We start from the raw sequence: 72,089 nt of genomic DNA on the forward strand, positions 1-72,089 counted from the left end.
GCAAACAACTACTAAACCACTGACAAAACTAAAAAAATATTACCGAAAAAGACTCTGCAAGCTTTCCTTCTTTCTCTTGACAATAACTTCGTTGGTCAGTATCTCACCTAACAAACAATTTTGTTTTTTTGTTTTTTTGATAAACCAGTCTGTGCTTGACCTACGTGTCGGACTCGTCCGAACTCGACTCCTCTCTGGATTGCTCGGACTTCCAGCGCTTGTATCTGTCGATGAGCTCCGTCAGGTACGACGTCTTCTTGGCGTGACGCACAATGAGTTTGTGCTTTAGCAGCTCTTTGGCAGTTGGTCTCTGAAACCAGGGACAAAGGAAAGAAAAGAAAAAAAAAAAGAGGGAGAGGGAGAGGGAGAGAAAGCGAGAGAACACTCAGTTCCCTGACGCAGCGAATTTTTAAAAGCGCCTTTCTGATTAATGAGTCCTTCCATCTTGGCTGCACGTTGGTACGTCTGAATCATTATAATAACTGACACTTTAAAAAAAAAAGAAAAGAAAAAAAAGAAAAGAAAAAAAAAAAAGAAAAGGAATCAAGACACTCACAAAGCTGGGCTCTTTGTTGAGACAAGCCTCTACGAACTCCTTGAGAGGTTTGCTATAGTTGCCCTCCAGCGTGGGGGGGTTGTTCTTTGGGATGAGGAAAAGCACCTTCATTGGGTGCAGGTCCGAGTGGGGCGGTTCTCCTTTGGCCAGCTCGATGGCCGTAATCCCCAGTGACCAGATGTCAGCCTGCAAAGAAAAAAAAAAAAAAACCAAAAAGAGATGGGCCAATTGGCCAACTTCACGGTGGGTCTGACAGCTGAGTCTCTAGTCAGCACGATTTATGAATGTAAGAGCAGTCAGTTTAAGGAATAGTTCTAGAATCTGAGTAGGTCTCGAAAAGTTCTAGACTTGGAATGTGGACCTTCTGAGGACAAGCAGCAGTAACTGTAGTAGACTGAAATGGGACTAGACTGAAATGGGACTAGACTAAAACAGGACCAGACTGAAATGGGACCGGACTAAAATGGGACTAGACTAAAATGGGACTAGACTAAAACGGGACTAGACTGAAATGGGACTAGACTGAAATGGGACTAGAGTAAAACAGGACCAGACTGAAATGGGACTAGACTAAAATGGGACCAGACTGATATTGGACTAGACTAAAATGGGACCAGACTGAAATGGGACTAGACTAAAACAGGACAAGACTGAAATGGGACTAGACTGAAATGGGACTAGACTAAAACAGGACCAGACTAAAACGGGACCAGACCGAAACGGGACCAGACTAAAACAGGACCAGACCGAAACGGGACTAGACTAAAACGGGACCAGACTGAAACGGGACTAGACTAAAACGGGACCAGACTGAAACGGGACTAGACTAAAACGGGACCAGACTGAAACGGGACTAGACTAAAACAGGACCAGACTGAAACGGGACCAGACTGAAACGGGACTAGACTAAAACAGGACCAGACCGAAACGGGACCAGACTAAAACAGGACCAGACTGAAACGGGACTAGACTAAAACGGGACCAGACTGAAACGGGACTAGACTAAAACGGGACCTGACTGAAACGGGACTAGACTAAAACGGGACCAGACTGAAACGGGACTAGACTAAAACGGGACCAGACTGAAACGGGACTAGACTAAAACGGGACCAGACTGAAACGGGACTAGACTAAAACGGGACCAGACTGGACGTACCTTTGAGTCGTAGGCTGACTGTTTGATGACCTCAGGAGCCATCCAGAAGGGCGTGCCCACGAACGTATTTCTCTTGATCTGCGTGTCCGTCAGCTGGCCAGCCACGCCAAAGTCCGCCAGCTTCACCTCGCCCTGCTCTGACAGCAACACGTTGGCCGCTGGACGGAGAGGGGGGGTGGTGGGGACATGACAAGATCAGACAGCGCTCTAGTGGAAACTGAAGCCTGTAATATCTACATAAGTCCTTTACAAGTGATCAATAATACTGCTAGAAGCATGCCCATCATGTTTCATACAATTATTAATGCCCTTGACATCCAAAGTGTTAGAATTAAATGGCACAGCACTACCAGACGTATGTAAACAAATGATAGCTGTTGTTTAGAGTTCATGCAGTGCAGTGTTAAAGAGGCTTTGTCGTTATCGCTGGAGGTGCAACAGCAAAAAAAACCCGCGGCTCTGTACACGTCGTGGGTTTGGGGCGACGTTTTGGCACATTTTTTGGGGGGTACAGGGGGCGAAAAACAAAAGAAATGCCAAACGCGGATTTGCTGGCTGACAGCTTCAGCCAATGAGAGAAAATATATATCTGATGTGATATGAATTTTGAAATCTCATTGGGCAGTCATGTCGCCTTGATGAACAAACAAGAACACGGACCTCTTTTTTAATGGACTACGATGATTCAAATAATAACCTAACTCATATTTCATCACACATACATGTCTGTGTGTAATAACTTTACATCAACCAGTGGGTAGTTTGATGCCCTACTTCAACCATGGCCAAAAGGAAAATTGTTTGGTTTCCACTATGTACCAAATCATAAATCTCACTAAGAATATATACATACATACATACACACATACGTCTATAAATATATATATACACACACACACACACACACACACACACATATATATATATATACATATATTTTTTTTTTTTCCAGCTGTTGTTAGATATAGAGATGGTAATAACGAAAGGTGACGAATGTCCAGCATTAGTACCTTTGATGTCTCTGTGGATTTTCTTCTCTGAGTGGAGGTACTCCAGGCCTTTGAGGATCTCTCTGAGGATGGTCGCGATTTGCGTCTCCTCCAAAGCGCCAGGCTCCATCTGAAAAAAAAAAATCAATCAATCAATCGATAAATAAATCCTCGTGAACCAGGGCTTCGCCAAACCACGCCCGGTCTCCAGCTGGTCACTGTCAAGGCTCATTCTGCCTGGAGAACTTCACTGTTTGTTCTGCAGGGTCAAACCAGTCTGAAAAAAAAAAAAGTCTGCTGTTCGTTGTTCCAGTAGAGGTCACTAAGGTCTCCCAAAACCAACAGTCCTGCAATGTGAAAAGCCTTCTTGGGACACACCAAAACAGGGCAGTGACTCGCAAAACCCTAATGGGCTCACTCACTAACTTACTTACTTACTTACTTAAAGACAGCACTGGCCATAAAAAACTTTTAAAATCCGAGTAAAAATTGGTCATTCAGATGCGCACCACCCTGAACAGCTCCTAATGTCTGTAAACGGACACAATCAGGGTATCATTTCAACTTTGCTGTATGTTTCTTTATCTACTAATATAGTTTATGTGCTAATATGGTCCTTCCTTGAGCACTTTACCTAACACACTCAAGAGTGTACACGCACACGCAACACGTGGATACATAATTTGATATTTTTACTACTTACCAAATCGAGTGCAGATCCCCCGCCTAAATACTCCATAATAATCCATAGCTTTGTGTCCTAAAACATGAGGACATAGGAGGACGAGAGAAGGAATGTGATTAGATCTATACATCAACCCACAAACAACCAAAAACAGCAACAAAATGTTTACTGGAGGGTTCAGAGCTGCCGAGTGCGAGGGTGTCTGACTAATCCTAATCCAGGTTTAATTTGGGATTAACTGCAGTTGAGAGGGTGGGAAAAGACTTGTTGAGCTGCATACCTCCATCAACTCACATGATGAGCTTAAAAAGAGAACGTCTGTGAGTGCGTGTTTGAGAGACTGACAGACAGAGTGTTTGTGTGTGTGTGTGTGGGAGAGAGAGAGAGAGAGAGGGAAAGAGAGAGGGAGAGAGAGAGAGAGAGAGAGAGAGAGAGAAAGTGTGTGTGACACACAGTGAGAGAAAGAGAGTGAGAAATGACAGTGTTTTTGTGTGTGTGTGTGTGTGTGTGTGTGTGTGTGTGTGTGTGTGTGTGTGTAGAGAACTGAAAAAGTATTCTGCTAAAGTAAATGTAACATGATGTCCCGTCCCTCTAGACTGCCGTGTGTTTGAGTCTTTCTCTATGAACTTCTCTCTCTCTCTCTCTCTCTCTCTCTCTCTCTCTCTCCAGTTTTTCACTGAGGAGATGGATGAATCATTTCCTGACTTACACATGGTGCTTTGATGATTCATCTGACAAAATAATAACAGAGAAATTACAACAATGTTTGCAGCAACATCCTTAAAAGAGCAACACCCCCCCCTCCATCACACACACACACACACACACACACACAAATACAGACCGGCAACAGAGTTCAACACCCATTCAACCGTTAATAATGTGAGGCAAGTTTAAATACTACTGAAAAACCCATCAAAGCTCAGGAAGTCAAACTAACATTTTCACTCCCTGTAGCACTCAAAGGTTACAGGAATGTTCTAAGAAAAACAAACTAACAACAACAAACAAAAAAAAACACTTTCGCTTTAATCAACCTCCTTTTCTATAATTGCGCTTCTTTCTAAATTTAAACTTGGATGAATTTTTTTATAAGACTTCTTCTGTAGAAATGTAGCCCATTTTTGCTCTGACTGCAGATCCGGACTCATGAACTTACAGCTTTAGACTAGTAAAGCTGACCTCAAAAGTCCCTGAGCGAACTTTTAAAACACATACTTCTATGACTCCACTACGTCTTAGCTCACAACGACCAAGAAACGTACGCAGCAAATTCTACAGTGTTAAATGTACTCTTGAGAGAGTTCATTTTAACACTATGCTGGTGTTTATTTTGTCCCAGCGGTGTTGATTTAAAACTTCCTAAAGTGTTGATAATACAACTCAGATGCAGTGTTAAAATAACTGCATGCATAGTTAAAAATTCACTCTGCTTAACACCAGGAAGTGTTATCTACTTGCTACACTGGTTTCATAACTCCGTAGTACGAGTTGAATCTCCAACACTTCTTAATGACACCAACTCCCTTTAGCAGTTGATTCCTTTAGTGTTAAATCGTGTTTTTACAGTGTCAATTCAACTCTATATTTGACACTTTTGCTTAACACCGTAAAATCAACTCTGAGTATTTTGCCATGTACCGGTCTCCAGTTAAGTTTCATATATTTAAAAGTGAAAAATAAATAAATAAATAAAAATCAAGTCTGAACATCAAAGGGTTTCATTCACTCAAATTCGAAGAAAAACCCCAAAATGCACTTTTACAACCCTTATTAAGAGGAAGGAAACTCTGACCTCTATATCTAAAAAAAACACCTTCCTGTATATAGAGGAAGGAAACTTTTTAGATATACAAGCAGAAAACACAAGTGAACCTCATAAAATGAAAACAGACACAGTGGCAGCTGTGTCCCCATAATGCACCCTGTCCCTCCAATGACAGAAATGCTTAATGTGGTGAAACAGTGAATTGGCTGCAAACAACAAACATGTTTTTTCACTTTACATTCTTTCTCAAGATTTTTCACCATCGCGATTCATCTGAACCCCCGACCGAAGTTCCTTGACTCGATAAGACTCAATAAGTTTCAAAGATTCGAAAATAAATACGATAGACATACAAAAGTAATCCACCTGAAACGGGTCACCGGAACCGGACTCGAAACCCCCACCAGCTCGACCCCCCCCCAAAAAAAAGCAACAAACAAGTGTCTGTCTGCTGGTCTTCAGTTAAGACTGTATCTGAGGTTTATCAGTCTACGTGAATCGAGGTGCCGTCATCTAAGACCTACACATACCAGATCATTCCAGCTGACTAGACCAAGCGCAGCACAACCATTACTGTAGGAAAAAAAAAACCCCAAAGCAAACAAAAACACAACGAAAAAGAACCAAGCGTGACAGAGACACCCACTTTCAGGTAAGAGCCGTAGTACTTGGTGACGAAAGGGCTGTCGCACTGGCTTAAGACCGTGATCTCCTGCTGAATATCTTCGATCTCGTCCTCCGCCTCCTCCAGGTCGATGATTTTGATGGCTACCACTTTCTGCGTACGGTTGTCGATGCCTTTGAACACCTCCCCGAAAGAGCCCTTTCCGATCCTCTCCAACTTGGTGAACAGCTCTTCAGGGTTGGCTTTGAAATTCTGTGGAAGATGTCACAAGGATACAAGATGTGAGGAAAATTATTTTACGATAATATTGAGATCCATCAAGGGTATTTTATTTGTGTGGACAGTAACAATCAAGCTTGTCCGAAAAGCTCCGAGTTTATCTGTTTAGTGCTTTTTGTAATTAAAAAACGGTCTCAAAGCAGCTTTACAGAGATCAGTGCCTGAACCCTCAGTAAGCATGCCCAAGACAACACTGGCAAGGAAAAGCTCCCTAAGAAAATTAAATGAATAGGAGGAAGAAACCTTGGGAGGAACCAAGACTCAGCAGGGGGAGCCCATACTCCTCTGGCTGAAAACAACTTCTATTTGCTCTTTCTTTTTTTTTTGTGTTTTGTTTTGTTTTTTTCTGAATCAAGTTTCAGTTTGGTGGTTTATGAAATTGTACTTCGAACTCACTCACTGCAAACATCGAAAATGCTGTAACATTGCTATGTGATAGAAATGATAATTTAGCAACTTTTGTTCTGAAGCAACGATTGCTACAAGGGTGTCATTTTTCTCTCGGAGGGTCTGAAGCCAATTCTGCATGTTTAGGAATGGAGGCACATCTGGAGAAAGCTAAAAGTCGCAAATACCACCGCGGACAGTCGCTGAGCTGGTGGGGGGGGCGGGCGTTATTACCCCCAGGGCTATTCTAATAAGTTGCAACTGCGTTTTTATGACTATCCGCCCCCCCCCCCGAGAGGACATCCGTATTTCTAGCTGACGGAACTGAGCTCAAGCACATGCAGATAACGGGAATGATCTTCCCGGAATTTCTTTTTCCTCCTGAACCAAGGCAAAAACACAAAGGCTGTTCTTCATCTTAAAACACACTCTTTTCCTCCAAAGATTTGACCTAAATACAACAGAGAACATCACTGTTCCAGTGAATCAACCCATCCCCTCCACCCACCCCACATACATACATACATACACACACACACACACACACACACACACATCCCTCCCTCCAAATGCTAGTCCTTACATATACCATGGGAACTTAAAATTTTCCCAAAATAAATGAACTCTTAAGCATGCTGTCTAAATTGGACTAAAGCCAGTTATAAATGGTTCCATGAAATCCCACGAGATACGCTCGGAGAAAATTAGCTCTTTTTTTGGGGGTGGGGTTGCAACGACTCTGGGACGTGAGATGAAGTGATTGCTGGGTTGCCTGGGGTCCTCGTGACGCCTCAGTGCGACGCGAAGGGTAGCGTCAAACGCACGAAAACCGTGACGTGGAATTAAAAATGGAAAAGAACAGCTGTGAAAGGAAAGATGGAAGATACAGGAACACACGCAGCCTCCGGCCTTGAACATCTCACCGCAAACACATGCATATCTCTCTGCTCCTCACAGTTCTGGACGACCACGAAAACATCTCATTTTAGGCAGTTCCCATAACACAGTCAATGAGGTCAATGACATTCTTAATGGGACAATGAAGATGGGTTCTTCGTCCCAATCTAAACTGGGGTTAGATTAAAGTAAAGACCATTTATTTTTTCCAGTATGATGCAGAGCACGAGATTAGAGAATAGTGAGAGCCATAACACAGAATAAAGGAAAAATGATAATAGAAGACATTTAAAAAAAAAAAGGGCTCAGATTGGTAGAGAGAAGCTTATGTGATTAATGACTATGGGTGAAAGAGGCTATGAGAGTCTGATTGCCAATCTCTGGACTGTCAACAAGTGATATACCACCAGCCCATCAAATAAACACACAATCTCTTCCCCTCTCTCACTCACACGCACACACAAACAGACACAATCTCTCTCTCTCTTACACACACACAATCTGTCTCTCTCCCTCACACACACACACAACACAATCTCTCTCTCTCTCTCTTCCCTACACACACACACAAACACACACAATCTCTGTCTCTCTCCCTCACACACACACGACACACACACACACGACACAATCTCTTTCACACACACAGGCAAACACAAACAGAAACAATTTCTCACACATACAATCTCTCTCACAAACACAAACACACACACACACACACACACACAATCTCTCTCTCACAAACACATGCACACACTCTCTCTCAACTAAAATCACACGCATGCTCATAACCCCCAAGGCACACACACACACACACACACACACATTGCAGGCAGAGCAGACCTTGGATATTCCACTCTGAGAGATTTATTAGCTTCTGTCATCTCCTCCCACCCATCAAATAAACAGTGAAGTCTGGGCCCTCTGATTTACCCCTAACAAACGCCGCTTTCCTACAGGCACCCCTGACCTCACTAATCCTGATCTCTATGGGCACTGACAGGTGGAACAACCAACAAATTCTTTTACACTTTTCTCTCTCTCTCTCTCTCTCTCTCTCTCTCTCTCATGTGTGTGGTTTGGACACTGAGCAGTTAGACACCAGGTCATGTGACCCAGTCAGGTGAAGGCTAGCAGCGGTCTTCATCTTCTCCAGTCTGGAGGGAAAAAAAAAACAAAAAAAAAAAAAACCCTTCTCATCCATGACAAAAAGAATGGATCTTTGAACGACCCCTAAGGGAGTAATATGTATCATTTATGAGGAGAGAGCTTCCTCGGTAATGCACCGGGAAACACTGTGAGGCTTTTAGCGTCGGGGACGCAACCGTGGCCGCCATCATCTCGCTCAGCTGCAAAAGCTATACAGTAAAACCGCAGGGCTGGAAACAGCCGCACGGAGCGCCTCATATCACATGTCTGTGTCGTTTGTGACAGGCTAGATAGGCAAAACTGAACCTGAACCAGTTCAAACTGGGACACCAAATTAATCACAAAAGCCATATCAGTGGAATACCTAAGATAAGAGTGCAGGTTGACTTAAACGTTAATTCTCAACTTACTTTGGATTCTCAACAGGCAGCAAATTTTAGATTCAGTAGGCCATTCTATTTAAGGATATTCATACAGGATACATTCTAACAAACTCTAACTCTAACATGTTCATAATTTCTAACTCTAACGTGTTCATAATTTGCATATTTGACATCATGATTTACGTGCTTCTTTTATTAAAAAAAAAAGAAAACTCTGCTATGCGTCGAATGCTTTGATCAATGCCAGGATCAAGTTGATCAGACTAAGCATTGTTCCTATGACAACGTTCACCAGTCATTCAATAACAGCAGGTTTTAGTGACCCATAGGTAAATAAAAACGAATCTGGAATGCAAAGACAACGCATCCCTGTGTAAACTGGAGTTTCTGTCATGGAAATCCCAAAGCTTGGAACAACCTAAGCCACACTGTTTACCACCACTCAAACACTTTGAGTCTTTTTTTTTTCTTGACAATTTACGCTCAATAATACTATGATCAGGACTGACAAAAAAAAAAAATCTTTTCCCAAAAGTGAAGGGATTAAAAAAAAAAAAAATCTGTCATTCTATACTCAGTGATAAACTGTGCCATCCATATACACCATGTATTTTCTAGGTAAAACATGTCAGTCCCTTTCCTACATATGACAGGCTGTTTGACTAGCCTGAGGAAACACCAGTCATATGGTTATAGCATGAATAGGAGACGTGACCAAGTGACCCAGTTCTCTTGACATCTCGATGGAGAACTCTGTGCCCCTCCACCCCTCTCCTCCCCCTCCATTTTCTTCTCTTCCCCCTCTCATCTTCACTCTCTTTGACAGATGAAGCAGAAGAAGGCCATATTCTTTTGAGATGAACATGAAGATCTAACCAAGCCTTTCTAATGGACAAATGCATTTCATGAAAACCCCCATCCACGAGATTAATGCGGAAAATGTCCGCAACTGCTAATTCACAAATGTTTCGTGTTGATACGCCCTCCAAACAAAAACAAAAAAAAAAAATAAATAAAAAACATAACATCAACCATCAGACTACAGTGCCTATTAATGCATCTCAGCTGAAAAGCTAGGACAAGCTGGTGATGATACTACTGGACTCTCCGAGTGCCTCCCTCCAAAACTCGCAGCCATTAGACATATGAAGCCCCCCCCCCCCCCCCCGTGTAGCCGCCTGGGAACACCATACAGCCTCGTTAACGGAGTTTTACGGGAAGTGTTAGAGAACCGAACAAAACCATATGCTCCAGAAATAAAACATGCGGTAATTAATTTGGAGCCAAAGCAATGAAACCTTTTTTATTATTATTATTATCATTACCACTGCACCAACTGATTCCCCTAAGAGGCAGTAATATTTAAAACGCGTATTAAAACATGTAGCCTATTTTTTTTTCTCAGAAAACGCTCGCTAGAGCCCCCCAGCTTCATATGGTAGCCAGTCGGTGTTAGTCACAGTGGGTAGTGAACATTTGGTCGCTGACAGAGCGGATCCGTTAAACGGTTTTGATGAATAGAGAACCAACATTTGCTTGTCGCTCTCTTCCAAACTGTCATTTATCAAACATGATAAGTTTCCAAACACTTGCTTGCGGGAACAGATCCCTTCCTTGTGTGTTTAGCTTCGTTTGTTTTTTTGGCTGACGTTTCCCATGATTTATCACAGGTTTTCAAGGTTTTTTTCCCAATATTTCAAGATTTGTTGAATTCTTGTTGGAATGTATGTCATCCCTTCTAACTCATCATTCATTTTGTCTTACAAATAACACTGAACGACCTGCACGCGGACCAGGGCGAATCAAACGCTTCTATCATGGCTTGCATGTTGAGAGAAACTGATTAATTGTTTGATCAATTATCTGATCAATAATTCCTTCTTTGCAATTTATCTGGTAAATGCTGACCGCTTGCAGGAGAACAGCCACAAGAGGACGCAAAGATACACAACCTGCATGTGATAGGCAAAGTGTTACTCAATCCATTTGTGCAGGCTCATAAAAAAGTAGACTACAACAGCCAACCGTTATATTACTAAATCATGACGTCTACTTCGTTTGTGCTAACGAACAGCCCAATTGTTGCTTTCAGCACTTTAATGAGGCTTTCAGCTGCCTGTATTTTTCTAGCCGCAGGAATTTTCTATTTGCCTTACGTACTAAGCGCACAGTTATCTTGATACCAATCATGACAGCTGTGCAGCCTAACAGATGCGTGAACTACAACATACAACAGCTGATTAACTTCTTATATTATCAATAAATCTCTGTTTCCTGTTTTACCCTTTCTGGTAGCTTCTCTTATGCAGTTTAGGAAATCTATTTATGATGCACAAGAGTCGCATTTCGTGACTATGTGACCACACGTTCTACCACACACAAACTACCACACGTTCAAAACTCACAAGCAAAAGTCTAATTCTGTTTGTTGGTGGTGAGTGATGAGTTACCTGCATCCCCGGTAGACTACCCTGAACCGGAGAATGAGCCATAGCGTCTGGCTATAATCCTCAGCAGAAAAAAAAAATCGAAACAGTGATGAGTGTGACCACAGAAGTACACCTCGTTCCGTGAGTCTTCTTGGGTTTGGGAGGAAACTGTTAAGTCCGTTCTTGATAGTCAGTGAATAACGGTCGTCTAGCGTTAAACTTCAGGAGCGCTACAAGAAACAGAGGCTCATCCGTGCGAAGTAATTCACTGTAACGTCACTTTGACTGAGGTTCTAGTCCGAAGTGAGCCTTAGCTATACCGTTGATGGGACAAACGTTAGTTGTTTACCAACTACGACATACAGAGGGAGAGGCGGCACAAATCAGAGATGTAGATACCTTCGCTGGTTTCCAATCAAATCCCCCGTACAGATATGGTTTTGTGAGCTCTAGCGAAATGCATGAAGCCTGATTATATCAAGCGACTTAGCTGTTTGGCTATACGTGGATAGCTAACTAGTCAAGAGTTAATGGTCCTTGCGAAAACAGATCTCCCAAGCAGAACATGGATGGAAGCTCATACGCAACGCGATTACGGGCTGTTCATTTGACCGAAAGACGCAGGACCATTGAACGATGAGTTCTGATCGAAGAAGCAGCTTCAGAATTTTGTTATTTGCTAAAATAGCAATTTTGTGTTGACATCCTCACTTCACTTTCCTGTTCGCCGCCATCTTGTCAGTGCTGTCACTCGGGCATCAGGGCGGTTCCGGACGCAACATGACACGCCTCTGCAGACTGAAGCAGGGCATTATAGCAGACCTATTATGATGATAATTATACTAAAGTTTCTCATAGCATATTTCAAGTGTCTCTTAGACTGTCATCTGAGGTGTCCCCTCTTGCGTCACTGCCCTTTATGTATGCTCTTAATTTTTTTGAAAACCTTATAATATTTATGGTGACTTTAATTTCATTTCAATTCATTTACCATGTTATACTAACTACTGACATATACTTCTATTACTATTGCTATTACTACGTCGTAGTACTACTAGTAGTATTAGTAGTAATCGTAATCATAATCATTATAATAATCATAATAGTAAACCCTCAGATTTGATTGTTTCTATGACTTTCAATTATTAATTCCATCAGATGTCTTAATTATGGCATGGGCTTCTCTTATTTGTTCATAGTTAAGTTGATGGCTTAACCGATAGTTTACGACCAGTAAAAACTTCGGCGGTAGACATTGCATACAAAAGAATGAGCCTTTTCAGTAGGCTAAGATGCCGCTTTTTCCATGTTCACAACACCCGCACACATACAGTTTAGCGACATCCATTGGATGAAGCTGGAACAGAGATTTACACGCAGCAACATGGCCTTTGAGACACATGCAGTTCGCAGTCTCCTTTTGAGCCGTCACTTACATCATAAATACAATGTACAGGTTTAGACGTCGATGAAAAATGATGGAATTATAAGTAAATGTATAGGGGTTATACTGCATAAAGTTGACCGGATTACGTACGAGAAAAGTATATTTTAATTATGTGTTGAAAGTGTACTGGGAAATATATTAGTATCCACTAGATGTCACCTTAAGTCCAGTTTCTGAACCGAACATGTGGCGTTCCACCAGTGCAGTTCTCTGGACACATACAATATTTGGGATTTGATCCCGGCTTATGTGGGGAAATGATCAAATTGCACATGACTATTAAACAGTGAAAATGTATGGAAACTAATGAAAGTCATTTTACATCAACGTGACGATAGAGGGGCACATTTATCCCTGTAATATCATAATCTCTTTAAAGTTAGAATTCTTCAGAGTCCGAGAAAACCTTTATGCATTTCTAAGGGCAGATAAAGTGAAACAATGACACCCGTGGTCGGCGAATTTCACGGTTTCATGTTATCTGTTGTTTTGTAGCGAATGTCTAAGTATGTACCGAAGCAGTAGCTTAAAACTTCTGCACATAAACTTTTTATCGGCGCCATCACTTCCATTTACTGGAATTCTTGGTTGATCCGCGCCACCTGAGGCATCAGAGCTCCTCAAGCCGGACTGTATGCTGAGAATGAAGACGTCATAATCCTCAAAAAGCTCTCAAATTCCTCCAGAGAGGCTCTTCATCTCAAATCTCCCCAGTTTTCTTCAAACGGTCCCAAAACCCACCCTCAAAAAAAAAAAAAAAGACCCATCGAAACTCGTTTCAAGCGTGCTAACCCCACAATAGCTAATACTAAGGCCTAACCAGTTTCTAAAATGCATCTTTAGCTAGCGGTGATAAAAATGTAGAGGCTTCTCTTTTGTCGCCGGGCAGGGCGTAACGTCAATCATGGACAGCGTCAACGTACTAATTCCCAGGGAAGTCCTTATCTGCTCTATAGCTGCCTCAGTAACACTGACCTATTCTCCGGCTTACCATGCCCCATGTCTTTCAGAGGTCCTGTGTTTTGCATCATTGTCCTGACTTCGAACTCCATATTTCTGATTAGTTCCTTATGATGAGAAACCTTCAATGGAGTACAATTAGGAGAAAAGGGAGCTGATTAAAAAAAAAGGATCAGAATATTGAAAACATTACATGCTTAAAAGTAGAAATACTTGAATTACAAAGCATCATATCAATGTTACCCTTTTGGTGTGTGTGTGTGTGTGTGTGTGTGTGTGTGTGTGTGTGTTTGAACCTATGAAGATGTTTTAAGAATAATGAACTGGTAAAAGTAACGAATCTGCTAGAAAAGCACACACTGGCTGAACTGTGTTGGTCCATAGGAGAGCGAATGGAAAAACTTTAGAATACCCTGTAGGATGACAGACTTTGTACATTCATTCCCACACATACAGAAAGACTACATTTTTTTTTTTTTTAATCTTTCTGAGGTTCAAGGGTCAAGGGTCACCTCTGGTGAGCAAGCTGATGGCTTCAAGGAGACACTGAGGAATCTATAGGCTGGATTGATGAGGATGCACTCGAGGTTCATTTTCAAACTAAAACTCAGCTTGGTGTATGTTCCAGTTGGAATTGCATTCCCTACAGGACGTCCGAGATTGTATATGGGCACCTATGCGTTCCCCACAGCAGTCATTCTCTTCTCTTCTCTTCTCTTCTCTTCTCTTCTCTTCTCTTCTCTGCTCTGCTCTGCTCTTCTCTTCTCTTCTCTTCTCTTCTCTTCTCTTCCCCAGGAAATATTCAGAACTGTTAAGCACAACTAGCTTTAAACCAAGCTTAAGTCCAATCCTCTACAGGCTTTTAGTGTCACTGACATTACTGACATTGTGCAAAGGAATATGATCATTCAAAAGTCTTCTGTAAAAGCATATGTAATATTTCAAAATGTATGATGAGGGTTTTTTTTTCCTTCTTTTGGCTTTTATGTAACATGTATGAACCGCTGTTTCCGAGAGGAAATCTTATTTTTCGTATAGGTCAGATATCAAAACTGCCCGGCTATACAAAAAACAACAGACTGACAAAGCAGAAGGCTCTTGGTTTGAAGTAAAGTCTTTTCATACATTTTGTCATGTATGTTCACTGACCCACACAGTGCAAAGTGACCTTAAACAACATGAGAACCTTGTTTAGGATTGTAAGTCAAACCAAGGGTATGCTACCCATCCATTTAAAGCAACATAGCTGTGCTGAGAAAACATAAAACATTTTAAACAAAAAAAACAGTCTCGTTACAAATTAAAAAGTTTTTTCAGCATTGTCCATGTGATATCCAGATCGCTGTATATATATATATATATATATAAATATATATATATATATATATATATATATATATATATATATATATATATATATATATATATATATATATACACACACACGCACACACACACACACACACACATATATATATATATATATATATATACAAACACACAGTAATTAAGATCCATTGATCAAAACCCAAACTGCACCAACAGAAGGACTCATATATGTTTTGTGTTTGCTTGCTGGCATTCATTCGGCATTACACAGCAAAGCTCAGCACTAGTGGTGGCTTGCATAGACTGTAAAGGAAGCTCTGAGTAACCAATTCCACTTGCTGCACACTGCACGCTTAATTGGTCATTGCTATTATATTGGAGGTTATCAGTCTTGGGTGTGCCTCCCTTGGCAGAACCCAATTTACAGAGGTGTGTGTGTGTGTGTGTCTCTGTGTGTGTGTGTGTGTGTGTGTGTGTGTGTGTTAAGGGGATAAGCCTTCAGCAGACGACACCACACACAGAGACATTGTGCAATGAATCATTGGGCTGGCGGGCTGAGGACCCAACATCTCACTGTAATTAATGGTAATACGAGCCTGATGGATCCCAGCCAGGCTACAGAGGCGTTTCATTAGGGACTGTGATGAACGCTGAGGTACTATAGAAAGAGAGGCTGCACACGGCTGATGAATGAATTATGATGGCTGAGGAAAGGGGAAGAAAAAAAACACTTAGGAGCCAGCCAGATCATATTCAAAACAGTAAATGAAGACGTTGTTCATGTGACACAGATCAGATCCGAAATGGGCGAATGTAGGCATGACCTACATCACATGCATTTGAGCCAAAATGGCTGCCTGGCGTACTGTTTCTTACTGGCCCAGTTCCTGAATTATGATGCCTGGGTTGGGGTGGGTGGGGGTGGGGGTGGGTGGGGGTCTAAAGAGACAGACAGATCACATTCAAAACAGCAAATGAATACACTGTTCACATAACACAAATCAGATCAAAAGTGGCAAATGTAGACATGACCTACATCACATTCATTTGATCCAAAATGGCTGCCAGGTTTACTGTTTCTTACTGGTCCTGTTCCGGAATTCTGTAAAATAATCTCCTTGTTCAATTTCCTTATGTGTGCTGGAAGCAAATGTATCGGAAACTGTAACAAGGCTGTTCTAATAGATCAAATCACTGTAAATAAAAGAAAGGAAGCAAGGAGAGGAAGTGAGGTCAAACAAATTCAATTTCGGTTCTCATCACAATCTGAGCTGCAACCTGATATGCTATTATGCTAACTTGCCTTGTTGAAACATCTGTGTACATAGTAGAATGTGTTTAAGATCAACAATACTCTAACAGCGAGTGTACTTACTAAAAACAAAGTCTGTACAGCGGTTTGCCATTGAGGGTCTTACGTGACGAAAGTAAAAATGGATGAAACGCATTTCAGAAATGTTTATCATTGAAAGATCTTTAAAATGTCTGTTGAAATAACTTCACAGAATCAGTGAATCTGTCAATGTATTTTGAGAAATCTATACACCAAATACAGAACATGTGTTCAATTATCCATTCATTCATTTTCTAAGCCGCTAATCCTAATTAGGGTCACGGGGGTTGCTGGAGCCTATCCCAGCGCTCACTGGACGAAAGGCGAGGAAACATCCTTGACAGGTCACCTGTCCATCACAGTATGTGCTTTTAAATTATTAAATATATTAACCCTATCTGAAATGTTACTTCAAGTCTAAAATGTAGGAATATTGAATGAATGCAAGTTCCATGTATTAATGGTCAAGTTCGACTTTTGAAACAATACCCATGAAAGGATTGGGAGACATTGTATCAGCTCGACACCTCTCTGTTTTAAATCTCTCCCGGCTCCGTAAAGGTCCTCTTCTTGTCCTTGATGTGACATTTCGGTTCCTGTCAAAGATTACAAAAGCCCCATCTTCACAGAGTCCTCACTGTGCCAGCCTCCCCCTGTGGTACTGCAATTATCACTACCACAATAGCACAATTTAATTAAGCTTCCGGATCAGCCGTGTGTATAAAACTGCACTATAATTTAACACAGAAAACTGTTACTCATCCCAGTACCTTCCCAATACCCTGTAGAGTATAGGGAGATTGTATTTAAAAAGACCCACGTGCATGCCGGGTAATGTAGTTCTCTCTTGATGGCACTGCATCCACCAAAAGTCCTTTCAAGACACTAAACCCATTTGGCAGACCTTTTTATTTTGTATTTTGCATGCTCACGACCGTGTCAAGTTAGTATTACAAAGTTTTTAATGACCCATAAACTACGAGGAAATAAAAAACACGAGCTTTGGTGTCAGTGAAGTTAACCGATAGTCACATGGCAAAAGTCAGCATGTTAGAATTATATGTGCGTAACAGCTCTTGTGAGACTGTAATAAACTCAGTCAGCGTCCAAAAAGGGTTCATCCTCAATGCAAAGTCAGAGCCTCATTAGAGCCAGTCTGGACTGGAGGAATGTCTTTTTTTTTTTTTAAACAAATTTGCGTGTAAACAGTAAGTTATCTCAGTGGAACTGTGAAGCGCAAAGAGAGTCAAAGTGTGTGAGATAAATTGTGTTTCCTCTAAGATCCTCAGAAGTATTCTGAAACAGAGACTTTCCTCCTTGTCAAATGACGCAAAGCCGTTCCTCTTACATTTGTTAATCGGCACTATTAGCTCTGTGCTCAAAAAAGATAATGATACCCATTTACCACGATGATTTATCTGAAGTGAAATCAGCTGTCTTGGAAATAAATCATTTCGGTGTGATCATTTCATAATGTTTGATGACTTGTGAGAAAATTACGCAAATTAATCATATGTAATAAAAGCTCAAAAACTCCTATCAAACAAATTTGTCAACACTTTCAAGGGAAGTATGACACGCTCGTTGATCTGAAGAAATTAATGAAACCAATTAAGACGGCAAATTTGTCTGTCCAACAGGCACTCGGTACCTTCCACGTTCAATAGAACGGAATTATTAAACATTTTCTCCTGAGTAGTCGAGGACACAAAGTTTGATTTTTAAAAAATTCTAATTTCTCACTCAAAGCCAATAAACTGATATTCATTTAAACCAACTGATCGTGATAACTCAGCCTACTTAAAACGTCTTATGAGTTCCTGTTACCTTGTAGAAGCACCCTGCACGCGCCGACATCAGCTAATGGATAGCTATAGTGTTCTGTAATACTTTACCCCAGTCAAGAAGTGCACATCTTTCAAACTTCCCATAATCCGAACAGAACATTTATAAAGACGATGTCACCTACCTATGTTATGTGTGTTTGTGTCTAAGACGCATCAGGGCCTGCTTAGGTAATCAGGTAAGTATATCACTTAAGTAATGTCACTTAACATGGCGCATAGGGTCTTGTTTCGCTCTTACTTTTCCCTTTATGATCGGTGAGAATTGATCAGCGTGAGATGTAAAAACTCTTGCCCGCAGCATACTGATGTAGGTGAGAGATCCTCCCTGAACAAACACTCGTCCAAACACTGACTCCCCCGCGGTTCCTCTTTTATTGGACACAATGTGAGAGATTGTGTTTGCTCTGGGTACACCGCCCCGTCCATTACAATGAATCGCGATGAATCAGAGAGACGCGGTGATGCATAGAGACGATTATGACTTGTATGTGCGGACAGCAGACATCCATCCGAAAGGAAGACAGATGACGTCAACTTGTCCTCACGCGTCCGTTTATGATGAATTACGACATAGTTATAATGCATCAGGAGGCCTCTTTTGAGCACACGTCCATTATCATTTTCTATTGTATTAGTTATTTAAAAAAAGATCATATAGATAGTACATAGCAATACGATGTACCCTAAAAGCAGCTTCGGACAGTAAAATGCTAGAATACTGTTATACATAATAATGTAAAGCACCAATGCATTACATCTACAGAAAGTGGTCACATAGGAACTTGCCTTGAACACTACCTTGCTCATGATCTTTGCAATTAATAACCGATGAACTATCCCATCACAGCCATACCCACAGAATTCCACATTAGCTGCATGTTTAAAAAAATCTCTCTATCCTTAGGCAGGACACACCTGATTTTGTGACCTTAAATCTGTTTTTATAATGAAAAGCTGAACTCACGTTGTGAGATTGTCAGATTGGGTTTATTGACATAAGATTGACCTTCAGATCAAACAATCAATAAATCTGATTGGCAGAGGAAGAGAGCGAACCAGGGAATGTGCATGCGTTGTATTATCACGTTGACCTCAGCACACCCCCTATTTCTTTCTCTAATTTCACCGGTCAAAACTCATCTGACTTCCCCAATCGTAGCATAGCCCCCAGTCAGAAGGATGCAAATAGTATGCAACCTATATATTTGCCCACGCTATTTCCCGTAATTTTGATTTTAGACCACATCTAGATTACCAGCGGCGCAGAACCAGGCGTGCCTTTTGAAATGTTGGGCCCTACGAAAAGAATATACTACAATATACTTAGAAGAAGAAGAAGAAGAAGAAGAAGAAGAAGAAGAAGAAGAAGAAAAAGAAGAATAGTGTTTTATGACGGCCCCCTGTCAATCCTGGGCCCTTGGAATTGTCCTAATCCCCCCCCACCCCACACCCGTTAACGGCGCCCCTGCGCAGAACACATGCGTCGAACACATGTGGCGCGGAACACATGCGCCGTATGCGTTCTAGATTACTTCAGGATAAAGAAAATCTCAGACCTAATTCTAAAGGGACTCTGTGCTTTATTAGCAGCATAATTAAGGTCATTACCAGAACCCTCCGGTGGAAGCTAATGGAATAGGTGATATGACTGCGAGCTCTCTCGGTTGGGAACTCCGGTGCTTTCTCACCCGAATCAAGGCTCACCGTAGCGGTTCTGAGTTCTCACCGAGTTCCCTCTACAGTGCCGGTCATTTCAATAACCTCATTTTGTGTTACTGCCTGTTAAGTCTCACAAGATTCACCTTTATAAAACTTAAAATGTACCACCATTTTCCTTTATATAAAATAAGGTGGCATAGACGTGACGCCTTCTGGTTCAAGACAATTTGTGATGGCGCTTTACTGTAACCCTTATAAATACAACTTCGATAACTGAAATCGCAAATTACGTCATTGTCGAAAGCATAGCCTTTCTCCTAAACCTTAAAGTCTGACTAATCGGTACTTTCAATTATTTTTGCCCTGAGGCAAACGATCATGGAGTTGGAGCGCCCGTGAAAAAGAAGGACACAGGCAGCGATTTCACACCGGTAGGCTTTGCAGTTTCACAACTGGACTCCAAGTGTGATTCAAATGTCCTATAAGATTGGGATTTCGGATTGCTCCTGGAGGAGGCATATTAGTCTGAGTAGAGGGGAGTTGGAAGTTGAGGTGGATGAGGAGGTGTAGGTAGGAGGGTAGCGGTTAGGGTTGGTGTTGTAGGTAACCAGGTTAATTTAAATCTCAGTGGGAAACTGCAGATGAGGCTCACAATTGAGGTTATGTTTTCAGGGGTCTGTTCCAAAAATTGCAGCTTTAACATTTAATTGATCGGAGTTGCTTTTGAAATATTAAGACAAGGTACGTTTAAATCTGATGAGATAATAAGCATTGTAGAACAATAATATAATGATCTATCAAATTGTTTTACAAAAAGGTGGAAGCTTGTTTCCTCTCAAATTTTTTTTTTTTTTTGCTATGTAGTAATCTGAAAACATCTCTTTTGAGTGCCAGTTTGTCTTGCTTGAAGAGCTGCAAATCCCACTGTCTAAACTACAAGGTGTAAAAAACATATTGTCCAGCTTTCCATAACATATCATTGCAACCGCTATTCAAACAGCTGAGATCAATGTAAACAAGAAAGGGTTTTTTTCCAGACGTCGAACTTGGCGTCTTTTTGCACGTGCACTCAGACACCGTCCGCGAAAGAGCCGCCCAGCTTGCAGTGGGACATTCCTGTTTCCACTAGCGTTCAGAAGGCCCCGCTCACTGGGTTATAATGCGATGATTTCAGATGTGCAGATGAGTGAATGCAATTGCTACGTTCCAGATCAGGCAGCTATGGAACGACATATCCCAGTGCTGTGAGCCTAGGCTCTTAGTGTTGAACTGATCTGATTTTGAGACTCGTGATTGTTGCGAATTCTTCCTACTGTAAACATTACCAAGCAACCGCTTGAAATGATTTGCTATTAGGGAACGATACTTACATTCCACGTTACTTACATTCCTGACCTGCAGTTTTACACTCTACCATTGGAATATCGCTTTTCCATCAGCTGAAATATAATTTGTTTATTTTCCGCATAGATTTACTTATTCCTGTTTGTTTAATGATCTATTCCCTGACCAAAAAAAAAAGTTTTTGGGCTTTGACACATCTTCAAAACAATGGGGAAACAGAACACATAGCAAATTGTTTTCCATTGGTGCAGAAGTAGTATGGGTCTCATTGGGTACCCTTGTGTTTTGTGAGTCGGACTGTGTGTTACAGATGGATGGCAGTTAGGATTTACCTCAGCTAGCATCCTCCTTCCAACCCCACCCTCCCCTTTCCTCCTATCTCCTAAAGATGAGCATATTGCGGGGCCTCACCAAGGTGCTCTGGGCGACTCCAGATAAGGGTTTTACTCCTTTGTAGCTGAATCAATACGGACATCAAAGTTCCCAAAGTGCACGGACTGCAATCTTATTGTTCCATCTGCAGAAACTACCTCCATTCTCACCCTAGAGAAGCCTCAAGCCATCCCAAAAGAAAGAAAGAAAAATGGTTCCCATGGAATGTGTGCTCGAACAATACAAATGTTGTTGGGAGAACCTGTCTTTCAATGTCATGTCTGGAGACTTGAAAAGTGGTGGACTCCAAGGAGGTGAAAAGACCTGTGTGTTGTATCAATATGCGATTTATTTATAAAATAAACAATGCTGGTCTTGAATGTGAAAATGAATGTGAACATTGTTGAAAATCAGGCAGATTATAAGCTTTCCTTTCCCAAAATTCAGTGTTTCCAGATAGCATTTTATATCTGCGAGGTCACCGCGTTTCAACATTGTGTTTTGAAGCTGATCTCTTTTGAGATGTCACATGGTCCTGAGGGTGAGGTTACCAGAAATACAAGCATAAGTCACAGTATGAAACTGTAGCTAAAGTTGTTTAATTATCCTTTTCCTCAGACTTACCTGTCTTGGCAAAATTTTAGCCTGTCATGACAACACCAGACAACGCGTTTTCTCGGGATTTGTCACTCCTGGAAAATCACTGTCCATCCCTATCCATCTCCTTATGGTCTGTGTACAGGAGTCAATGTGGCAGTGTTAATTTAACTCTGTGAGAGTTCATATGCTTCATATCCTACTCTCGCCAGACTGGCAGTTATAGATTCTCTAACAGTTGGTTTGACACTCTCTGTGTAAATTTGAGCTCAGATTTAATGTGAATCTACTGTAACGTACCGTTTGAACATTGGAGATATTGTTGTGAGATCAGTGCATAATGTGTATCAATCCATACAGTGTCCTTGGGCTTGACTTTCAACACAACTGAACCATGGCCATAAAAACAAGATGTGAAGGAAAGAAAACACATGTATTGGAACATTTGGAAATTCAAAAATGTCATGACGGTCATCTTATCTCGGAGAAAAAAAATATCCATTCAGCAGACCCTTTGATAAAAAGAGAATTTGTCTAATTAGCTCTACCTCTATGAATACACCCATGTAACCACCTCTTACGACACACACACACCACGTAGCTAAGGACTGTGGTCACAGAATCACTTATGCCAAACAGAATCAGTCCTGTTAACCAAGCTGACCTTATCAGCAAACATGACCATTTAAAGACCACTCACATTTCAAAGCTTTTACCTCCCGCTTAATTTCTCAAAGAGTAATTAACAGTACTCGGCCAGTCATGTTTCATTTGCATCCGTGCTAATGTCTCACGCACCAAGTCCCCTTCGCCGTGTTATAAAATATGGAATGGGTATTTGTTTGTGACCGAGGCCAAGCTTATACGAAAGTGTTAAGGCTCATTAACTGTCGCGACCATTTGAAAGGAGAGAGGCGGTAGGCGGGGCTTCGGGTGAGATTTACGATGTCAGTCAGAGGGAGAACTAATGAGAGAGAGAGAGGGGGTGGGGCCATCTCGATATTCATCCCATCTATCAGTATAAAGCATATGAAGGTAAAAGAGCGAGGCGTGACAGAGAAAGAATACACACACGCACACACATACACATACACACACACACACACACACACACATACACACACACACATACACACACACACACACACACATACGCACACGCACACACACACATATGCACACATGCGCACACACACACACACACACGCACACACACACACATACACACACACGCACACACACACACATCCGCACACACACGCACACACACACACACACATACACACACACACACGCGCACACACGCACACACACACACACACGCACACACACGCACACACACGCACACACACGCACACACGCACACACACACACACACACATACGCACACACACGCACACACACACATACGCACACACACGCACGGCCATACACCCCCCCCCCCACACACACACACAAACACCTAAGTGGATCCACTCTCAATAATTCAATAAACAACAGCATCAGTCCATTGAGACATTAATGAATAAAGTCATCAATAACCACTGCAAGGTTGGGGTGATGGAGGACATTTTGAGCAGAATTAGTAGAGTACAGATGGCTCTCTCAATCTCTCTCTCTCTGTCTGTCTCAGTGTATGTGCATGTATATGTGTGTGTGTGTGTGTGTGCGCGCGCGCATGCGTATGCGTGTATATGTGTGTGTGTGTGTGTGTGTGTGTGTGTGCATGTATGTGTGTGTGTGTGTGTGTGTGTGTGCACGTATGTGAGACAGTACCACCGTCCTTGCTCCCTGTGGACACTTCATACACAGTAATAAAGTGAGATTTTCCTCCGTAATGTTTCACATCCCCTGTGTAGACTGGAAGCTCCGAGTGCGGACCAGCCCGGGTTTACAGCAGAAGCCTCCTGATCCTTCTGTACACAAATCTCAGAGACAAACACAGCTAGCAGCTGCTTCAACGAACAAACATAGGTGTCTTCACCCCAAACAAATCAAAGCTACTGAAGGTATCATTTGAATCTATATTGTAGCAGGTAAGCCCCCTCCCCCTCCTATATTTACAGTAGCGTAAAAGCATTACAGCCTGTCCAGTGTAGCAAATACACCTTAATTTCTTACATAGGCTACTTTATACAATTGTACTTATCTTTGGCCATAAGAAAAAACAAGAGGAATTTGAGGGATTCAGTTTAAAGATGTGTCCAGTGTTTTCCAACATCACATGGGGTCGTTAGTGATAAACGGCCCTGTAAGAGAGTTTCTTTATGTCCGTGTAGTTTTTTTTTTGTTTTTTTTTGATGATAGCATTGATGCATGCTTATAGTTCTTACTCGCCTGTCCATCTCAGGAATACTGCTCATCCAGTTAATAAGACGAGGATTACCGGGCATCCTCAACCTTCCAGACCGGCTGCTTAGCAGAGATTAGATCATCGCGCCCAATATACCTGAGATGATTAGAAAGCAAATAAACAAATCAATTTTCATAACTACCAGCACAGCTCAACATGTGATTAATTAATCTGGGGATTTCACCTTTTTTTTTTTTCAGGTGCTTTATTTCAAGTGTATCTCAATAAGATCTTCAGTCTTCTCAACAAGAAAGTCTGTCATAGAGAAACTTTAAAACTCGTTTCAAAGACAGTTTTTTTTTCCCCCTTTGAACGCCAAACTGTCATTGGTTGGAGCAAAATTTTGTATGCTCGTTTGCCATTGGTTGGTTCGCCAAGATCATTTTCATCGATACAGAGGTCGATTATTCAATCAGAATCCTTAAGAGGGGGGTCGTTCCGACGCCAATTTTTTTTGTCTGGAATAATAGCGGCACGCCGCCGTTCAATCTTCCAAGGCATTTGAGATAAAGGTCACATGCAAATAGCCATCTTGGAGAGCTTGGCAAAAGTGTTCCGTAGAAGCACACTAAGCTTCAGATGCATCACTAACACGTTTTGTTTTCAAATATTCCTTAAGGTGTAAGTCTGTGTTAAAATTTGATCCTGTTCACTCAATTAGTAACTAATTGTCTAACTAACCGATTGAAGTATGCAGTAAAAAAATACCGCAATTTGTCTTGCCACTCTACACGCTCCATGTGAAGACCAATGAATTTTTTTTTTTTTTTTTTTTGCTTTTTTGCTTTGCAGCTGCAATTATGTCATTTCAAACAATTTCCCATGGGAGAAGCAGCTACAACTAAACGGTGGTCATCGATGACGTCATCTGTCTGAGACTGTTTCTCTCAGATTTTCCTGCCTAATGACGTTAGAAGTCGCTGCACATCTGAGAAGGATACGTTAATCCTGCCCCGAGGTCAAGGGGTTTTCTGCGTTCTGTTCCGTCACCTCGACGGTGATATTCTTTCTGTGTGTTTGATATTTCAGCAGTTTTATGGAGAAATGATCGTAATTTAATATACTGTGGCGATCGCTTTTGTTGAGTTCAGGTGCAAAGCTGAACACAACAAAAACAAATTTATAAGTTTTAAAAAGATTTTCCCTCTCTCATACATTACGGGACGGAGCTAATTTATTCAATCTTTTGTGATGAACTCCGCAATTGAAAACATTTAATTAGGCTATTTATCGTTGGTACGCGGAAGCAAAAGCTGTAGGCTACTGATAGGTCACAGTGCTAGTCTGGCCAATCGTAAATGACATGTCCCAGAGCTCTGCTTTGGGCTGTTACAGTCCATCTGTCAGAGAGGCCAGTCCAGGCCAAACTCCTGTACAGTTCCTTTAAATGTGAATTCTGTGACTGGAAACGACGAGTGAAACGCTGAAATCTGCAGAAGCAGGCTTTTAACGGTCTGGCAGTCTCTGATTGGATGTAATACGTGAAAAGTACACGCGCACATATAAATACACCAAGCATGTGTGTGTGTGTGTGTGTGTGTGTGTGTGTGTGTGCAAGCATGCACACACAGTGTCTGTTATATTTGTCTGTCTGCCTGTCTCTCTCTCTCTCTCTCTCTCTCTCTCTCCCTCCTTATCTTTCTTTCACTGTAACAGGTACATGAGTTGATTTTGGCATTAGGATAGCACACCCACTCCCACCTCCTCACTCCCATAGGGGTGGTCTCCACAAGCCCTTCACCCTCATAATTATAATAAATTTGACATTTCACAGATAATATTGATTTCTTTATTTTAGCATTTCACTGGCAGTGACAGTCCAAAGCAGGGAGAAACAGGGCTCCTATTGATTTGAGGCACATTAATCCCTTACGTGGATGTGATCATTTTTATAAGGCCTCCTTACCGAACATAAATCAATATTTCACATGGAAAAGAGGGGAGGGAGATGTCACATACACACACACACACAGAGCTGGCACCTGCAAACCCTCCAGAGGAGAGAGAAGAGACAATAAGAGAGAAAAGAGAGAGAGAGACACAGAGAAAGAGAGAAAAGAGAGAGAGAGAGAGGGAGAGAGACAGAGAGAGAGCAGGATATCATGTGAGATGTATAACCGCACAAAAAGAGGGAGAGAGAGAAAGAGGGAGAGAGAGAAAGAGAGAAAAGAGAGAGAAAGAAAGAAGAGAAGAGAGAGAGAGACAGACAGAGAAAGAGAGAAAAGAGAGAGAGAGAGAGGGAGAGAGACAGAGAGAGAGCAGGATATCATGTGAGATGTATAACCGCACAAAAAGAGGGAGAGAGAGAAAGAGGGAGAGAGAGAAAGAGAGAAAAGAGAGAGAAAGAAAGAAGAGAAGAGGGAGAGAGACAGACAGAGAAAGAGAGAAAAGAGAGAGAGAGACAGACAGAGAGAGAGACAGACAGACAGAGAGAGAGAGAGCAGGATATCATGTGAGATGTATAACCGCACAAAAAGAGAAGGATCCTGCTGACCCCTTTTTTTTTTTCAACAATATTTTGCATTTCTGGTGACCACAGTTTGTTGATGGATTTTTATTGCATATTTTTATGAATCTATAAAAAAAATGGTTGAAGATTGAGGGAATCGTATCTAACAACCAGTCCTTCTGTCTGACAGGACAGGACAAACAAAGACTGACCTTTTCAAACGCAATATTCGTATGAAGATAAATAAACGGCTGATATTGAAAACCATTTAAAATGCACGACGTGGCATTGTTCAACTCAGACAATATATAATCATCAAACCATTAGCGACCGATGCATGTTTTGTCTGAGATGCGATGAACTAATCTTTTAAAAATAAAATACAAAAAAAAAAAAAACCCTTTTGATATATTTTGACAAATAAATGTAAAGACAAAAGAATCGATTCCTTAACATATAATTGAATCCGCTACATGTGAATGACGACAAAAATCAAATCTGAGTGTACGAACAATACAGATGAGTGACCTTTATTGTGTGTGGCAGACAGGAATTTGGTTACAAGCCCGAGGACTTTTGAACTGTATTCTTACAGCACGGTCTAAAGCTCTCGCAGACCCATAAAGAAACATGACTGCCCCATTCTCTTTTTTTTCTACCTTTTCTTTCTGTTCTGTTCTCTTTTTTTTTGTCCAATGCTCAGTTAGCATGTATTTACAGAATTACTCCAGTCACAAAAAAAAGTTTGACCGATTCCGACGTTCAGACTCAGTGTGTGAGGCATAAATTCACGTCATGTAGTTGCGTAGACATCGTGGAGGGTCAAGCTGTCTGACTTTTGCTTCTCACGGTCTGTCATTGCCCTCATGAGTTAATTTCATTCGCACCTCAAAGGCAGTGGCAATGTACACCCCCCCCCCCCCCCCCCCCCCCCCCGGGAGAACACTTCGCCCCTTTACGAGCAAGACTGTAAAATCATAAGATTTTACGTTTTTTTATGAGTGTATTTCAGTGACCCAAATGAGAGAACAACATAACATTGGCTAAAGAGAGAGATGGTGCTGGATAGATGAGACAAGACAGCACACCCGTGATTCTGGGCACTGTGTTTTTAAGTGAACTGTCCTTTCTATTTATGCTGCACACACAGGGATCTGTCAGCAGTCTGAAAAGGATGAATGAAGGTGTGATAGTTGATAGGACGAGTGCAGAGTGACACAAAGGGGCATGCGAATTCATCCCACTCTCGTAGTTTGGCTGACACCCAAAGTACAAGTGATTACAGGTGATAAAAATCTTATACAAACAGACTTGGATATCAGGGTTTTTTTTTGGATTTTTTTGTTGTTTGTATCGCTTGGTTATTGACACATGCATGCATATGCATATGACACACACACACACACACACACACCCTGACATGCTGTGCGGATATATCAGAGGAAACCAGAAATATGGAGAGCAGCGTGCAGCATAGCCACAGTGAAACACTGCACAATTTAAATTAAAAATTCAAAATCTTCTCATTTTTGAAGACTTCATGTTTTCTCAAAGAATTACTGTCCACGTTCCTGTTCATATTGTGGAGCTGCCCGTGTCTTTACATACCCCTGGTATCCTCTTCTCCTCCCACCCCCCCCCCCAAGATTTTTCTGCATTTTCTCTGACGATGTAGACGTGAGAGACTATTACACTCACCCCCCGCTGCTCTCTGGCCATCTCACACGTTTCTACAAAACCTCCTTCCTCTCATATTCCACCTGATTAACACACATGTCTTAACCGAGTGGCATGATCTTAGCAGTAGCATGATATGCCTCTGCAACACCACACCTGCTTAGAAAACAATGTTTTGTTTCACAAAAAAAAAAAAAAACACCATCAAAATGGACAGACTGAAGTGAGTTGATTCTTACATAGAACTTGGTTTTATAGGAATGAGGTAAGTTAAGTATAAGACCACTTTTGGCCAATTGCTTTTGAAGTTAGAGCCTTATGTGAGACATTTAATCTGCGCTTGCCAGGCTCTATGTCGCTCTGCTTGACTTAATTGGATGTACAGAACAATTTTGCACAAGTGCTGAGTAATGGAATCACCATATTTGCCCCTTTCGGATTAAGCTGTAACGGGGGCCCACAAGTCAGTCCTATCTTGCAGCGTGCACTTTCGAAAAGGTCACTCTTTGTGTTTCTAGCCTGTTATCCAACTACTGAAGAAACACAACACAATTAGGGTAGAGAAACCTCAAACAACCTCTGTGGCTACTTTGTGTGTTCTGGCAGAGCTGTGTTTTCTTTAGCAATCACTGTGAAAAATATAATTGGTGTATATTTGTCCTGAGAATTAATCGCAACATATGCACTTGTGGATGGTTTGAGAAAACGGATTGAGGTATAGCCTATGTGTTTTAGGACTGTCAGGTTTGGGTTTGAGGTTATGTTTAGAAATTAAGTTGTAAAGATTAAGCTGAGTTTAGTATGAAAGTTTAAGAGACGGACGTGGCCTCTTTAGTTCTGATCAAGCTACCCTTCAACTTTCGTGTTATAAGAGACGGATGACTTGCAGATTAGTTTTTAGACACGACACTCATAATTTCAACAAGTACGGAATGTCCTACTGTCCTTTTTAAACGCAAACGTTTTTCAGTAATTCATTCCGCCAAAGTCAAAAAGTCTCTCGTCGTGCTCATTTCTGCATTAATCTCCGATGAAATAACTTCTTATTACTAAGGCCTAATTTATACACGCGAAAGATCTTTAATTGGCTTCCATTTGTCCTTTGTATGTTTAAATATGGAATATCCAGATGTGTGTTACAAGTGTCCAAGAAAAGTATCTCTACAAACACATTTGAGACGCTACACGTTGGCTACTTTGTGCTCGAATAGTAATTTTATCTAAAACCTGAAAGGGCATCCTATCCCTTCAAAAACTTGTATTAATTATTTCAGTCATCAGTTAAAGGTGTGATCGACTGTACAGTTACAAAATCTGTATCGAACGAATTGTCTGTGAACTGACATCAGTTAAAATGACATTTCAGCGCATCGGAATCGATTTCATGAAGAGTCCTTAAAATCCGTCACACAAGCAGCTGCCCTGTTCCAGGTTTTAGATGCAAAAAATAAGTACAAAGTTGATGCTTAATGTTAATATTTGTGCTTTCAACAAGTCATTACCTCAGCTACTTTTACAGAGGCCTAATTCAACGCTGTCAAATACTTCAGAATGATTTTAGTGTTCTACTGCACTGAGTCAGGAAGGTTAAGTTTCGGTTACCGCCTCACTAACTAATGTCTGTCAAAGTTGTGATATTAAATGCATTGGAGAAGGCTTTTAAAAAAAAAAAAATTTTTTTTTTGGGACGCGCATGAGATGGCTACACTAAAATAAGTGGAGTAAGGAAATCTGATCTATGTATCCAGAGTTTATCTGAAAACGAAATAAATGAAAACTTACTTATCTAATTTTGTGAATTAGGTGACACATTAGTGCGCGACAAAGTTCGTCTGTTTTTAACGCGTTTGCTCCTGTGAGAATGAATGTATGAACAAAGAATGTCAAGAATGAACCGAATCGAGCGACAGTAATTCATACCTTTTTATTTCCAAAACACTATATTATTCTCTCTCATACTTATCTGTTAAGACCGACACAAAGCGCATTGCAAAAGCAATTACATCGCTTAAAACACTGATTGGTAAAACAATGACTGGAATGTATTTCCATATCGCTATGAAATTAAACCCCTAGGACATCGAGCGTATGAAAATCATATCAGTAAAAACGTAATGCAAAGTGCTTATAAACTCGATTAGCCAATAACGAATTCCATGCAAAATGCTTAAGTTGATTTTCTTTTCTTTTTTTTAAGACGGGAAACAATGATCATAACAATAAAAAGCAATCTATTAACAACAATTATAGTCTACATTGAACTCATTAGCACAAAGGATTTGGGATGTCGAGCAAATTTCAAAACCTTGATAACTTTGATCTGAGATTATGTTGTTGTGTCCTTCTGTGATAGATAGTATTTCAAATGAACATTTCCATTAGCCTACGTTATTGTATTTTACTGTTCTTTTTTTATCAGAAGCACTGTTCGAAAAAAAAAAAATCCAGTGGTTTTAGAAACCCTTATATTTCAGCTGATCTAGGTTACTTTGAGCCCATATATTAGCAAATACTGTCATATTATGTTACATACATTGTATAAATTGCAGTAGATGGAGTAATATAGAAATGTATTGTATGTACATAAAATATTATTCATGGCGCGTTGACAGTGCGATCCCATGCTACAAATAAGCAGCACTTTTGAGAAAATATCGAGGAATTAAGTAGCCGTCCCTTTTGAAGTGTCACCATAGACTTGTAACGAGTTTGCGTTCACTCCTCTTCTCTTGGATGCCACAGTCCACCTTGCATACGTGTTTTTACTCCAGGAGAATAAAAAGTCCTGCATCGGATTGTGGACTAACTCCGAGTCCGCCCGTCCAGACGCTATGTTCTGGTCGGTATTTAAAAAGGTAACGTGTCGTGGAACAGTTTGTCAATTATTGCAGGCGTTGGAACCAAATCTTCAAGTTTCAAGTAAAATATGCGCTGCAGTCCCTGTGTACACAGAGTGCGAAGTTCCGGAAGCTTCTCCAACAGTTTGGACAAGTGCGATTGACAGTTCTGGCTTCCTCCAGTGCAAATCACTTGATCTTTCAAGCAGTTTACAATCTTATTTTGGAGGTCTTCTGTCCTCTTAGGTTCCTTTAGTCCGTGTCTTTCTGCGGAAATAAGAGACAATATCGGGATGATTTGAGCAGAAAAAAAGTGTCATGCCATAAAACTGAAACACAGCGCAAGCGCACGAGAAAAGGTCAGGCAATTTACATCTCCCACCTGTTACCATGGTGAGGGCAGCTATGCAGGAAAATGCCGAGATGTCTACATTCATGCTCTGGAGGTTTGCGGAAAACTCCACAATAGCGTCAATCCACACTCCAAATCCGCGCACGCATTGCAATTTGTGCAAGACCACTCCATTGCAGAAAATAAGTTTGTCCTCCGCTGGGTTCGACCTGTGAACATGAATATGATATTCAGTTACTCACAACTGCAAGATCTGCACAACTGCACAACTGCGTGTAGTCTTTGGCATTTTACCTGTATGCCAGTCGAAGAACGAAAAGTTCGAGGAAGGCCGACTCGAATAGGAGTTCCTGATCTGATTTGGGCAGATCCGTGAAACCAGGTATTTTTTCGGCCCATCCACGTATGATGCTCATCGATCCAGTGAGGAGATCGTAGAATTGCTGGATATGTTGGCTGTCATCTCCGCCGCTATGGTAGTCGGGATTCGCCTGAAACTTAAAATCGAACAAATATTTTAAATTATATACTTTTTTAACTTCATCAAAACAGACTAGTGATACATACGTGTCACTATACCGCAGTGAAAAGCATTCATATAATTGGGTACTTTATGTTACGATGTTAATAAAAAAAAATCATTTGATCGAGTAAACCACACTCACCTTGGAATAGTCCAGACGAGACATGGCGGGGTTCGAGTCGATGTGAGCTCTCACCAGGGCACTTAGAAGATTGACAGGTGTCGAGGGCAGCGGCGCATCCTGGGGACTCTTGGGTTTGGATGGGAGGCGACCTCTTCGACCCTTTAAACTTGCGGTCCTAACAACTGAAAAACAAATTCATTTCTTCCAAAAATCTTTCACTGTTCTTGCAAGTATTGTTCTGACTTGTTCCGCATTCGTGGTTTTAGACTTGGCTTTATTCCGAGAAACTGGAATACTCTCGAAACCTAAACTTTTGGCCTAATACTTTACGGGAAGAAGATATAGTAAATCTAAAAAATTCTTGTCTGAATTTTACCTTCTTTCACCATCCCCACAACGAGGCACTTCTGGAAACGGCAGTATTGGCATCGGTTTCTCCGCCGTTTATCCACAGGACAGTTTTTGTTCGCCAGGCACACGTATTTGGCGTTTTTCTGCACCGTTCGCTGGCGAATCATACAAAGAAAACAGCATTTTACATTCAAGCAAATGCGATGACGGGCAAAACAAGTAGACGATTAACCCTTTAAATTTCGGTGCGCAGTTGCAATTTGTGAATGACTTCAGACTGGATGGAATTGAAAGTCAACACTCGAGCTCGTGATCTCTAACCTAAAGCTGCGTAATACATTCAAGAGCCGGACAGAGCAGACATTCGGTAAATACAATTCCGTGGACAGTCATAATTTGGGGTCCCCCGACACACTCTCCACGTCCTCTCCTGCCGGCTTAGTAAGATTATTCTATCAAGGTGGCGAAATAAAGAGCTGGCATAATGTGGCCGCTGGGAGTTCTGTTACACTCGGCAGAGCGAAGACACGGCTCTCTCTCTGTCCAAGCTAATTTAAATTGAAATGAAAAAGGGTTTTGTTAAAAATTAACAGAAGTGCGCATAAAGGGTCAAATCCGTGAAACGAAGAAAATTGACAGTATATCCCACTGTAAACTAATGGAACCGTCTCTCCAACCTGCATAATTAATGATTACACGGTGTCCCCTTTTTTGACAACTTACACTAAAGCCTACAGTGTCAAAGACGTTCGAGGCAACGGTAACGGTGACATGCCTAGGGGGGTAACTACGCGCCTTGTAGACCAAAAACAATCAATGAACACGACACTTACCTTGAAGAAACCTTTGCAACCCTCGCATGTGCGCACTCCGTAATGCTGACAAGCAGCGTTATCACCACACACGGCGCACAAACCCTCGCTCGAAGGCGATCCCCTAGAAGTAGGCGACGACACCTGACCGTCCATTAAGGGATGTCCGTGACCGACGTGAATGGAGTGAGGGAATCCCATGGCGTGCTGTTTCCTAAGAGCGCCCGGAACACCGAAGTTCTGTCCCTCCAAACCTCGATGAACGCCGGGAGTCTCTGGAGTCATGGTCACATGCAGTGATCCGTCGAATCGCATCTGACAGCTGGGCATCGGGGTGTCGGGCGGACACTGTTTGAAAGAGAACAGTCGGGAAACCGCACTCTTACGTTGGTGGTCCACCATGTGAGATGTCGCCAAGTAGTTCTGATGAAAGGAGTGATGAGATCCAGTGTCCTCCCAAGCGTGACCGGTCGGAACCGGAAAATTCTGAGGGGCTGGGATATTTGGCGAGGACGGTTTGTAGTAGACAGGTCCGGCATGAGTTATCCCTTCCTCGGATTGATGCGGCTGGTGCGGCTGCGGAGGGTAACCGTGTACGGGTATGTCCTCGACCTTAATGGAGAGCTGCTCTCCAGAGTGGGACATTTGATATAGGCAAGGGGGCTTGACGTCGTAGCCCGAGTTGTAGCTGTCCACGAAAGTGCTGAAACCAGGGAGAGAGGTAGTGGCTACGATCTCTGCGTTGGTTAGGTCCATACTAAACTTCACGAACTCGGGTGTCAGAAAGTCGCAGTTGTACTCTCCGGGGGTGTTGTAGCTGTAGTTCTGCGAAGCGGGGCTGGCTCCTTGCGGTGAAGATCCATACTGAGCCTGGACGCAGGGCATGACTGCGGACCGAAGAAGAAAAACAGAGTGGGTAAAAGACATAATAGTAACTGAAAAAACTCACGGAGAAGTGCATGCATTAGATAAAAACTGGACGTTCGTTTTCTAGCAGTGTCTCGTGCCATGGAACTCATGCATGCTCAAACACAAGAACTTAGCGTTGTGTTCTTACAGTAATAACTAAGAGAGAAGAGAGGACAAAACGTAAGGGACGCGTTTTTAGAAAGATTGAACTTTTTCACGCGCTTCATTTTCGGCATCTTTTGTCCACTTTTTAGTACGGTGTGGTTTATATACACGGAACGTGTCGTAAAGTTTTTTGCTTGTTTGTTTACCTTCGGCGAGCAACTTTATTCCCGTTGACTTGTAAGTAATCTCTGCAAACAGGTTTCCTATATATGGGCTGTTTTCAACAGGACAATTATTTCCTTCAGCGTTCTGCTAAAAGGAAAGAGATGTTTGCTTTAAGAAACGTATCGTCAAATTGGGGGTTTTCCATCACAGTCTCATTAATGTAACCAAGAAAATATAACTATTAAGCTATTATTTGTGGGCCTATTTATTCATGGTCATGCAAAGATACCTTGATATTTTGACCAAATGCATACTTCTTCCCTTATTTCTACAGAGACTCCATGTGATTTTAAAAGTCTCTTCAACACGATCAACTCATGTACACATCATGTACAGACCTCAGAAAAAGTTGCGCTTAAAGCGAGTCAATTTTGAACGCATATCTCTACCACTTGCGTGCAATGATTAGTTGTTGAGATTCTTTAAATGTCACGAATAGCTGATCCGACCAACATTAAGCATCTACTATAGATTTAAAATGCATCACAGTTTGCATGTCTTTGATAAACTGTACAAATACAAAAATATTATTCGTGTCATAGCCTACCTCAGTTTGTCATCCCGTGAGCTGTTTCCATGTAGCTGTATTTTGCTGCGCCCCAGTAGCAGGCTATTTAAAGCCAGCAGACCCTTGATGTTGCCAAGACCGGAGGTGCTTTGTTAAGTGTCCTACACCTTCGGCACTGCACGAAGACTGGCGCTCGAGCGCAATGTGCCTTTGTTTATGGGAGCTCGGAATGCCACAGCCCACGTGCCAAAACGCCGGACGTCATCAGCGTCAAACCTTGACGCGCGCCAAATCAGTAGACTGAGGATCTGTTCTGCTGAGCGCAGTGTGTGCACTTGCGGGAGATCCCGCGTTCTACCTAAACTCCACAGTTGTCGCCGTCATAACAAAATATTGGAGAGAGAGGAGGTGTTACCAAAATTCACACCACCTAGCACTGTCTAACCTATGAAACGGCACTTTTTTTGTAATTAATCTGTAATTAACGACGTTTCTTACATCATATTTTATACCATACAGTACTCAGTTTGAACAGAAATGGAACCTGGTAATATACTGGGGAGGAAATATAGCAGTGCTACATTAAAGCGGAAGTCAGTTGGGAGTTTAAGCAAACGGAGCAGAACAATGCTACTCAACGCATGATGCGTTGGACCGTAAAGTGATCATGGTAGGGTTCCTGTGATGCTGCAACATTTGCATTTATTTATATACACCCCGTAAAGCTGCATAAAACAACACAGGAGTAGCACACACTATTTGGACATTTTAAGAGGTTTTTTTTTTTCCTCTGTGATCAATTAAGTTTATAATCATGCAAACTTTATTTGCTTGTAGTTTTGTCCTCCTCCTAGCAGAAACTTTCTTCCCGAGAAGGGGTGACCAGAGCATGCTACAAGCTTTTCTGGGTACACGACAGATATGCAGGAGAGTCATCCTTGAGGTTTTATAAACTGTATTCCTAAAAGCAGAGTCACAAGTACAAAACTAGTGACTAGTTTTATTACCAAGGAACAATTACTGTGAATATGTTCAAATGGTACCAATACATTCAGTTGCATATGTCTTAGTGGAAGATAAGATGAATATGAAATATAGTCCAGCCTGTGAGAGGATAACAGACTGAGGCTGACGCTTCAGGTTTGCTGAAGAAAGAAAGAAAGAAAGAAAGAAAGAAAGAAAGCGTGCGTAAAGCAAGTATAAGGAGACCGAAGAGAGAAGCTGGTAATAGCTGATTATGAGGCTATGGTAATAGGGGAGTGGTCGGAAGGTTGACACGTTCAAAAAACAAAACCTTTTAAAAGAGGCAAAAGTGGCTTCCTCTCTTCTTATATGGGTAAGAACGTTTTCCGGCCATTCCGATGTATTTTCTCTGACTGCGCGCTAAATCTGAATATAGCCTACACAGATTTCCATTGTGAAGAGGGAATCCCGGAGAAACAGAGAAACGTTGTGTGGATTGCAGCGAGTTGCGTCAGTAATTACGTCAACAGCTCTCAAATCCATGACGCCAAGTGTGGCACTAGGTTCAAACTTTTGGACTGTAAGTTATATCGTCACCACTTAATAGAAGCAAGTGTCTGCTGAACAATTAGCCTACTTTTAAACACACGACCGGCCTTCATTATGGAAACCCTTTGGTGTTAGTTGTCGCCGCAGTTCTTTTGATGCGTAGAGGATATGGTCTGACTTTGGAACTGATCAGCCAAAGCTGATCTGACGAAACTGGTCAGAGCGAACCGACTAAGAGAATACTTTGATCGAGGGGTTTTGTCTTTAACAATGTTTGACTTGATATAGATATCGAGACCATAATGAAATGCTTATAACTAGTTATATCATGATAGAAAACCAAGTTATATGAAGAATGTGCAACTATTTGTTACATTTTCACTTTCGCTTGTCTGACAATATTGCGCGTACAGGGTTCGTCCACTATTTCGAGATTGCTCTTGTAAAGCCTATTGATAATTGTAATTGTGAAAGCGTTGCGCAAGTCCCACTGTGCTAAGACATAACAGGAGAAGAGAACGCCTACTTCGATGTGATTGGCTAAGACGATGAGTCGCACAATGGGATTCGTACGCCCGTCTGTCTATCTATTACTTCCTCACTTACTTCCTGGTTTCTAGGCAAGAAGAATTATATCAACACCATCATAACTGCCAGTGTTCAGGACCATCATCGCCTATAGCATCAACCTCACGAAAATCTGTAAGTGATAGCTTTCTGTCACCATGTCGATACGGGGTCTATGTAGTTAGAGCAGTCTTTATCAGTTTGGAGTTTAGTGTGGAGATAATGACAAGTCTACTGGAAGCAAGCCAGTTAGATAACATAGCCTAATCGTTTAGCCCATCCTAAGATCTACAACTAGCTACTGTGTCAATGTGTTTTAGAAAATCATATGTCAGTGTTTTAATACCACAGCTATGGCCTTTTAGTCGGACGTTATGGTTTTACTTGTTGACATAGTGCCAGAATTCCTTTTTGCGGTTGAGGAGCCGTTGTGGAGCGGGGTTAAATGAGGTAGCTTACCGCTATAAACAGCAATAATAGCCTTCGAATTGTCTCTCGGAAATCAGACTGTGTTAGCATTTCCCGAATAAGCTACAAGTGACTGTACCGGGAGAGTATGCAATGACAGAGGAGAGAATCGAGTTGGTCACTGTTTCCTGTTCACAGCGACATCCGTGGAGTTGTTGGCTACTTAGAAGTAGAAGTGCCTCTTAGCGAACGCTTGTTTTACACGCAAAGAGGTATCGCACAGGGAGCTTGAGATCTTGACATAATTCTGGAGATGCCAGTCTTGTTAACTTTACACGTTTCTTCCACGAGGTACCTTGTAGCGTTTTTGACCCTGCTCTGTCATGTGCACATGGTTTGAATCAAACGGTACACGCAGAAGAGGCGTGATTTCCCTTCAGTGTGTAAGAATGACTCATTTGTGTCTTCAGAGTAATACTATCTGAGTATTACCCTGGAATCATTGACTACGGACCCATTCATTTGGGGTGTGGAGGGAGAATGCATCTCGACCTTGACCAGCGTGATTCACGCGGTCATTGTGACCCACAGCGCTGTCAATCAATGAGCGATCATAAATTGCTCTGTGGCACAGTAGCACAGAATCCAGCTGTGGTATCGCCTCCCTAACGGTATTTGTTTAGCACTTGTGTTAAATATTGTAACTCGGTTAATTACTCTGCTTTTTTCCCTTTTTGAATAAGAAGGTATGGGAGTTTTAAATTATTTTGACTTGACTAGTTTTTACTCTCTTGACTAGTTGATTTTACGAGAAAAACCGTTGCATTTTATCGCCAGATGAATGTTTTATTTGTAGTCTGCTGTCTAATTAGTAAGTAATTTTGATTTGTACTGAATTAGTAAGTAATAGATTGTAACTTGTAATAGAGCTGAAATCTGCTTGACCTGTATCCCATCTTATAAATGCATATACATGATCTTCTAGAGGCTTATCTCTGACAACCCGAATGTCTTTCAGGGAAATGAGATTTGCTTTTTGAAATGACAGTCTTTTTCTTTTAAAGTTTGGTGCCTGAATGATATTTTAACACATGTGCTAATAAACTGTTATTAACACATCTGCTTACACTGAACTCAACAGCGTTCTCATTGTATTGTCAGAGCAGGAGGTGGTAGAATACATGTGAGGTAGCTAGTGTGGATGAGCGTGTCTGTTATGGAACTGTATCCTAAAAATAAAAGATTTAGATGGTCAGTAGTCACAGGATTAATCTCTTATTAATCTCTCTTGTTGTTCTGTTTCAGTAACCAATGGCGTTCCGGAGGGCAGTAAAGGGGACCCTCATTGGGGGTGGGGCCATAGCTGCGGCCTATGGCGTTTCACAAGTCTTTGAATACCGGAAACACCAGGTGAGCCTTTTCAGAGCTAAGAGGCCTTTAGTTTTGTGGACAGCTCAAAGAAAAACAAACGGCAAGGTTACAACAAATTTCCAAACATTTTTTCAGGGTAATTTTTAGTGGGAGGTAATTTTATACAAAGTGTGTAGCGAGCAGATCTGTTGAAATGGGCCGGTCTAGATTGCACAGGAGACTCAGGAACATCACAGAACCTCATCCCATCCGCCACAAGCTACAGTTGGACGGTGTCATTCAGCCAGAGCCACCCTTGGGAAGCTTGGGTCCCGCCCCTGTAACCCCGGCAACCCCAATAGTAAAGGCTGCAGGTGAAGCGGTCAGCACATGGCCAGTGCATGATCGAGGGATGAAACCAATAAGGTTGCGTCTTAGGGACAGTGTAAACCTTCCCTGGCCTGGCAGGGGCTAGGTCAGCACAAGGAGCTACAGGGTGAGAGAGAGAGAGAGAGAGAGAGAGAGAGAGGATACAGTCCTGTTTGATTTTGCACCTGACGAAGGGCAGTCTTCATACAAACACGATGTTTTTGCAACACACTCAGTGGTGTAAGATGACACAATAAGACATTAGTATCTTTTAGGTAAAGAGTTTGACTCAAACACTGTACCACTTCAAAACTCACGGGACTAAAGCCAACCTCAAAACAAATTGCGCTTTGAGGCTAATATAATTATTCAAATGCTGACTGCGTTTAGCGACGTTTTTGACTGCTTATCAAAGCAAATGAGATAGCATGCTTAAAAACGCGGGGCCTGTAGAGATGTACACCTGCAAGCGAATGCTTCTTCTCGTCGCTAAATGTCCCCACCTACTTGTGCAAGCATGAGCACGCGTGAGGAATGTTATGTTTTCTCTTTCTCCGCTTACGCAAGCCTCGCGTCTTAATCAGGTTGTTTTCCTACACAGAATCCGTCGGCTTCTTCTTCTTCTCCTCTGTGGTTGTTTTATAGACATTTTATGTGACACCCTCAAGAGCTGCTTAGCTCTTTAGAGTTTCATGGCAAAATGACAAACTGTAAATTAAAAAAAAAAAAAAAAAAAAGTGTAGCTGAGAGATTACTTCAGTGGTTCGTTTTCTAGACTTCTTAACGTTGGAAAGCTTCACGCGTGTTAAAAAAAAACGTATGAAACATGAAACACGTTTACTGTGTAGAAGTAAAGCATTTAGGTGCTGTAATACACGCCAATGTGACACAGTTTGATGTAATATCTGTAGACTGGTTTATAAAGACGTCATAACCTCTCAGCATAGAGAGTAATATAAAACAAGCAGTAACACATTTTACCGCTTTAATGCCTTTCGTCCATACTGATCTCCCTCTCAGGTTGCTGCTTGTTCAAAAGCCTCTTCTGGAGGTGTATTCTTTTTCTACGTACTAGATTAGTGTGACACGAACATCCAAACTAATTGCTACTGGTTAAATAGAGAAAGAAAGAGAGAGGGAAGAAAAAACCCACACGTTTTGAGAATGCCCCAAGGACCGTGGTTAATCTGGTCCTTCGAGGGTTTTTCGTAGCCCCCCCCCCCCCGGCAGTTTGGTCGTCTGAAACGTGCTGTTTGGACATGTCAATGGCAGCGACATCCTGGAGCTTTTTGCCGTGTTTGATAAAGAGGGATAATTCCCGAGAAGTAAACCTGGCATCACTTTAAGAGGTTTCACTTACAAACAAAATCTCTCTCTCTCTCTCTCTCTCTCTCTCTCTCTCTCTCTCTCAATCCGTGATCCTTAGGGAGCTGAATCTTGCTTCAGATTTTTTATTTGTGTTTAAACAAGCGAAGGCCCAGCGGGGTACAGCGAAGGGGAACGGGTCTCATCTTGTTTGGATGTTATACCAAATAAGTTAAGGTCAAGTAGATTAAGATAATCAACAAGGCTTTCTGAGACAAACAAGAGAAGACACTAAGAAAAAAAAAAAAGCAAAGGAAAAAAAACACACAGACACACACACACACACACACACACACAGAAACACACACACAAACACACACACCTTAAAGAGCAATGGGAGTCCTGATTTTGTTCTCATCATGTATTCAAATCCATCAGAACCCATTTTGTCCATTATCCTAAATCTCCAGCATTTCAATTGGGATGAAACTCCAGGGAGTGCGAGAGTAATGCCCTCTCAAAGATGTGGTTACCAAGGAGATGCATCACTCCATCATTAATTTAGCAAAAAAATAAATTTTTCCCCTCTTTCTCTCTCTCTCTCTCTCTCTCTCTCTCTCTCTCTCTCTCTCTCTCACTATCTCTCTCTCTGTCTTTCTCTCCCTCTCCCTCTGTAAAGAATACATAAAGATATTTGGATGCAGGAAGAATGGCTTTACATTTTATCCTGAGTGCAGTGAAAACATGTGGGAGGAGCCTCTTTCTTTTCTTTTCTTTTTTTTTTTGTGTTTGGCTTATTTACAGTTGCAATCCTGCGAAACCGTAGTGTATTCCTACGTGTTTCCACAAACAAAAAACAGATAAAACTTAAGAAGAGCTCTCCCTTGGTTCTCCTTAAAAGACATTTGACTGCTTGAACCTGTGACCCATGAACTTCTGAAGTCACTGTCAGTTGAGACTGTCAGCTGTTTAAATGTGCTAAAATCTGATGATGACAGATATTGGCTACTTTATACAGTATGCCTTTGAACCGCTAAAATCTCATGTTCTGCATTGTAATATATTTCTCTAACAACCCTTTTTTTTTTTTCCTCATGTTTTGTTGTTTGTTTATTTATCTGTGTCTTCCGCATCATCTCAACCAAGCCTAAATGGGTAAGCGAAAGTTAAGAGGAGAGACCTGCTCTCCAAAAAAAAAATAAATAAATAAAATAGATAAATAAATAAATAAAACTGAATAAATACATAAAAATAATGGGCAATCATGCATGTGGCAGAAGCTAATCTTTTGGATTGTAATGTTAATTGTGTGACTTTGTGTGTTTGTGTGTGTGTGTGGGTGTGCACGTGTGTGTATGTGTGTGTGTGTGTTCGTTATGGCAAGGACACTGTCTCACTCTGAAGTTGAAGTATCACTGTGCGCTAGGCGATTTCCCATTTGCATGAAATTCAACACTGCCGTTGACATACTTACCGTGATTGCAGGGCAGACTCAGGGTCTTAATCGTCTGCGGATGTTTTCAATATGTCCGCCCTTGGAAATAGACACTAATTATCAAATCGTGTGTTTTTTTTTTTTTCTTTTCTTTTCTTTTCCTTTTTTTTTTTTTTTTTTAAACATGCTGTTACTGTCTAAATTGCAAACGTCTAGGTTCGTCGCCCCCTTGCATTTGCAAGTCAAATTGGACCCAACAGGCTTTGGGGGCAGATTGATCTAATCATTTAGTCAGATTGCTAAATACAAAAAAAAATGAATAAAACGTTTCATTACGGCTAAAACCCTTGACACGTTGGCTCCCTTAGACTCAGACTCCGTTTGAATTTGGGTTTTTTTTTTTTTTAAGTTTCTTTTGTCTCCACACACAGGGCGTCATGAGAGTTACGTTACCCATCTTTTCATTTTCCCCCATTCATGCGTTATTGAAAAGATGTCACAGTCACGCCACTGCTTCAGTGTGTGAAGGACATCAGTCAAAATCAAGTATCCTGATATGATTCAGTTACGAAAGTACACGTTAAAGCTTAAATGTCACACTGAAAATGATTGGACCTGATTTCAGTAACGCTTGTGATGTTACAGTGGTCTGTAACATTACATTCTAGTATGTGTTTATTAATATAGTTATCAAATAGTTTTTAAATGAAGATAGGGCAGAGATGTGGTGAATGGTGTAAATAACAGTGACCATGCCAATTATTTCTCTCTCTTCTCTCTCTAACTCTCACTTACTCTCTTTTATCTGATGTATCCCAGGACATCCTTTTGTAGACAACTTAACACTTAATGTACGATTGCTAACCTGATTTCATGATCTGTTAACCTTGAGACGTTTTCTCGATGTGGTAAATGCATGCTTTCTGGTTTCACTAATTCCGTCGTTGAAAATACATGTACGTGACGTACTTCGTGTGTAACACGTGTCTTCTGTGGTTGCGGTGAAGAGTGAGAGAGGGAGTCATTTTTGGGCTTTGTTCTGGATTGTTCCGGATCGTTTAAGTTTTTTTGTCTGAATCTGCGGGGACCAGGCGCGGCTGGCGTACGTGGAGGCGGAGGGGCAGATGAACGCGCCGTTTATGGACGCTCTCCCGTCCCGTCGGGAACAGCTATCAACTCTTCGCGACACAGAGGAGTTCGACGTTCTCGTGGTGGGGGGAGGGGCCACGGGCTCAGGATGTGCCTTAGACGCAGTTACGCGGAGTGAGTTTAAACTTTTTTTTTTTTTTTAATTATTCAAGGAGATCACAGGTTTAATAAGGGCATCAATCCAGTTCTCCATTGAGTCATGTATATAAAATGTTTTGAGTGTGCCTGGGTTTGGTTTGATTTTTTTTTTTTTTTTAGACCGTACAAGTCTGGGGGGGGGCAGGAAATGTTTTTTTTTTTACATTTTGAATAAGAACTAAAAGAAAAAAAATCTTTTCTGATCCTCAGATGTGCATATACATAGAAACCAACCTCACATTCCAAAATCCTATCTCGCGTCAGTCGATACATTGTATGTCTTAAACATGCACCTTTTGTGCCTGTTTTTTTATTTTAATCCCTCCTTCCCAACCCTAAGAAGGTTATACCCAATTTTTAGATAATATTTACAATTTTTTATTGCCAAAGAACGGATCAATTCACCCATAATTCACTGCGGGAGGCAATAAGTGGACAGGTTTGCCTGAACGTAATATGCATTCCCTGATATTTCTTCTCTCATGCATATTACAGGACAGAGGAGAAAATCCGCATGAAAATAAGACCCCAAGCAGTCTAAATATTTGGGGGCCGTGAGGACTGGAAATGCCATGGTGGGCCCTAATCTGTCTCTTTGCACCCCCCCTCCCCCTCCCCCCACCCCCTCACCCCTCCTTCCGTCTCTCTCTTCTCCTCTCTGTCAGATCTGAAGACCGCCTTGGTGGAGAGGAGCGATTTTTCATCCGGCACCAGCAGCAGAAGCACCAAGCTCATCCACGGAGGAGTCCGCTATCTGCAGAAAGCCATCATGAATTTAGATTATGAGCAGGTGAATCTCTTTTTTTTTTTTCGTTTAAACTCCACCACCCCCCCCCCCCCCCCAACCCCCCTTTTTTTTTTTCACTCGCTATCATCAGCACAGACTCTCTCTCTCTCGAACCATTTTATGTTTCGGTCATTTCTTTCGCTTGTTTAAACACAAATGAAAAATCTAAAGGAGGATTCAGCTCCCTAAGGATCATGGATCGAGAGAGAGAGAGAGAGATAGTCCAGCTTTGTTCATATTTTCAGTACATTGTCAGTTTCTGCGCTGCTTGATATGGAGAGCAATGTGAACGTGATTCTAGGATCTCGTCGGCCTCACAGATCAAACCGACGCTTTCAAAATGGTTTAAAACCAGAAGGCCTGTATGGAAGTTTAAAAAAGAACAGATTTTGGTTATGCTGCAGAGGCCCTGATAGTTATACACAGCCTCCATCGGCTGTTCTATGAGTCCAGAGTGTTAGCCTTGTGTTTGATATATCTCTGTTCCCTGTCTCTAGTACATGATGGTGAAAGAGGCCCTCCACGAGCGCTCCAACCTGCTTGATATCGCCCCTCACCTGTCTGCCCCACTACCCATCATGCTTCCTGTTTACAAGTAAGGATTTGGGTGGAAATTTACTCAGTGAGGAACAGTTTACTCAATGAGTAGCAGTTTATTCAGCGAGTAGCAGCTCGCTCATTGCGTAGCAATTTAGTCAAGAACTCAAAATGAGGTTAAAAAAAATGGGGGGAAAATTGGGATTGGTTTGGATAGTGAGGAGTCCAGTTAATGCTATTGTTTACAATCCTCGGTTGTTCTAGTCTGACGGATACCAAGATATATACATATTAAAAAAAAAAAAAAAAAAAGGGATGGAGATGAATAGAGTTTGACAAAAAAAAAGACGTGAGGGGGAAAAAAAAGGGAAAGGGAATTTGACCAAGAGAGAAATAAGTAAAGATGTAGGTAGAGACAGAATCCACGAGTTTCATAAGAACGGGTAAAATAAAATGATGTGAACGGACGTCGAGGTGAGGTACGGCGATAGTTTCGCCGAGCTGGCATTCAGGCAGTCGACCGCGGCGAATGTACGCCGACGCTTAAAACGAGGCGGCCAACAGCGGAAGCGCGCTCACCGCTCGCCCGTCGCAGCCCCCGTCTCCGAGCCCAGGCCTGCAGAGCGAAATGCGAGGGTCTTGGCGGAGTCGACCCCGCCTTAATATTATCAACATTAATTATTCCTGGCATTTGTGCATGACTCTGATATTTAAGGTAGTGTGAAAGGCAGTCTGATATTTAAAACAGGGGTCTAGTACAAAAACGAACTTTCAACACTCATCACGGCTCTGTCAGCTTCAGCTTCAGCGTGGCTGTGGATTTGATTATGCCGGGGTATTACCTGGTAACTTCGACAAAAAAAAAGAAAGATTTTACATGATATTTGCTCTGTAAACAGTCCAAACCATTTAATAACTATACTAACTTTTCTGTTTAAGTGGGACAGTATGAACTAGGTCCAGATAAAACTGGAGGAAATTTTCTCTCTTTTGCTGTTAAGTGCTCTACGGGGTATTTTCCGTGCTTCATCGCAAACGGACGGTTGTGTAACACATGAATGGTACTTGAACTCTAATGATTATTTTTCTCTCTTTATAAATAGATGGTGGCAGCTTCCGTATTACTGGGCTGGGATTAAGATGTATGATCTGGTGGCGGGATCACAGTGTCTGAAAAGCAGCTATGTCCTCAGCAAAACCAAAGCCCTGGAGTTATTCCCCATGCTCAAGAAAGACAAACTGGTCGGCGCCATCGTCTACTACGATGGTGAGGAGTCCAGTAACTCAATCCTCTGTTATTCTATTACGTTATGTACCAGCAGAATACATTTGAATGAGAGGTAGTGACTGAAGGACCCGAGGAGTACGTGACCACTGCTTCCCAACAGTAGTTTTATAAAATACTCTACTAAGTAAACTCGTTCTAATTGAGAACTGCCATTGTTTCATGCTCGGGGGGGGGGGGGGGGGGGGGGGTGTTGGGCTTAACGCTTCTTAGAAAAGACCTACTTAAACGTCATCTCACAGTTGACTACACGCACTCAACTTGCACAGAACGCGTCGGCCGTTCAAGCCAAACGGGTACCAGTTCCCGCGTCCTCCTTGAACATCGCCTGCGCCTCCGGCCAGCGGCGGGGGAAAAAGCCGCCATATGGTACTGGTTAGGTCGAGTGTGTCCCCCTTTACTCAAGGTCTCCTCTGAGGCCCCTTAAGGAAAAAAAAAAAAGCCCTTCCGATTTTGTCTTGGCGGGGCGAGTTGTCAAATTGCGTTTGGCGCGCGCGGATACATGATTCCTTTGCGCGACTAGCATACTTTCGGAGGGAATTTTGGCGGCTATCTGAGCAGCTATCTGTCAGCTCTGCTCGCGCGGGCAGAAACGAGTAAGTGAGAGAGACGTTTTTACGCCCTTACTCATTATCCTATTGTGTTTTATTCACAGTGACTGTCGCGCCGAGACCTTTTTTTTTTTTTACGTAACATTTAATCCGCGGGAGGTCTAAACGAGAGACGTCGCTATCTGTGCGTGTGTGTGTGTGTGTGTGTGTGTGTGTGAAACCGCGTAACAGGGGAACCATAATGACGGTTTAGAGATGCGGTTTATGCGTCCCGTCTCCCGTCCGCTTTTGCCCCCTCTCCAACCCCCCCCCCCCCACCCCTCCTCCTCCTTTGTCCCTCCCCCCTCTGCTCTTTCCCTCGGGTTGTCAGCCGGCTTTTCTCTCCAATTATTCAATCTGGAACAATCACGCCCGTGACATTTCCGAATCTGACCTTCTCCGCTGGAGATCGCAGTCTGACTGCCGCTGTTTGCCTCGTGCGCGCTCTGCCAAAGACATCACGCTCATGTGCACATTCGTCTCCAGACGTGTATATATATCTCTCGCCCCTGCCTCGCGTTTCGTTTATCAAACATCGATACATTTGTAAAAATGTGATTTAGAAAAAAAAAAAAAACGCAATAAAACATCCGCGCTCAAATTTGCATCTTTTTTTTTTTTCTTTTATACAAATGATGTAATAGTGTTTTATTTATTTATTTATTTATTTATTTATTATTATTAATAATGTCTCGTGCGTCTGCCCCATCTCGTGTGACATATTAGCGGGGGGAATGAACCCTGGAGGGGTCGGTTATGATCCTTGTTCTCCCACTGTACCTGCTGTAATTTAATTGGCCGCGTCGGACGAGTCGAGAGTCTCCGCGCGCGCTAGCCAGAGGACAGGGTCGCGTGTCCTCGCTGTTCCGTTCCGGGCCCCTCTGCCGTTTGCCTTGATGTGAGCAATGCCGCTCTCGGGCTTTTGGGCCCCGAAGGAAGGATTGTCATTCTAAATTTTGTGATCTGCCAATTTTTTTTTTCACCGTCTCCTGCCTTTTCTTTCTCTCTCTTTCTTTCTTTCTTTCTTTCTTCCTTCCTTTCTTCCTTATTTCCAGACCAACAGCGCTACTGCAGACAGGCTTTAGTGATGAAATCGAGGTTCATAGGATCCTTCGCTGTAGACACTCCTTCTCCATTCACTCTGTGAACGTGCCCTTTAAGTCTCTTCTATCTTTTCTCATGTTATTTTCCATCTGGTAGAACTGCCCCTAAGCATTCTGTAGCATTAGACATGGGTCTCTGCTCTACCTAGTCCTCTGGCCCTCACTCTCTCAACACTCACGTCCTCCTCTCCTCCAATGGCATTGCTCCAATTCTACCAGCCTACCCAGAATCCAAACCCTGTGCGTTTGTGAACGCGACATACAGTCAACCAGACAGGAGGCTTTTATGAGCCTCAGAACTGCAGTAGAAGTTATCCCTCTTATTTACTCCCTAAAGCTGTATGTTCATTAAATGGATGAGTTGTTCACACGAGATTAATACATTCTGAGAAAGAGTCAGATGCTCTAACCGAAAGATATTTGTTTGTTTGTTTATTTGGTATCACTTCACTAATATTACGTCTATATAATGTTCTCATAGCCTCTTAGCTCTGTGTGTGTGTGTGTGTGTGTGTGTGTGTGTGTGTGGATATGAGGGTCTGTGTGTGTGTGTGTGTGTGTGTGTGTGTGTATGTGGATATGAGGGTCTGTGTGTGTGTGTGTGTGTGTGTGTGTGTGTATGTGTGTGTGTGTGTATGTGGATATGAGGGTCTGTGTGTGTGTGTGGGTGTGGGCACGGAGGTGGTGTGACTCTGATTCTGCATACTGAGCTGTCATGTTCAGTAAGTGTCATATGATGTGCACATTTGATGGGATTGGACATAGCAGCGTGTATACGGCAGTTCTGTGTGTGTGTGTGTGCGTGTGTAAGTCAGGCAGCGACTTGTCTCTTAACGCCCCATGCCCTGGTGCCCTCCTGCAGGTCAGCACAATGATGCCCGCATGAACCTGGCCATCGCCCTCACCGCTGCCCGTTACGGAGCTGCTGTCGCTAACTACACCGAGGTGGTCCACCTCCTGAAGAAACCAGACCCCCAGACTGGCCAAGAGAAAATCTGTGGAGCTCGGTGCAGAGACGTCCTCACGGGTACCCCGAAAACACACACACACACACACACACACATACACACACCCACACACACACACACACACACAAACTTAAATGTTCCCTTCACGATATTTAATTTTTTCTTTAAATCAGGCTATATCTTACTTTGTGTTTCAAAAACTTTTTTTTTTATCTGGGTTATCTCTTTCTTTCTCTCTACTCATCTTCCTTTGTTCCATTTCAGGTTCTTTCTTCAACTCACTACTCATTACGACTAACTTCAGTAGTGTGGGGGACACGTGATGTTACTGCGCACTGTAAACGCAGTCAGAAATATCTCCAAATGCTGTAATAATGACCCTGTGTTATCTTTCATCTTTCGCAGGACAAGAGTTTGACGTTCGTGCCAAATGTGTCATCAACGCCACGGGGCCTTTCACTGACTCCCTTCGCAAAATGGACCAGCAGAAGACGGCAAACATCTGTCAGCCCAGCGCGGGCGTCCACATCGTCATCCCCGGATACTACAGGTCAGAGTTAACCCCCCCCCCCCCCCCCCCCCCCCCCGACCCTCCACTCTTTATCCCCAGAGGTGCACCAGAATGGTGATGATGCCACAGACCTGCACTGAACTGCTACCTTAAATAGTTTCGCTCTTGCCGTCCAGGAATGCGCACAGATCAGAGAACTCCACTGAGACCTAATTGCCGCTGGCCGCGGGTGTGGACAGTTGAAACTTAGACGTCCGATGATGTCATCTGTCGGCGGATGGCCGTGTCGCGCTCCCTCTTTCGGGGGACTGGGAGTAACAGGAGTGAAAGAGAGACCGGCATCACTTGCGTTTAGAAAGAAAATAAGTAAATGAACCTTAATACCGGGTTATTTCGATCAACAGCAAGGTTAAGGAGAGATGTTGCGTATGTAGTTATTGTTAAAAAAACACAAAAACCAAAAGTTCAGTTGTTTTTATTCCCCTCCCCTTTGTGTTGTCATGGCGTTAGTCATATTTAATATGCATGTTACAGGGCAGAAAAAGCTAATGTTTTGGTAGTTTGGGCATTGTTGAGTGTTTGCTGGTGTGTGTGTGTGTGTGTGTGTGTGTGTGTGTGTGTGCGTGCGTGCACGTGTGTAGCGTAGCACAGTGTGTGTGGTGTGTACAGTGTTCAGTAAAGCGTGTTAGTGTGTTACGTGGGTGTGTATGTGAGTTTTAATAGGAGTATTACAATGGAGAGAGGCAATTCCAGAGAGCAGAGCAGCAGATAAATAGGATAAAAATAAATGTATTTTGGTGAATTAAGTCGACCTGTAATAGTCTGTAATAGCTAGGAGAGAGGTTGAGATTGGGAGTTTTTGTAAAACAAGTGGTAAGGAAAGGAACTCAGCAGCTGTCACCATGAACAGAACATCCCTGCAGGTTTTTCACCGTGGAACCATGGAACCCGTCTCTCGCTTTCAATCTAATATTCATCTTGAATTTTTCAGCAAGAATTTCTTGCAACGCATCGCTTTGATTTACAATAAATTATTATTTATAGCCTCAGCAGTACTTAAAAATGCTGTATCATATTCATAAAAAAAACCCAAATTATTTTGATTTATTTTATAACATTAATTACGTTTGCGCTCCTCTTCCCGTTCCAGTCCTGACAACATGGGGCTCTTGGACCCAGCCACCAGCGACGGGCGTGTCATCTTTTTCTTGCCCTGGGAGAAGATGACCATCGCCGGGACGACGGACACGCCCACCAATGTTACCGCCCACCCCATCCCCATGGAGGAAGACATCAACTTCATCCTGAGCGAAGTTCGCAATTACCTCAGCCCGGACGTGGAAGGTAGGCCCCCGAGCTACGCGCTTCCCTGACAGGAAAAAAAAACGGTTGACGGTCACGTCAGCGTTCCCTGGCGTGTTTCGTTACTGGCCACCGCACGTCGGTGTGTGGTTTAAGAGCCCAGTTATGCGTTTTCCCGAAGGTATCTAAACCGCCCAAATAAAAATTTGGTTTTTTTTGTTGTCGTGATGTGGATTAGAAATATGGATTGCTGTAATGGATTGTTCACAAATGTCTCTCTTGTGTTCCGTCTGGAGGAGTAAGGCACACACGAGGAGTCGTGTTGACTACTCCTTAATGAGGGAGAATATGGTTGTGAGGTGGAGGAGAAGAAGGCAGGGAGAGGTCCGGCCTCCTGTTTTATTAGTTATATTGACTTTGTTTTGTTTTTTTTATTTTCATGGGCATATTTTGGTACTGCTCTTTCGAAATGATTCATACCCTCTGTTTGTCCTGCGTAGTCATAAACATTGACTTTTAGTTTTATCTCTCCTGGTGGGGATTACTCCCTTATGATGTTACATTACAGAGACAGAGAGAGAGAGAGAACGTGTGTGCGTGTGTGGTGTGCATGTACTCACGTGTGTGTGTGTGTGTGTGTGTGTGTGTGTCTGTCAAGGCACCTCCTTTCTTCTATAGAGCATGTTTTCTGAGTTTGTACTCCAGTGAATTTGGGGAGGGGTTGTAGCCAGACTGGCAGGCTTGTAAGGGGGGGGGGGGGGGGGTGGGGGCACGACATCAGAGGCTTCATTAAACAGGTGACTGCTTCACAATCTACATCTGAGAGAGAACGGCCCTATTGATTTTGGGAGACGGGTGCTCTCTGATTGTTTGTTGTGCCCGAGACGCGAGTCTGATTGTTTGATTTGCTTCATATCACTTCTAATACTCTGTCTCTCCCTCCCCCTCTCTCTCTCCCTCGCTCCCCCTCTCCCTCTCTCTCTCTCTCTCTCTCTCTCTGTCTCTCTGCGTTTACATGGCAAACAGTAGCAGCTGGGTGTCTGCTGGTTTGTCCCTCATCTTTTGCTCTGGGAAGCGGTCTGATAATTCCACCCTCGTGTGCTTTTTTTTTTCTTCTTTTTTACCTGACCCTTCAGTGTAGAGACATAAGCTTATTGTTTGTTTGTTTATTTGTTTGGTGTCACTTCATAAGCATTATTATCTATATGACCCTCTCATGGGGCTCATATGGAATATGAGATATGCATTAGTTATCTTAATAGTATTAGTTAATTATTTATAATCTTGGCTATATATTAGTTATTTTTTTTATCATATTAGTTAATAATAATAATAAAATAATAAAATAAAATATTAGGGAAGTAAACAGAAGATGTTCTGTCATTTGCTGTGAATTTTCGTTCATTGTCTCGTTTGGCCTGACTGAAATCAAATCGGCCCTGGTAACACTGAGCGCCGTGTGTTATTTTTCCGGCTGTCTCACACGCTGATGTCGGCGGGCGGTCGCTCCGGTTTTCCGATGGTCTTTTCACTGCCGCCGAGTCGCGCTGTGATGTCTAGCGTATGCCTGGGTGTCAAGGGGCGTGTCTTTTTTGCGAGAGCGGAGGGGGCGGCCGGGCGACCCCTCCGGGTCCGGCGTGCGAGGGACAGACATGCGAAGGAGTGTGAGATGGAGAGAGCATGCACGGAGACCTTGCCTCTGGACGTGGCGAAGCTCAGCAGAGAGATGACACTGGACACTGAGTGTGGGGGGTTTTTTGTCGAAGGACAGAAGGGGTTTGACCCTGGGGGGGGGGGGGGGGGGGGGGTTCTGTCTCACTGACTGTGTCGAAATGGACAGTCGCAGTAGTTTTGGCCCCTCAGAGGAAACGCGAGTGTGTGTGTGTGTGAGAGAGAGAGAGAGAGAGGAGGGAGGGAGGGAGGATAGAGAAGAGAGAAACAGTAGAGTAACAGAAATTCCTCCTTCTTCTTTCATCTACATCCGTTCTGCCTCAGATCACCTCAGATCACAGATCACCATAACTCTGCTTACTCAGAGACTTCATCTTGTCACATTTCACTCAATGTTCTAAGTATATTTTGATATAAACTCAAGTACCGTCATATGACTACACATGTCCCAAAAAGTTTTCTAACCCCCCCCCCCCAAGTACAACACCACAACACCCCCCACACAGCCATCCTCATCCACGGACCTTCCATGTTTTGCTTCAAAAGAAGTGTGTGGTGCTTTATTCCACTGTGTATTTAAGCTGTTTGAATATGGACTCACAGTATCTGCTTTGTTCTGTTCTCATACTGGAGGTCATTTAGACTTTGTGTGTGTGTGTGTGTGTGTGTGTGTGAGTGCCTGTTTTTATTGCCTGATCGAGCTTTGTGTTTTCAGTGCTGCCAGCCTCTGTCATAAATGTTTCAGAGATGCCCTTTGATAATGAGTCTAGTGTTCCATTTTTTTATTTCATTCAGAAATATCAACCTGCATATTACAGTGGCAGGTATGTATTAAATCGATACACAACTCTATGTTAATAATTAATGCAGGGGATGTCACCACAATAGGGAAATGGACTCCTGTTTCACGTCTCGCGTTGCGTTTGCCGTGTGTGTGGTGGTTTTTGTGGGAAACTGAAAGTTTGTGGGGAAACTGTGGAGAACTTTTTTTTTGTTTTTTTAACATTTCTTTTTTTGATAGTTCGTGAATGTGATTTGTGGGCATATATAGTTTGCTGTCAGAGAATGAGAGGTGTCAGTGGATAGAATTGTTCCTCCAAATGTTCTTCCAAAAGTTAAAAAAAACAAAACAAAAAAAAACCTCAACAATTCTGTGACTTTTGCATAGTCATAAAAAGTCTCTTTAAAAGACAGGTTCATATATATTCTGTGGCCTTGGGACATTTGAATAATCTGAAGAACTGTATCAGCCCTTTAAACTTGCCCTTTTGAACACGGATTTCCGATGAGTTTTTTTGTGTGACCGCGTGTCGTTTTCCGTGTTTGATTCTCAGTGCGAAGAGGAGACGTCCTGGCAGCCTGGAGTGGCATTCGTCCTCTGGTAACTGACCCAAACTCCAAAGACACGCAGTCCATCTGCCGTAACCACATCGTCAACGTCAGCGACAGCGGACTGGTCACCATCGCAGGTCTGCTCTATTTCACTTCGTTTCTGTGGGTTTTTTTTTTTTTTTTTAGTTTCAGCCCATAGTAGGATTTCACTCATGTACCATCGCCACGGTTACCAGATGACACACACCGAATGACTCATTTTTCCTAAAAAAAAAAAAACCCACTCGTTTAGATCGGTGTTGCCGTCTTGTGCTTACACCAGAATCCGTCAGGGATGTGTAATCTTTTCCTTTGGGGAAAGTGAAACTTACTTGTGTCTTCTCCAAAGTGCGGTGAACTTGTTCAGTACACGGTGACATAAATTATTTTTATTTTTTCGAGCGACGCGTTTCTTGTTTTTGAACTCGAGAGTAATGTGGTTTCTCATAAAGGCCACGTCTGATTGAAACAGAATAGAGTGCATTGCCTTGGTGAGTGATGTAGTCCGGTTGTCTCTGTGTGTGACTTGGCCTGTGAACGCTGTCGTTTGAAGGGGGAAAATGGACCACGTACCGCTCCATGGCTGAGGAGACTCTCGACGCCGCGGTCAAAGCCCACAACCTGAAGGCCGGGCCCAGCAGAACCGTCGGGCTGATGTTAGAGGGCGGCAAAGACTGGACGCCCACCCTGTATATCCGACTGGTCCAAGACTACGGGCTGGAGAACGAGGTGAGCGTTGAGAAATTACAGAATAAAAGTCATCGGAACCACTTGAGACGGACGGTTGCCAGATATTCTCCACTTTTAACCCTGTCAACAGGAGGGGTGTAACAGTGCCCAGGAGTCAGGGTTCAGAACGTACTGCAGTTCAGGGGTCACAGTTTTGTGTAAATGCATAAATTGTTGGGATAAGATTTTCTATTAACATTACACATGTAACTTGCTTTATCTCCTTAAATACACGACAAAAACATAGGCCTACCTGTGCTTTTAAGACATAGGATTTTAAGAACAGCACAATCTGTACCGCACGAGATTTTCTGTGTGAAAATCCCATCAAAAGCGATGTGTCATTTTATACTCTGCGTTAAATATTGCTCAGTGGGAAAACATCAGAGCCACAATGCATATTCAACCGCAGGTACAGTTTAGTACAATTCATGCGAATTGCCCTACACAACCCTGATTTAACGATATGAGTTTAACAGCCTTTGTTCTTAAACAGGAACTGGTTCCGTTTGAAGTTCAGATAAACTGAACTGGCCGTGGTGTAATGCTTTATTCTCCATTATGAGGGGGGCCAGTTTACAGACTCAAACTGTCAGACCTCTATTGAACCAGTTAACTGGCCCTGGATAACAGGTGTCCCCTGTGATTTTGTGTGTGTGTGTGTGTGTGTGTGTGTGTGTGAGAGAGAGAGAAAGAGAGAGAATGGCAGCCCCTTCGTTAGAGATATGAGAGCTGAGTGGAACCCATACCCTAGCACGCTGCTGTTTGCCAGCATATTTAAAAAGGTCAGCATGCAGATAGTTTTGACAGCGCTTGACCTTTGGTGAGAGATGTAACGAAACAGTGGGAATGGAAGGAGCCCGGCGCTGTTTGTTTTTGTCCAAGCTCTTAATGAACCCAAAGACTCACCGCATCCTTTCTCTCTTTCCTCCTATATACCCCGACTGTGGAGAGAGAGAGAGAGAGACAGAGAGAGAGAGAGTGAGAAAGATTTAAAAAAAAAAAAAAAAAGTTGCTGGATCGCTTCCCGGATCAGAAATCGTCTAAAACTCAAGATCTCGGTTTCCATCGATCCATCATAACATTTCCGTTTCGGTCGCGAAGATTTGCTGAACCAGACGCTTCTCTGCCACCTCTGTAAAATGGGAGGACGGGTGACGGCGGACGTCAACACCTGTCCTTTGACTAAACGAGTGACCGTCACCGCCGGCGGTCTGGGAGTCGGGCGGGCCAAGAGCCAGCATGAAAAATAACGTCTTTCTCGACTCCGGCAGGTGGCTCAACATCTGGCGGCGACGTACGGAGGGAGGGCGTTCGAGGTGGCAAAAATGGCCCAGGTGACCGGGAAGAGGTGGCCCATCGTGGGGAAACGGCTCGTGTCCGAATTCCCCTACATCGAGAGCGAGGTGAGTACTCCGCGCCTTTGCAAGCAGCGCCAGCTGGAAAGATAGAACGATATTTTACCATGACGAGAGTTTTTAATCGCAATGTTTAGAGTTTTCATTACATCTTCGTAAAGATCCAACAGTGTTCAAAGAAACTGGATCACAAAAGCGTAACGTGGAGAACATGACATTTAACCGATGCTTTTGTCCAAAGAACCTCCGAAAGAGGCTAAACAAAACTGAAAATACTGAAAACGTCAGAAGGAACACTAAAAATGTCGTATGCAGGCATGTGCGATTCTAGCAGCCTTCCTTTAACAGATGTCACGCTGTTAAAGCATCGCCATCTGATTGGCTGGTTTCCCCCCGCAGGTGGCTTATGCAATTAAGGAGTACGCCTGCACCGCTATCGATGTGATCGCGCGACGCACAAGGCTCGGCTTCCTGAACGTGCAGGCCGCTGACGAAGCACTGCCGCGCATTGTGGAGATCATGGGGAAACAGCTGGACTGGTCCGAAGACAAGAAAAAGGTACGTTCTTTCATTCGCTTTCAAAATAATGACCCAGCAAGAAAAAAAAACCCCACAGAGCTCTAAAAATACCGCCAGGCTACTCCGCCAGTGGGACTCAATTTTGGACGTACTAGAGATGTAGTCTCTTGAATGTTTATAGGGTTCAAACCCCCCCCCCCCCCATAACCACACACACACACACACACACACGCACTTTAAACATTTTGTAGGCTTTTACTATTTTGAGTGTTCATTAGAAACATCCACAAAATTACACACTCTCTCTGTAATTGCTGATAATTAACACTTGATTTGTCAACTGTTTTGTTTAACTCCCTTTATAAAAGTCAAGGTAAAATTCAAATCGAAGCGTTCTGGCACTTGGGCCATCTCCTCCTGGATCGTTCCAGCACAGAACCTCCTCATTAAGTCTATCACCCCCCCCCCCCCCCCCAGAGAGAGCGCTCCTTCTGTCCTCGTATGACTGCACCCCACTAGGGCATTTTTGAAGTCAGCCTGTAAGCTTTTAATCACCCAACGGGCTATTGTGAATAGTGTTTTTAAAATAGACCTTATGTCTGGTGGTCACAAGCTCAAAATAAACAACAATTATTGATTGAGCTCGGCTGTATTGTACCCATGCATAGGTGTTTGTATGAGTAAGTGTGTGTGTGTGTGTGTGTGTGTGTGTGTGAGTGAGAGAGAGACGGTGTTAACGTAATCGTGTGTTAGCTGTCCGTTTCCTGACAGATAAACAGAAAAGAGTCTATAAATAGCCGCCCTGAGTGGCTTCGATAGCCGTCGGTTCCCAAGAGCTGAACAGATCTCTTAGATCACCGCACAATGCACAACCACACCCTTCCCAAGTTTACCCCCCCCCTCCCCTCCCCCCACCTCCTCTCACCCCCTCCGTCTCTCTCCCCCACCTCAGGTGTTCCCACAGTGAGACCCAACACAGCGTAAACCGTGAATAGAGTTGGAACACTGCACATGTTAGCGCTTTCTTTCATGTTGTATGGCACTGGTTCTGTTGCATCTCACTGCAGTCAGCGTTTAAGTTCTCAGAAGTACATCTGTTTAACTAATATTTAAAACAAAAAAAAGTTTTACTTAATTTACGTCGAATTCAAGTGAAATGAAATAACTTCATGTTTGTATATTTCATCGATGGTTCATTTATTTGGGTTTGTTTCCTTTTTGTTCATTATTCTGAGGATGTTTTATAGGATGCTCTGTTTGTTCTCCTTGGTCTGTTGTTTTTGGGAGGTTACTGATCAGGAATGTGTGTCTGTGCAGGAGGAGCTGGAGGAGGCGAAGAGATTCTTGCATCAGGAGATGGGCTACAGGGCTCGTTCTGAACAGCTGACAAAGATGTCTGAGATCTCTCTCACTCAGCAGGAGATCAACAGGTAGACAGTTTTCTCAACTGTGTGTCGTACCAACCTTGAATGTATGAGTAGGTGTTTGCGTGTGTGTGTGTGTGTGTGCGCGCGTGTGTGTTTGCGATCTTATACGAATATACAATAAATGTATGTTTGCGTGTCTGTTTGCGTGTGGTCATTTGTGTTTTATATGGTCATGTGTTTGTAGATTCTACTCTCATAGCCATCGTAGCATCTCATACTCCCCTGTCTGTTAGCAGTGTTTCTGCCTGCATCTGACTGTAGTTCTCTCTGTTACCTGGTCAGACGTATGTCTGCAATTATCTCTGGTCAGTCACTGAACTCAGCTGTAGCGATTATGCGTGGGTTGTATTTAACCTCACTTGGAGGTCGTTTTAGTCGAAAGCATCTGCTAAATGAATAAATGTTAATGTAAATATACATGTAAATGTAACTCTCACTCTATGTTTTAAATGCTATGTGACTGATCTACAGATACAAGAAGCGGTTTTACAAATTTGACAAAGAGAGCAAAGGTTTCATCACCACGGTAGACGTGCAGCGGGTCCTGGAGGTGAGTTTGGCTGTCACCTTGCTGAGTCACATGACCTCTGAGTCACATGACGTCTGACTTAACGTTTACCAACACCAGGGGGGCTCGGCCATAACCTCAGGGAGACAGGGAACCTTCGGGCTTTACAATGATGTGTAATATAATTACATTCCATTTGGTATATCTGAGTATTTACACACTCCCAGCTAAAATTAAATGGTCTCGATTAATCTCATCAGCTTCTGCCGAAATTCTGAGGAGGTCTTGTGCAAAAGCAAGGGTGATAACCGAATTAGATTTGAGATTAGATGTCGTTTCTTTTTTCCCTGTGGTTTTACACTGATCTTCTTTCCCCCCTCCTCACCACCCCGCCCCGCCCCAAAACAGAGACTCAGCATTCAGATCGACGAAAACGCCCTCCACGAGATTCTCAACGAGGTGGACCTCAACAAAAACGGGCAGGTGGAACTCGACGAGTTCTTGCTGGTACGTGAAATTTTTTCTTTCTTTTCTTTTTTTTTCTTTTTTTTTTCTCACAAAAAGAAAGGAAGACTCGAATACCAGCTCTTAAACGCAAGTGTTCTCAAAATATATATATATATATATATATAAAAAAAACACCAACTACGGGAGCTATATATGGAATCGTAGATTTACCTGCTTCCCGTGTATCAGGGTTTTTTTTTTTTTCTTTTCTTTTTTTTTTTTTTTCTTCCTCCACCCATATAGACATTATTTGAATCCAAAGTGGCAAGCCTGTTGGAGAGAAGCTTCGGATGACGGTAGGCCGTAGGTGCGAAAGCTTTACCTATAGTGTCGAGCCGTTTCCGCAGGACTTGTCGCGTCCTCCCTCTCGGCTTCGGGTCCCTGACAGAACGAGAGCAATTAGAAGCTCTCAGGTATCTCCTTACACGAGTCCAGATAATGAGTATGAAGTCAATGCCGCTCTTCAACAGCTCTCCTATGGTAAATTAGCAATGGCTCATGCTGTGGACTTGGAATAGGATGGAGTAGGTTTTTTTCCTTTTTTTTTTTTTTTTTTTGTCTTTCCTTTCCCACCGCTTAATGAAGCATGTATTATGTTATTGGTGTAATTGATAGGGGTTGGGGGACAGGTGTTAAAATGATCACCTCTTGGCCAGTTTAATTTGATTTTAATGAGAGAGGCCGGTCATCCAAGCACACGTTAGGTTATGTTGTGAAGTTCGTATGGCTTTTTTTTCACCCAGGCGCGGCGAGAGAACTGGGGGGAAGGGGGGTTATTGTGTAACGTATGTGTGTTTTTGAACGTTCACTCCTATAAAATCCAAAAACGCCCGTTAGAGTGTAAACACACAGCTTGGTCACCCGCCCTACACACACACGCCAGTAACGTACGTACACTAAACACCCCAGTGTTTGAGGACACAAGACTTCAGAGGAAATCCCAGCCTTGGGCAGTGTTTCCAATAGGTCTCCTAAGATACTTCAACAAGTTTATGTATTTGCTCATTGTTTAAACCAACACCTCTGAACATACCATTCAAGGTTTGTATCATTAGTTGCTGGTCATTAATTGAGCAAACGTGAGCCGTATGTCAGACAACAGGCATCTCAATCACAGAACTTAATGACGCTGGAGAGGTTCAGAAGGTCAGTCGTTACCGGTGCTATCGTTTCACAATATTTTTAGTTCTCTTTAAGCCCCAGATCCTCTGATCTGCACAGACAAAAAAGAGCTAAAAACATGCCACCATTAAAGCACAGAACAATTTTTATGAAAAAAGTGCCTTTAATTGTTACTGTAGATCGCCCATATTGTTCCAGAAACTGCTGTCTTGTGGGTGTTAACCGCTTTTCCACGTTCTTCTCCTCTCTGCTCCTTCTCGCTCTCTCTCCTCTACGGTGTGCTCCTCCTGGTCCGTTTTCAGCTCATGAGCGCCGTTCAGAAGGGTCAGGTGTCAGACAGCCGTCTGGCCATCCTCATGAAGGCCGCCGAGGAGGGACTGGACCAGAGGGGACCGGTCTCGGTGGACCGCAGCGGCGGAGGCGTCTGAGATGCCGCCGCCGCCGCCCAACGACTCAACACTTCAACCCCGCAACCTGTACCCGTAACCTGGGGGTCTGTCAGGTCCGTTTCCGCAAACACTGATCGGGGAGTTGGTTGGCATCACGAGCACACAATCGCCGGGTTTCGGACCAGTCGTTTGCCTACTACTTCTACTCACTTGAAAAATTCCTCTTTTTTTCTCTCCTATCTCTGCAACATTTCTTTTACTGTGCATTTCTCTTGATTATATGTTTATTTAAAGGAAAGAGATCGATTCTATATAATATATTCGCGCAATTATTTACAGAAGAAAATATTCTCTCTATATATTTATGCATCTATTCCATGGCTTTTTCGTTTTGATTGTCGTGAGTGTTGGTTATACCTTCAGTGCCATGATCTGGTTCTTCTTCGGCCAGTACCGTTTTTTCTTTTTTTTGTTTTCGGACGACATTCGTATTTTCCTCACCGTCTGGTGGATTTACGTAAAGAGTCACTGTGCTCTTCTGCTGTGCCATGTTCGTACTGGTGTTGTACTTACAAGCAAGACGCACACACACATAAAAAAAGGAAAAAAAAACATTTTTATGGGGCTGTTTATGATGACTACTGAGGGAAAAACAATGCACTTTTTTCTGCAAACCTTTTCAAGTTTACATAATGTATACTGCATCGCACTGTTTTAACTGCTTTCTTTCTGCTCACTGCTGGCGTTTTATATATGTATATGTATACATATATATATATATATATATATATATATATATATATATTTTTTTTTTAATTTTGTTTGTTTGTTTTTCCAGGACAGAAGTATTTATTTTGCTTTCATGTTATTCTGGTTACTGCATTTTTAAATGATTGTTTGTGTCTTTGAAACATGATTATGACGTGAGGTGAATTAGGCTGCACAATCAGCAAACAGGTTTTATATTTTGAATTCAATTCAGACATTTTAAGTTCTTTGTATGTCTCAGTGTGTGGTGTGTTTCTCTATGTACTGTATGTCCATGAGTGAAGGTGTGCGCTAGGTGACTTAAAAAGTGCAGCGATCCTGTAATCTCTCTATCTGAAAATTCGCGTTTCCCGCTCTTGAAAATTCGTACCCAAACTTCAATATCCGAATTGAAAAAATGCTCTTCCCAAACTGCATATGAAAAAAAAAAAATTTCAAAGCGAGGGCCAGAGACGCCATTTGAGTTGCTCTGCCAGTCCAGATAGAGGATGTAAAAGGCTGTTCATAGGATTTTGTTCATGGCTTTGTTTGTTTACATGATTTTGATGTGTTATACGCATTGTTTATTTACATTACAGTACAGTGTATGATCAATCCAGTGCGGCGGGAAAACATTAGCGGCGTCCGATACTATATAGTATCGATATTGTGTAGTATCGATACTGTATAGTATCGTTGCCTACTGAACACAAACATAATGAGTCAATTAAACGTTAAACAGTTAAGTAATTGGTGATTTACATACTTAAAATTATGCAAAAATCCCATGGTGGACTGTTGTATAGGTGTTGGACAGCGTTTTAGTGATATTTGAGGAAATTCGTCGGAGGGCTCAGGATGTGCTGCGGAGCCCGCTCTTATTTTTCCCCCCATTGGAAAACGTGGAAAAATAGGCGTCCGACACGGGAAAATTCCCGGACGGGGGCATTTTAACAGGATCAGATCAGGATGACACGGGATAGCTGTACGAGGCAACCTCATTCACAGCTGCCTTTGCTTTTGTAAGTCAGCTCAGCCTTTTGTAAGTCAGCTCAGCCTTTTGGGTACAAAGATTCACCTAAAATGCTGTGAAATAGCAAAGTCGCCTTCGAATTTTAAACCGACTGAACTGTAATCATTGTTCGCTGTGTGTGTACGGCTGTTAGTGTACTGGGTTGTTTGTGATCATGCAGGGAAAAAAAAAAACACGACTTTTTTTGGAGTAATAAGGGAACGGGGGTTAGGGATTGAACCCGGATCTAGAAAGCTTTATAACGCAGTTATAACAACTGCACAACTTGTTATAAACACTCCAAATGTCTTACGACCTTTCATGAGCGAATGACCTTGTTTCGTTTTTCATCCTTTAGGAATCCTTCTGAAATGTTTTAGCGCATTGCTAGCAGATAATTCAACGTTAAACTAAACGTTATGTATCGTTATGCAAGCTCATAGCGATGTGTGGTCTGCAGGTATTATGTAATGCCAGAGGAATGTATTTTAATGTGCCTTGCGCGAAAATGACAGCATAAATCATTTTTAACGTAGTCAGGTACTCACTCACTCGCGCACTTCATGTAATAACACAACCAGCCAATGTCACACTCTACCCCCCCCTCCCCCTACCCCGCCCCGCCTTGAAGAAGGCGATAATGACATCACTCTAACCTCAAGTGGAACACATTGTCTAGCAATTCCTTCAGGCTAATTTAAAAAACAACAATAAGGGTTTTGTGTGGGCAGAGTATTATATAATCTGTATTCAGTGATTATTATTATTATTATTATTATTATTATTATTGTTATTGTTTGGGGTGCTGTTCTCATCTTCCTTTGCATTATAATTCAGTGTCACGTGTTCTTTGAGCTTGTCCACTGGTCTTTCAGTCCTAATTCAGCTGTTATTGTAATGCTGACAGGCTAAGAAATCTACGTCTGAGATCTTAGTTGAATAGACGCGGTCAGTCCCGGTGGTGCAGTTTTTGTTTTTGGTTATGGTTTAGAGGGATTTGGGTTTTTTTTTTGTCCTGGGTTATGATTCCATACAGAAGCAGGATAGTTCGTGTGAACTGCCAGATGAAACAGGTGGATGACAGGTGGGCTATTTCACAGCCACTCAGAACTGACACTAATGATTGACTGTTTATACATTGGGATGTAATTTCACCTTTATCCTTATAGAAAGAGACACTCATATTCTTTGGAATGATAATAAAAAAGCAAGTCAATATCCAAAGCTTAGGAAATGCAATTATGTAATTAAATGTATCTGGTTGCTAACTTCTGTATTGTTTGATGTCTTCCTTTTGTGTGTGTGTGTGTGTGTGCGTGTGTGTGTGTCTGTGTCTCTGTGTGTAGACTGATTCCATGCGCAAACACACTACCATCCCATCAACAAGTTGTCACAAATTGTTCACTTTTCCCATCCTCCCTGACGACACTGTTGTCACATGCTAGCTGTAACCCAATAAGATGTCTCTGCTCAGATTTAATTAATGTGAATAAAAGACACAGATACTGCCAATCGACACTCCTTTATTTCTCCAATTCATTCAGTTCATTCTCTTCCGACGACACTCGTTATACAGCTTTAAAGCTGAGCTCATCTGTGTTATAGCTCTATAGATGAGGACCACTAGAATAATGTGAGGTCTGTAATGAACTTGGCTACTGAACACGGAGTGGTTCTGTCACCAGGGACCGTCCGCTTAACACGCCGAAGAACACGTTCCAAAACAGACGCTGTTTCCAAAAGCTGAAAATGTTTTCAATAAGCAAAGCTGTGTCCACGCTTTCAGTAAAGACTGAGATAAACGAGAGAGACAAAGTCAAAACCATGTATCAGTGAAAGACTTTTTCAGTAAGGGCTTTTGAAGACTTGTCTTCTACGGGTTTCTTTCTTTGTTTTGAACATTAGGCACCCTTAACGAAATGGACAACAGAATTCTTTTGTCAGTACATATATATATATATATATATATATATATATATATAAGAGAAAGCAGCAGAAAAGTTTTTCTGTGGTGCAGTGGCTCTCTTGAAATGAGCATGAAATGTGGTTTGTTCCAGACTAAGAGAAAAAGCATTCACTCAAGTGGGCAGTGAGTGTCAGAGCCCGTCGCTGGCTGGAAGTCTTTTGTTGGCAAGGCCCGAAGGATTCCCCTCATCTCGCAATTCTCATCGGCATGGAAACGAAGTGATGAAGAACACAACAATGGAACAAAATAGCATGGGAGGGAGAAGGAATGCGTCCTCTCCGCGGTCCTCCCGAAACTGTTTTTGGCCATAGAGATCTGTGTGTCCTGTCTCGATGCAAAAAATTTCAAGGCCACTTTTTGTTTTTTTTGTTTTTTACTGGCATGAATGGACACACTTCCCACGTTCGCTTAGTAACACACTGGTGAGGCACTGTAGACTTCAGCAAACCCACACGCTCGCCGCTGTGGCACCAGCCAAGGAACGAGAGGAGGTAAAAAATAGAGAGAGAGAGAGAGAGAGAGAGAGAGAACGAGAAAGAGAAAGAGTGAGAGAGAGAGTGAGAGAACAGAGAGAGAGAGAGAAGGAGAGAGAGTGAGAGAGAGAGAGAGAGAGAAGGAGAGAGAGAGAAGGAGGGAGAGAGAGAACGAGAGAGAAGGAGAGCGTAAGTGGGAGTAGAGTAATTCAAATGAATAGGATTACCACATTTTTGTCTATTTTACGAAAGTGATGCTTCTCTGTTTCCTTTTGGGGAAAAAATATATATTAAATATCTTAAACAAATTCTTAAATACATAAATAACCTTAAATAAATGAGCCCAAGATGTTAAATGGAAACCAACCAAATCATCCAACACACTCTACCATCCGCACCCCCACCCCCCACCCCCCAAAAAGCAAGCACATTTCAACAAACAAACACACATAAACACACGCTCTAGATCATCCAACACACCCCTCCTCCTCCTCCTGCTCCTCCTCCTCCTCCGGCCATGGTAAGGGATGGCCCCTACAGAGCCCTTTGGCCCCTGGAGCAGAGCCGCTCCGCTGGCAGGCACTTACTCCGTATGAGGCTAAAAGCACTCTGGCTCCTCGAAAGGTCAATTGTCAACTATCCCAATAGCCACGCATGGCCCCCCTCTGTCTCACACACACACACACACACACACACACACACACACACGCGCACCCACAGGAGAGGTTAGCACTGTAACTCTGAAAAACACAGACACAGACACACAGACACACACAAACAGCAGAGAAGGTTGGAGAGGTTCTTTTTTTTTTCCCCCCCTGGTTCAGAATTCTGCCATATTTTCCGACGTGCCTGAGTTACTAATGGCCTTTTTATTTTGCGGTGAATAACACGAAACAGAACCGCACTGCAACACGTGATGCTTGGACCCTAATTCCGGCGTTTTCTCTCTCACATACAGTGTGGCTGCTGAGTGCAATACCATGGGTATTAGGTGTTGGAAAAAACATAGGAAATATTTTAATGTGTTTTTTCTTTTTTCTTTTTTTTTTTTTACAGTGTGTCCTTCATCTTGTTGGTCGCTGGATAAGAATGATTAAATGTCATCGCTGACAAACAGTTAGTGTGGGGGGTTACGAGGATGCTGACTGAACCAAATGACAGGTAGCAAACCTGTAACTGCGAAGAGAAAAAAAAAGAAAGAAAAGGAGAGATGAAATTCCAATTAGGAAGCTTCTCCTTGCTCCTGCATGGAAGAGGAAAGAGAAAAAAAAAAAAAAAGAGAAAGAAAAAAGAAGAACCCTTACTAAAGGTCACCGGGAGATTTGAGTGACAGCGCCGAGGTCTTCTGCTTCTAATTTCCAGTGTTTGCCGTGGCTTTCTCCCGCAATCTGCCTGTACGGAGTCCCGCCATGAGAACGGCAATTAATTACGGAGAATAATCTAGACAAATCTGGCTGACATGCGACCCCCGTGCTCTCAGGTGGCGGCCGTTGTCGCGAGGGGATTAGGTCGGATGTAATGAAACTGGGGAGAGCAGCAGAACAAGGGCACGATGCTGAGACCGGGCCAGACCGGACCGGACCGCTCCATTCAAATACCACACCGGTCACCATCGCTGAGAAACCGTTTCTGTACGAGAATTCAACGTGGGGATGCTACCATATCCACAAAGACTAAAAGAGACAGATGGCAAGACAGCTAGCTAGACAGACAGACAGACAGAGAGGGAGAGAGAGAGAGAATAAGACTACCTCTTCAGACCCAAATTCTAAGACTACAATGAGACATTTCAAATGATTAAGCTGTGGTCAAGACTCCTTTAAGTAAATCCAAGAGCCCGTTCTGAAGTCTTAATTCTGTTGTTGAATGTACACATACATTGTACACACACACACACACACACACACACAAAGTAATATTAGAACAATGAGATGAGTGAGAGCATATGGGGCTAAAACATAGAAAGAGGTAAGGAGAGGAGTGAGGACAGGAAGCAGGGAGGGCAGATCTTCAGACAGACAGTTATCATGCTGATTGTCTTCCACATGCTGAAGTCCACAGTCAAACAGCTGTGGGTTGAGGAGTCCTATGGTAGCTCTAGTCAGAATCCTACTAGTTGCGTTCTAACACTCTATGCTGTTAGTACAAGAGTTCAATTAAAAGGTCGGCAAAAAAAAAAAAAGAAAAAAAAAAGTCTGATGTTCCATTTTTAGAACACGACACTCTTTACGTTAGAAATATGGAATCTCAAAACACCTTCATATTCAATATTTCAGACTGTCGAATAATATTTAAACAACGTGGGTGGGTTTAAACATTTTACACACACACACTGTGGGAGTCAGGGTTCACATAACACAAATAGTCCTGGAAGGCCCGACCTGCTCTTGATACACCTCTGTCTGCAAACACAATAGGAACCAATACGTTGTCTGTTAGTCAGCCGTCGCAACCGCCGTTTCTATAAATATCCGACACTTAAGAAGGGGGGGTTGGGGGGGGGGGGGGGGGGGGCTGTCCGACTTGGCGCCAGTATTGTTGAGTAGTTTTCTTTATTCTGCAGTGCTAGCTGCCATTTACTTGTATTATTTACACTATTATTATTAGTAGGCAGTTTTTCAATACCAGGCGAATGCTTATCCAGGGCTACCTTTGTGTGTGAGCAGTACCTTTTTTTTTCTTTTTTTAACGCCAGTGGGGAACAATGTCTTTGGCTGGGAGTGTACAGTGTCAACAAAGCCAGCCAGAGGCTATGACGTCAGGAGAACCCGAGACGTAGCTCTCGCTCAGGCTAGCTGAACTGGCAGGCTATTAAGTGAAAGGTGAAAAGAATGCCTCGGTCAAACCTGTAAAAACAATTAGGCGTCGTAAACATAACAAAGCCGTGAAAAAAAAAAAAAAAAAAAAAGACTTGTTTCGACTTTATGAAGTGTTTCCTGGGCTTTCCAGCGCCCCGTGCGCGCCTTCGGTTTTCAATGTGTCCTGTAGCTGGATTTTAAGGTCATTTCAAAATGGTTCAATAAAAATACGAGAGAGAGAGAGAGAGAGAGAGAGCGAGAGAGAGAGAGAGAGAGAGAGCGAGCGAGAGAGAGAGAGAGAGAGAGAGAGTATTCAGAGAGTAATCAGAATAGAGATGTCACCACGCTCTATACCAAAATGCAGGCCATTGCTGGCTCTTGTGTATAATTGGGAGAATTTAATAAAGATCTCAGGTTGTGACAAATCCTCAATTCCACCCCCCCTCCCCAAACACACACACACACACACACACACACACACAAAAAGAGAGAGAGAGAGAGAGAGAGAGAGAGAGAGAGAGAGAGGCAAGATGCTGGTGTGTCAGAGGCAATGTTAATTGCTGGGGTCCAAGTCTTAATTTGACAAGCGGGACGTGGGTTATTATCATGCGTGGTACACCCTCCCTGAATGTTTGCATAACCATCGCCGGCGTTTTCAGAAACGACGCTTTAATTAGTCTTAATTAGAATTAGTTTAGAGTCAGCTGGGGAAAGCAAGTCTCCATGAAATGATGCACGAACAATAATAAGCATCCGACTCGGTCTCATCATTATGTTTTTTTTTATTATTATTATTATTATTATTATTATTATTATCCATTCCCGTCCCATACTTACAGGAATGGCTTTGACATAATCACCCCACAGTAAATTGATTTGGTCAGAATTAATATTCGCGTGGCACTAATTAAACAGGGGAGGTCTCATTAGACTGTGCAGTCAAGGAAAGACCCCCCTCCTCTTTTTCACAGCACTTCGCTCCCTCTCTTTCTGTGTTTCATTCCCCCTCCCTCCCTCCCTCCCTCCCTCCCTCTCTCTCTTCTTTCCATCCCCACCCCAGATTATAGTGACACTGAGACGACATGGATGTAGCGATGTGCTTGTGACCCCAAGTTTGGTCTACTGAAACTCAACTATTTATGTATTACCAGCAGAGGTGGTTTTGCTCTCTCTCTCTCTTGCTCTCTCTCTCTCTCTCTCTGCCCCTCTCTCTCTTTTTGCTCTCCCCCTGAGGTGATATGTGACATCTTCAGGTCAGAAACTCCTTGCAGATGTGTAGTGCACCCCCCCCCCCCCCATAACCACATCCCCCCCAGCGGCTGTCACTTTCCGTTAGCGGAGATGTAGGATTGAGGTCCCTTCCCCGCTGAGAGAGGAGACGCAGGCTGGAGGTGTACCTGCTATCTGTACATGCCCTGAGCTGTCCCCGTGACAACAGAACACAAAGAATCAAAAAAAAAAAAAAAACCCATCAAAGAAAACAAAGAAAATGAAGATACGGAAATGACCTGCAATCTCAAAAGGATGCTATGGTAGAGCTTCGATCCCTATGGTTCACGACCAAGCGTGCTCGAACCTGGACCGAAAAAAGACGGTCAGACGGTAACGGCCGTATCTGTAAGCTTCTTCTGAAAAGATCGCCGAATGATCTCGGCCATCTCGTCGCTAACACAAACGCCCTCAACAAGTCACATCGGCCACTTCAAACCTTGGCGCACGGTTAAAAATATTTTTGAAATATTAATAAGATAATACATTTATTTTACTGATGCACTACACATACACAGCTCCTTCCATTAAGCAGGATTTTTTTTCTTTTTTTCTTTCTTTTTTTTTTTTTTTTTTTTTAGCAACGTGTAAAAATGTCGGAACGTACTGGTTACAAACCACATGTTGAAGCTCAAGAAAGAGGTCATAGACGTTAAGATTATTATATTTCACGACAATCTTCGTATCTGGCAGAATTTCGAAAGGATTCCGGGGCTACCATTCCGCACGCACGGCGCGGGAAGCGGACGAGACTTTATTACCGAGGGTCTGATTAACCCTGTAATAGGTCCTGTTCAAATCCGTTCAAGTCAGTTGTATCCAGGGAATACGGAAATTAGCATGATTTAATTAGGTTTTTATAAAGGGGATTTGGAGGTGGCGTGGTGGGGATTATGTGATAGGAGGTTGAGAAGGTGTTGGTGGCTATGGTGGTGAGGCTGAGGGGGGGGGGGGGGGTAATCTCGTTTTTTTGCTACGTGTTATAATTGTCACGATTTCCGCAGTTTCGCTGCTGATGGACAACTAACCGTAACTGTCCAAGTTAATGCTACTCTACCTTTGTGCATTGTGTAGTAATATTTGGCCACTAATATTGGAGTGTACATTATGTTCCAGACTGAAATAATGGGAATTCTTGACTTTGCTTGGTTTCCTGGTTTAAGGAAAGCAGAGAACACTCAAAACGTCATCTCGCTTATGAAGCTATGGAAACCTCCCAAGATGATTGGGAAGTCCTATTGGTTCTTACAGAACTATTTCTACTGGACTTTCCCTGACCCCAGCACCCCCCCCCCCCCCCCCCCCCCCCCATCACTGTGAGGGCTCTTTTTTTTTTTTGCTTGGTTAGTTGCTTGCTTCTTAATGGGTGTTCGCCATTATCTTCTATCTTACAGCTCTTATCCGACCTCTGCCTGCAACCTCATGTGTGGAACAACGCTCCCGTGAACCGGGTTTGATCGGTCAGCTACATAACAACCACATGCTAATAGACCTCGCATACACATGTTAACAGCCCTCCAGATTATGCATTAACAGCCACTGTGCTCTCCCTACTCTTTTCTACTGGGGGGAGAAAAAAAAAAAAAAGTTGTTTGTTGTGCGTTGAAACATTATTCTCTGACGTTTGTTCATTTGCGATTTAAAAAAAAAAAAAAAAAAAAAGAAACATGTTTTTTTAATGGTTTTATCAGGAATAGTTATAAACATTTTGTTTTGTGTGAACAGGTAAAGATTAAGCCTCTTTAAGATTTGTTCTGATCATTGAGGTTTATTGTTGCCCAAAACTAGTGGATGATAGGGTGAACAGTGGGTAGAGGGTGACAATGCACCACTGTGTGACGAGAGAGAGAGAGAGAGAGAGAGAGAAAAGAGTCTAGACCTCGCTAATAGAGTGGGCCATTGTCCTGAAATGCTTTGGCTTTGTGGCCCATGACGGCAGGTCCTCCAGTGGGAGATGTCCATTAAGACTGTGCAAATGCTTTCACTAATGACCTGCCAACACATGCTACTTCACCCCTCCCCAAAAGGCCAATTAAAAAAAAAAAAAAAAAAAAAAGAAAGAAAAATCGAGAGTTTCACCCCTAGAACTGGACGTGGTCACTTGGCGGGTTGAAGGTGAAGCTCTCTTGCTTTCCACCGTACACGAGTAATCTGAGAAAACCTTGTTGTTTACCACGACCTACAACACCACATCTCCAAATGTAATCAGCCAGTCCAACACGCATGACTTGGGACGCTACATGTTAGGGAGATATAACAGCGCTTAGAAAATGCTGGAAAACAGGCAGATGAAACACCAGAAGTTGTAAATCTCTAATTCTAATTCTTTTTTGAGAAGCCACAGGTACGATGGTTTTAGAAGCATTTCTGTATTTAGAGAGGACTTTTGAAAATATGTTTAGCAAGGTCTGATGCTGTCCAAAATATGTGGATACTAAGCACTGTGTGTAGTCCAACATAATAAAAACATGTCATCTATTTTCATAGATAGCTCCTGAAATTTCAAAAATGCATGCAAAAATACCCCAGCCTAAAATATAACAACAATAACAACAACAACAATAATAATAATAATAACTGGGTGAAATTACTATTCAAAGAGCACAGTAGAATTTCCTTAGCATCACATCTTACTTCAACCAAATTCTGCTCGCAATTATTAGTTTACACTCAGTTTGCCATGGCAACCTCTTAAAACCTGGCATACTTTATAGCAGCGCCCTCTTGAAAAGTGACTCTGTGTTATTTATGTAGTTCATAATGTAGTTCATAATGTAGTTCACCCAATCTCAAACTAAATCCTACGGACACAGTTGTCTGTGGCTTGAAATTAAAAAACAAACAAACAAACAAACAACCTATTCTATTAGGACGATTGTGGATTCTAATGTGTGACCTAATGCGATTCTTATGTATTTCCCTATGCATTCATGGTTTCACGAACCTTAGCAGTCTGAAGACCCATTCACCTCTTTACCCCTATACAATTCTTTTAACAGCCCACAATTATTCCCATGCTCTGCACATTCAATATCACATCTCTATCACATGTAGTTTTCATGGTGTGGGTTTTTTTTTTTTGGGGTTCTGTTTTGTTTTGGGGGGTTTTTGTTTTTTAGCATAGCGGTGAGACAATAAGAGGCCAAGACAGAGGTGCTGTGTATGAGTCATGGAGTGTTTAGTTATGAAAGAGAATCATTTACACGAATGAAGCTGTGACATAACACTTAATGATCTGAGGATGGTTATATATAATATCAGCGATGTCTCTCGTCTCATTAACTAAATATGACCTGACTACGTTTTTTCACTGATATCTCTCTCTCTCGCTCACTCTCACTCTCTCTCTCTCTCTCTCTCTCTCCCTCTCTCTCTCTCTCTCTCACTCCTTCTCCCTTTCTCGTTCTTTCTCTTTCTTTTTCTCGGTTTGTTGCTTGAGGTCTTACTGAACGTTAAATAAGATCTTGTCTAGAGAAAACTAAGGGTAA

The 72,089-nt window shown here is 42.5% G+C and overlaps 3 protein-coding genes across 3 annotated transcripts in view; 1 reads left to right on the forward strand and 2 right to left on the reverse strand.

Moving 5' to 3' along the window:
- The window catches only part of stk24b (serine/threonine kinase 24b (STE20 homolog, yeast)), a 13,796-nt gene extending 2,430 nt beyond the window's left edge, over nucleotides 1-11,366 (reverse strand). Inside the window, exons 1-7 of the mRNA XM_030781943.1 lie at nucleotides 11,325-11,366; nucleotides 5,801-6,031; nucleotides 3,405-3,461; nucleotides 2,723-2,831; nucleotides 1,713-1,870; nucleotides 557-742; nucleotides 165-310 (exon numbers count right to left, since the gene is read on the reverse strand). Coding sequence (XP_030637803.1) covers nucleotides 165-310; nucleotides 557-742; nucleotides 1,713-1,870; nucleotides 2,723-2,831; nucleotides 3,405-3,461; nucleotides 5,801-6,031; nucleotides 11,325-11,366 — 929 coding nt within the window. The remainder of the gene's footprint in view (nucleotides 1-164; nucleotides 311-556; nucleotides 743-1,712; nucleotides 1,871-2,722; nucleotides 2,832-3,404; nucleotides 3,462-5,800; nucleotides 6,032-11,324) is intronic.
- A 20,151-nt stretch (nucleotides 11,367-31,517) lies between these two features.
- On the reverse strand, nucleotides 31,518-34,554 carry nr4a2b (nuclear receptor subfamily 4, group A, member 2b). The gene is made up of 6 exons (XM_030782058.1): nucleotides 33,691-34,554; nucleotides 32,883-33,012; nucleotides 32,525-32,688; nucleotides 32,154-32,356; nucleotides 31,890-32,068; nucleotides 31,518-31,774 (listed from the first exon to the last, which is right to left on the reverse strand). The coding sequence occupies exons 1-6, from the start codon at nucleotides 34,552-34,554 to the stop codon at nucleotides 31,518-31,520; spliced, it is 1,797 nt and encodes a 598-aa protein (XP_030637918.1).
- Nucleotides 34,555-37,574: 3,020 nt separating this feature from the next.
- On the forward strand, nucleotides 37,575-60,372 carry gpd2 (glycerol-3-phosphate dehydrogenase 2 (mitochondrial)). Its single transcript, XM_030782256.1, has 17 exons — nucleotides 37,575-37,630; nucleotides 39,209-39,313; nucleotides 43,454-43,625; nucleotides 44,315-44,439; nucleotides 44,934-45,031; nucleotides 46,077-46,240; nucleotides 48,814-48,978; nucleotides 49,325-49,469; nucleotides 50,581-50,774; nucleotides 53,738-53,872; nucleotides 54,328-54,503; nucleotides 55,778-55,909; nucleotides 56,261-56,419; nucleotides 57,698-57,810; nucleotides 58,279-58,357; nucleotides 58,724-58,822; nucleotides 60,247-60,372. Exons 2-17 carry the CDS (start codon nucleotides 39,215-39,217, stop codon nucleotides 60,370-60,372), a joined length of 2,181 nt encoding a protein of 726 aa, XP_030638116.1. The 5' UTR covers nucleotides 37,575-37,630; nucleotides 39,209-39,214.
- The last annotated feature ends 11,717 nt before the right edge of the window (nucleotides 60,373-72,089 follow it).

The sequence above is a fragment of the Chanos chanos genome, chromosome 8, assembly GCF_902362185.1.
Source record: "Chanos chanos chromosome 8, fChaCha1.1, whole genome shotgun sequence".
NCBI lineage: Eukaryota > Metazoa > Chordata > Actinopteri > Gonorynchiformes > Chanidae > Chanos > Chanos chanos.

Bases quoted from the DNA above. Each gene is read 5' to 3' on its own strand.
- nr4a2b (XM_030782058.1), bottom strand. From the start codon at position 34,554: ATGCCCTGCGTCCAGGCTCAGTATGGATCTTCACCGCAAGGAGCCAGC. The intron at 33,013-33,690 runs GTAAGTGTCGTG...ATGATTCGCCAG, and splicing joins GTTGCAAAGGTTTCTTCAAG to CGAACGGTGCAGAAAAACGC. The intron at 32,357-32,524 runs GTGAGTGTGGTT...TTCGATTTTAAG, and splicing joins CTCGTCTGGACTATTCCAAG to TTTCAGGCGAATCCCGACTA.
- gpd2 (XM_030782256.1), top strand. From the start codon at position 39,215: ATGGCGTTCCGGAGGGCAGTAAAGGGGACCCTCATTGGGGGTGGGGCC. The intron at 49,470-50,580 runs GTCAGAGTTAAC...TTCCCGTTCCAG, and splicing joins GTCATCCCCGGATACTACAG to TCCTGACAACATGGGGCTCT. The intron at 58,823-60,246 runs GTACGTGAAATT...GTCCGTTTTCAG, and splicing joins AACTCGACGAGTTCTTGCTG to CTCATGAGCGCCGTTCAGAA.